General features: G+C 38.1%; 1 long non-coding RNA gene and 1 pseudogene across 2 annotated transcripts; both read right to left on the reverse strand.

The window, feature by feature from the left end:
• Positions 1-30872: 30872 nt before the first annotated feature.
• Positions 30873-33208, reverse strand: LOC145823423 (uncharacterized). Its single transcript, XR_014365711.1, has 3 exons — positions 32966-33208; positions 32004-32057; positions 30873-31238 (listed from the first exon to the last, which is right to left on the reverse strand). It is a non-coding gene; the product is annotated as an uncharacterized LOC145823423 (long non-coding RNA).
• Positions 33209-34981: 1773 nt separating this feature from the next.
• On the reverse strand, positions 34982-36975 carry LOC114263104 (putative UPF0481 protein At3g02645 pseudogene; annotated as a pseudogene). Its single transcript, XR_014365712.1, has one exon. The product of XR_014365712.1 is annotated as a putative UPF0481 protein At3g02645 pseudogene (transcript).
• Between the last annotated feature and the right edge of the window lie 35114 nt (positions 36976-72089).

The following is a 72089-nucleotide window of genomic DNA, read 5'->3' on the forward strand; positions in this document are numbered from 1 at the left end:
GCTATATCTGGGCGAGTGCAGTTTATCAAGTACATTAAGCTTCCAATAATTTGGGCACACTCTAATTGAGAAATACTTTCCTGTACATTCTTAGAAAGATATAAATTAACATCTACAGGAGTTCTAGCAAGATGATCATCATCTTTGCTGAATTTGTCAAGTATTTTCTCAATGTAATGAGATTGTGACAAAGCATATCCTTCTGATATTTTGGTAATTTTCATACCAAGTATTACATCAGCAATGCCCATGTCCTTCATGTCAAAATGTTTATTCAACATTTTCTTGGTAGTTTTAATCATGTCATTATTACTACCAATGATGAGCATATCATCTACATAAAGACATACAATGACATAACATTTATCTGTGTTTTTAATATAAACACATTTGTCACACTCATTAATTTTAAATCCATTTGACATCATTGCCTTGTCAAATTTCTCATGCCATTGCTTTGGCGCTTGTTTTAAACCATATAATGATTTAACCAATTTGCACACTTTCTTTTCTTTCCTTGGAACAGAAAACCCTTCTGGTTGTTCCATGTAAATTTCTTCATTTAACTCACCATTTAAGAAAGGGGTTTTAACATCCATTTGATGAATTTCTAGATTATATAGAGATGCGATGGCAATTAGCATTCTAATGGATGTTATTCTAGTAACCGGTGAGTATGTGTCAAAGTAATCTAGACCTTCTTTTTGTCTAAAACCTTTGACTACAAGTCTTGCCTTGTATTTGTCTATTGATCCATCCGCTTTCAATTTTCGTTTGAAAATCCACTTGTACCCAAGAGGTTTACAACCTGGTGGCAAGTCCACTAATTCCCAAGTGTGATTTTGCAAGATGGATTCAACTTCACTGTTGACAGCTTCTTTCCATAAAGGAGCTTCAGGACTGGACATAGCATCTTTAAAAGTTAAAGGCACATTTTCTAACAAATATGTTAGAAAATCTGGACCAAAAGATTTTGAGGTTCTAGCACGTTTACTACGCCTAAGTTCCTCTTCCTCATTTTGATCTAACTCTTGTTCTTGATCATGTTCTTGATCCTAACTAGTAATAGCATCAAAAGATCTTTTATTAGTACTAGTCTCTTGTCCAGTCTTCTTTGGAAATATATGTTCAAAGAATGATGCATTCCGAGACTCAATAATAGTATTTACATGCAATTCGGAATGTTCTGATTAATGAATCAAAAACCAATATGCATTACTATTCTTGGCATAACCAATGAAAATGCAATCAATGGTCTTAGGACCTATCTTAGTCTTTTTAGGACTAGGAATAGCCACTTTAGCCAAACACCCCCACACTTTTAAGTATTTGTATGATGGTACTCTACCATGCCACATTTCATAAGGTGTTTGATTCACTTTCTTTCGGTGTACTTTATTTAAAATATAATTAGCAGAAAGTATTGCTTCCCCCCACAAGTTCTGAGGTAATCCAGAACTGATTAACATGGCATTCATCATTTCTTTTAAAGTCCTATTTTTTCTTTCAGCAATTCCATTTTGCCGAGGTGAGTAAGGAGCAGTGGTTTGATGAATTATTCCATGTTCTTTACAAAATTCACCAAAAGGTGATTCATATTCACCACCTCTATCACTTCTAAGTTTCTTGATTTTCTTACCAAATTGATTTTCAACATCATTCTTATATTGAATGAAAGTTTCCAAAGCTTCATCATTGGTTCGAATTAAATAAACATAACTATATCTAGTATAGTCATCTATAAAAGTGATAAAATACTTTTTTCCACCTCTAGTTTGAATTGATTTAAAATCACAAATGTCACTATGAATTAATTCAAGTGGTTCCGTACTTCTTTCAATTGAATGAAAAGGAGTTTTAGATAATTTTGCCTCAACGCAAATTTCACATTTATGATTTGAATCAATGTTAAATTTAGGTAAACATTCCATATTAATTAATCTACGCAAAGATCCATAATTAACATGTCCTAGTCTACCATGCCATAAATTTGAAGACTCAAGCAAGTAAGAAGAAGATGTAGTATTATTAATAACTGAGGGTACAACGGTCATTACATTTAACTTGAAAAGGCCATCAGACATGTAACCTTTTCCTACATACATCCCATTCTTTGTAAGTACAAATTTATCACTCTCAAATACTAGCCTAAACCCATTCTTACTCAACAAAGATCCGAAAACAAGATTCTTGCGAATGTCCGGTACATGCAACACATTGTTGAGAGTGAGTTCCTTTCCTGATGTCATCTTGAGAACAATCTTTTCTTGTCCTTCAACTTTGGAAGTTGAGGAGTTGCCCATAAAAAGTTGTTCACCATTGTCCACTGTAGAATAAGATGTGAACATCTTTTTGTCGGCACAAATATGGCGAGTAGCACCAGTGTCCACCCACCATTCTTTAGGATTTCCGACAAGATTAGCCTCAGAAACAATTGCAGAAAGATTGATGTCATCGACACCATTGGAAATATTGTCCACTTCGGTCATATGGGCTTGAGTAGGCTTCTTGCTTGTCCTTCTTTTGCTTTTGCCTTTGCTACGGCAATCTTTAGCCCGATGTCCCTCTTTGTCACAAATGTAACATTTGCCATTAAACTTGTACTTTTTATTATCCCCCCCTTTAGAGCCTTGTGATGAACTTTCTCCAGAAGACTTTCGTTTCTTAGTTTTTGAAGCATGTTCCACCACATTTGCCTTAGACTCCATAGAATGCTTACTAGCCCGCTTTTCAGAATTGCGGTTGTCCTCCTCAATCCTTAAACGCACAATTAATTTGTCCATAGAAATTTCTTTGCGCTTGTGTTTGAGGTAGTTCTTGAATTCCTTCCAGCCTTTTGGTAATTTTTCAATTAAGGCTGCAACTTGGAAGGATTCACTGAGAGACATGCCTTCTGCGTGAATGTCATGCAGAATGAGTTGGAAATCTTGAGCTTGGCTGATCACAGTTTTTGAATCAACCATTACAAAATCCAGGAATCTGCCAACCACAAATTTCTTTGAGCCGGCATCTTCCGTTTTGTACTTTTTCTCCAACGATTCCCAAAGTTCCTTTGCTGTCTTGATTGGACTGTAGACGTTGTATAATGTGTTGTCAAGTCCGTTCAAGATGTAATTCCGGCAAAGGAAATCGGCATGTTTCCAAGCATCAACCGCAGCAACCACTTGCTGGTCGGTTTCATCCTCTTTCAGGATAGGAGCGTTATAGCGATCCCGGGTTTACCCTTGTTGTACAGTGATCCGGACATGTGTCCGTGGATATTGGTAGTTGTTTATTATCTTGTTTACATCCTTTCTTACTTTGTATTTGAGTTATAGGATGTGTTGGGCGGGTTGGTTACAGGTTGGTTGAGTTTAGAAACCAAAACTAGTTGCCCAGATTTTTTGGCCTGTCCGTTCGAGCGGAGGTGTTGGCGCTCGAGCGGGGAATACATCCATCCAGTATCTTGTTGTGCAGTGTTGTGAGCTCGAGCGTAGGGTTGGGAGCTCGAGCGGAGGCCTGGTTCTGCAAATGTGCTGAGCGAGTGCATTCTGCGCTCGAGCGGGAGGTTGGCCGCTCGAGCGTAAGTCTGTGAGTGGCCGCTCGAGCGGGGTGTTTTACGCTCGAGCGGAAGACTGGGTTTAAATCCCGAAATTGTGACTTTTCAAATCACTTTTTCACTTTCTCTTCTCTCTCTTACTTTTCCAAAATCACCATTGTTGAGCCTCTCACTCTAGACTCTACCTTCTCTCTAGGTTTTGATCTAGTAGGAGTGATTCACTCACCTTTGGCCTTTACAAAAAAGTTGTTGATCGTCGAGGGCTTCATTTTAATCTGAAAATCTCGGGTTTTGGAGCACGTTGGGTTTTGTCGTCTTCTCCTTTGGGACTCCGAATTTGAGGTAGGGATAACCTACTCCTCTCTATGGGTTTTGTCTTTAAATTTTGGTATTTTGAGATGTTGGGCTTGGTTTGGTAAATTTGTGAAAGTTTGGGGCTTTTGTGTATTTTTTTACAAAAGTTGGGGTTTTATTCATAATAAACCTAGATGCATGTTTGGCATAGAAAAATAGAATGATTGTTGAATCATTGATGAAAATGGGACCTAAGGGTTGAAATGGTAATTATGGAAAATGGCCTAATTACATTGTTTAATTAATTGGGATAATTAATTGGTGAGAAATGAGGAAATGAAATGTTGATTGAATATCCATTGTGCATTTATTTTCTGTTTAGAAATAACTGCTTTGGGCTATCGGTGGAGGATAGTCGTGATTGTTGTAGACAATGCTTGATGATTAGGTAAACGGAAACTAATCAATGGAATGTGTCATGGAACTTGACGGTTGATAGAATACATTAAATGTGTGTATTGTGCGATTGTATATAGAACCAATGTGTTTATATACGTTATGTGTAGAGGAGGAGATAGGGGATGTACTCCGCGGTTTAGGGGAAGATAGGGGATGTACCTCTAAACCGGATAGGTATTGGGAGGAGATAGGGGATGAACTCCGTAGACAGAGCTCATATGCTTGTCTAGAGAAGTGAAGATAGAGCTCATATGCTTATCTTTGTGAAGTGTGGATACAGCTTGTATGCTTATCTGTGGATATTGTTGATATACATATCTGTTGTAGAATGTGGATACAGCTTGTATGCTTATCTGTGGATATTGTTGATATACATATCTGTTGAGAATGTGGATATAGCTTTTATGCTTATCTGAATGTGAGATATAGTTTTTATACATATCTGTGGAAATGATGATAGAGCTAGCATGCTTATCTGTTGAAAAAGGGAAAATGAAAAGTAATTGGGACTTGTAAGTCGTTGACATAAATATGTAATTTATGTGATTGTATCAGTGTTGACCAACTATCAATTGCTAATGTTTTAGTCATTGTCCATGGTTGGTTTAGTGTATTTCTACTGGGCTGTGGCTCACCCTATATGGGAATATCATTTTCAGGTACAGGAAGCATGCCACCTCCAAGGACTTAGCTGGGAGGCTAGTGGCGGGCGTAGTTTTGTCGTTTTACTTTTGATGTATTACATGTAACTTCAAGCCAAGGGCTTAATGTGTAAACGAGTTAGAACTCTTTGTTGTAACCAAGTGTTAACTTGGAAAGCTGTAAGCCCGTAGGGCATTTTGTTATGAGGTTAACATGTAATATTTATTTAACGGAACTCTAATGAATATAAGAGTGTGGTTAATTTATATGTAAATGCATGTTTTATCTGATGGGTTTATTGTTATTATTTTGAGGGCGTTACAACTTGGTATCAGAGCGTACCGGGTTCGAATACTTTGGGTACGTGGGAAGTGATTAGTATCACAATGGGTTTGTCTCGCTTGATAGAGACTTAGATGTAGTATCATATGCTATGTGCTTAATTGATAACATGCTTATGTGATTATGTGGGTATGGGATTTAATTTCTGGGATGTTGATTGGATCCTTGAGTTTCTGGGAGTCTTGTTGGAAAAGCACTTGATCAACGCTGTTTCTAACCGAAACTCTAGTAACGTCTCGGGACTATCATTATCCGGAAATGAAATTCGTAAGTGCTTATGTGTTTATGTGCTTATGTGGAGTGAATTACAGTTGTCCATGCATTAGGACGTGAGTGTTTAGTTTTGGCACATTCGTGAATGTGCTAATGTTCTGTGTTGCCTTTATTAGGATGTCAGGACGAGGAAGAGGAGCTAGGCGTGGTAGACCTGCGAGGCAGGAAGTACCGTTACAGGGTGAGATTCCGGCAGTGCAGGAGGGAGTTGGGCAGGCCAATGTGGCCGAGCCAGTAGGTCAGCAGGCTATGGGTGCCTTGGCCAGAGAGTTAGCAGGAGCTTTGGGTATTCTTAGGGCTGAGAATCAGGCAGCTGAGGCAGGGCCGTCCTTCTTGAAGAGGGAGTTCTTTCGGTGTAATCCGGACGAGTTTATCGGGGATCCTAAAGAGCCGCTTAAGGCAGATGAATGGCTCGAACAGACAACGAAGACGTTTGAGATGCTTGGCATCGAGGACGGAGCACTGAAAGTGACCTTGGCATCCTTCCAACTGAAGGGAGATGCGGGTCAATGGTGGAAGTACGAGAAAGCTCGTGTTGGTGGTACTTGGGAGGCGTTTGTGAATGCTTTTCAGGAGAGGTTTTTATCAGCAGCAGCTAGGGAAAAGCTGAGGGATCAGTTTAGCCGGCTTAATCAGCAGGGCTTGTCAGTGGCCGAGTTTGAGGCTACTTTTACCAGTCTGTCTAGGTTTGCACCTGAACTGGTGGCGTCTGAGGAACGCCGTTGCTATGAGTTTGAGCGGAAGTTGAGGCGGGGCCTCAAGTTGAGAATTGGTGGATCTTATATTCGAGAGTATAGACACCTAGTGGACGCTGCAGCTCATATGGAGCTTATGATGCAGGAGGAGGATGAGGGTCAGAGAGGCTCCAAGAGGAGCCAGGATAGTCAGAGTGATGGTAGGAGGCAGAGGGGTTATAACCCTCAGCAGTCTCAGGGTGCAGTCTCTAGATCGACCTTCCCAGTGCCGAGTGTAGGCTCGGGGAGAGGTGGTCAGGGGGAATTCACTTGTTACAAGTGTGGCCAGCTGGGTCACAAGGTATCTGTTTGCCCGTAGAAGGGTGGGGGTCAGAAAGCTGCTTCTTCTTCAGCTAGACCGCAGAGTCAGAGTTTAGGCAGGGGGCAGCTCTTGACTTGTTTTCAGTGTGGACAACCTGGGTACATGAAGAGGTTTTGTCCGCAGTTGAGTGCCACTTCGGGAGCGTCTGGTTCTAGACAGACGCAGGGTTTTCAGCCAGCTCAGTCTGTGCAGGCCTCGAGGGCCAATCCGGGAGCTTCGTCATCCCAGTCTGTGCAGCAGTCTTTTGCTCCGAGAGGTGAGCAGGTAGACCAGGGGCCTACGGGGCGCGTGTATGCTGTTACCGCGCAGGATTTAGTACCGGCTCCATCAGTAGTGAGAGGTACTTTTCTGTTTTGCAACTCAGTTGCTAATGTGTTGATAGACACGGGTGCATCTCATTCTTTTGTATCTGCTGCATTTGCATCTATTTTGGAATTGGAGTTAGCACAGTTAGCATCTCCTATTTGTGTAGTATCGCCTTTGGGTGGTGAGTTGATTCTAAAACAGGGTGTTAGAGGATGTGATATTGAGGTCGCCGATTATAGGCTTCCTTTTCCGTTTGTTGTCATGCCCATGAAGGGTTTTGATGTTATTTTGGGTATGGACTGGTTATCGTCATACCGGGCTGTTATTGATTGCTACCGCCAGAGGGTTACATTGTGTACCTTGAGTGGGGAGTGGTTCCATTTCTTGGGAGACCGGGTTGGTAGTGTTTTGCCACCGGGGTATGATTCGCGAGGGCGAAGTGAGCTTAGTAGTCTACTTGCTAGCTTTGAGAGTGGTGAGCGTGGTGAGACCCAGCATGTATTACCGAGGGTGGTTTGTGAGTATTCGGATGTCTTTCCCGAAGATCTTGTTAGTTTGCCACCTCACCGAGAGATAGAGTTCTCTATTGATTTAGTGCCTGGTACGGCGCCGATTTCTATGGCACCTTACCGTTTTGCTCCAGCAGAGTTGGTTGACTTGAAAGTTCAGCTCCAGGAATTGCTAGATAAGGGCTTTGTTCGCCCTAGTGTTTCGCCGTGGGGAGCACCGGCCCTCTTTGTTAAAAAGAAAGATGGTGCCTTGAGATTGTGTATAGACTACCGGAAGTTGAATCGGGCTACGGTTAAGAATAAGTATCCTATGCCCCGTATAGATGATTTGTTTGACCAATTGAAGGGTTCCCGTTGTTTCTCTAAGATAGACTTGAGATCGGGTTACCATCAGTTGAGGGTCAGGGAGGAAGATATTCCTAAGACGGCATTCCGTACGCGGTATGGCCATTATGAGTTTTTGGTGATGCCATTCGGACTTACCAATGCACCGGCAGTCTTTATGGACTTGATGAACCGGATTTTCCGGGAGTTCTTAGACCGATTTGTGGTTGTTTTCGTGGACGATATCCTTATCTATTCGTCTTCTGAGGAGGAGCACGAGGCACACTTGAGAGTGGTGCTTGAGTTACTTAGAGCCCATAGGCTGTATGCCAAGTTTGGGAAGTGTGAGTTCTGGCTGGGAGAAGTCAAATTCTTAGGCCACGTGGTATCCGGGGAAGGGGTGTCTGTTGATACATCCAAGGTTGAGGCAGTGCAAGATTGGGCACAGCCTAAGAGTGTGTTTGAGATCCGCAGTTTCCTGGGATTAGCTGGGTATTACCGTCGGTTTGTGAAAGATTTCTCCAGGTTAGCGTCACCGTTGACTAGACTGACTCGGAAGGGAGTCAAGTTTGTGTGGAGTGAGACTTGTGAAAAGTCGTTCCAAGAGCTGAAAGTTAGATTGACCACCGCTCCGGTATTGATTATTCCGGAGAGAGGGTTGGGTTATGCAGTTTATTGTGATGCCTCACGAGAGGGTTTGGGTTGTGTGTTGATGCAAGAGGGAAAAGTGGTAGCTTATGGCTTACGTCAGTTGAAAATACACGAGAAGAATTACCCCACACACGACCTAGAGTTAGCAGCTGTGATCTTTGCCTTGAAAATCTGGAGGCACTACCTTTATGGTGAGAGGTTCGAGGTATTCTCGGATCACAAGAGTTTGAAGTATCTGTTTACACAGAGAGACTTGAATTTGAGGCAGAGGAGATGGATGGAGTTCATCGAGGATTATGATTTTGAGTTGCATTATCATCCGGGAAAGGCCAATGTTGTGGCCGATGCCCTTAGTAGGAAGACCATTAGTGATGTTGCTAGTATAGCCATCCGGGAATGGGAGATGTTGGGAGCACTTGGCGAGTTTGATTTGCTACTGGGCGAATCTGTCGAGGCTGCGGCCTTGTTTTCTGTTGTTGCGCAGCCTACACTTGTGATTAGAGTGTTAGAGGCACAGAGAGGTGACCTTGAGGTAGAATCCCTCCGAGAAAAGATCTCCAGTGGGAAAGTTGAGAAGGGTTTGACGGTGTATCCCGACCTGAGTGTGAGATACCGAGACCGTTTGTTTGTACCGGAGGCTTGCCGAGAGGAGGTACTCCGAGAGTTTCACCATTCGCGCCTTGCGGTGCATCCGGGAGGTACTAAGATGTATCAGGATTTGGGTCGCCAGTTTTGGTGGCGGGGTATGAAAAGAGATGTGGCTGTTTTCGTATCGAAGTGCCTTACTTGCCAGCAAGTGAAGGCCGAGCATCAGAGGCCAGCGGGTTTGTTGCAACCCTTGCCTATTGCCGAGTGGAAGTGGGAGCATGTCACTATGGACTTCGTTGTAAGTCTTCCGAAGACTCAGCGGGATAGTGATGCTATTTGGGTGGTTGTAGACCGGTTGACTAAGTCGGCGCACTTTATTCCTATGCGCGTGAGAGATTCGGTAGATCATCTTGCCGATTTGTATATTCGGGACGTAGTGAGATTGTACGGGGTCCCAGTGACGATCGTCTCAGATAGAGATCCTCGTTTTACTGCTAGGTTGTGGCAGAGTTTGCAGAGTGCCTTGGGCACTAAGTTGACCTTTAGTACGGCTTATCATCCTCAGACTGACGGACAGTCCGAGCGTACTATTCAGATCCTCGAGGATATGCTTCGGGGTTGTGTCCTGGATTTCAGTGGGACGTGGGAGAGGCACTTGCCATTGGTAGAGTTTGCCTACAACAACAGTTTTCAGTCTAGCATCGGTATGGCACCGTTTGAGGCCTTGTATGGCCGACCGTGTAGGTCTCCAGTTTGTTGGGCCGAGGTGGGTGATACACCTTTGTTGGGTCCGGAGTTGGTTAGGGAGACAACGGAGAAAGTTGAGCTTATCCGTAGGAGGCTTGTTACAGCCCAGAGTCAACAAAAGAGTTATGCCGACCGTAGGAGGAGACCTTTGGCGTTTGAGGTAGGTGATCATGTCTTTCTGAAGATATCACCTCGACGAGGCTTGATGAGATTTGGGAAGAGTGGGAAGTTATCCCCTCGGTTTATTGGTCCTTTTGAGATCCTTGAGAGGATTGGTGAGGTTGCTTATCGGTTAGCCTTACCGCCGCAGTTGTCCGGAGTGCATGACGTGTTTCATGTGAGTATGCTTCGGAAGTATGAGCCAGATCCATCACATGTGCTGGATTGGAGCGAGTTAGAGGTAGATGAGGATGCCTCGTATGAGGAGAGACCGGTTCGGGTCTTGGATAGGCGGGATCAGCTCCTGCGTGGCAAGACCATTCCTTTGGTGAAAGTCTTGTGGAAACATCACGGAGTGGAGGAAGCCACTTGGGAACGTGAATTGGAAGTCCGAGAGAAATATCCGGACTTGTTTGTTGTTATGTAATCTTATATTTAAATTTTACATTTTGTTGAACTTAAGAGCTTTGATATATGTCTTAAGTTGTGAAACATTAAAAATGTTTTGGTTATTGGAAGTACGTTTTGGAACTTGCCTCATATGGAAGTTGAATGTAACATTATATGTGTTGAATATATTGTTGAAATTGAAAAGATAGTGCATAATGTTGATGCATGTTGGAAGTACATATGTTGTTTACATATTGTGGAATGTCTCTTGTTAAAAGGGATGGGATGACTGGTAATGGGTCGAATTGTTGACTGTTCAAGTGTAACACTGTTTAAAATGGAGGAAAGCTTGTTTTGCAACTTGTGCTTAATTTCGGGGGCGAAATTCTTTAAGGGGGGTTATAGCGATCCCGGGTTTACCCTTGTTGTACAGTGATCCGGACATGTGTCCGTGGATGTTGGTAGTTGTTTATTATCTTGTTTACATCCTTTCTTACTTTGTATTTGAGTTATAGGATGTGTTGGGCGGGTTGGTTACAGGTTGGTTGAGTTTAGAAACTAAAACTAGTTGCCCAGATTTTTTGGCCTGTCCGCTCGAGCGGAGGTGTTGGCGCTCGAGCGGGGAATACATCCATCCAGTATCTTGTTGTGCAGTGTTGTGAGCTCGAGCGTAGGGTTGGGAGCTCGAGCGGAGGCCTGGTTCTGCAAATGTGCTGAGCGAGTGCATTCTGCGCTCGAGCGGGAGGTTGGCCGCTCGAGCGTAAGTCTGTGAGTGGCCGCTCGAGCGGGGTGTTTTACGCTCGAGCGGAAGACTGGGTTTAAATCCCGAAATTGTGACTTTTCAAATCACTTTTTCACTTTCTCTTCTCTCTCTTACTTTTCCAAAATCACCATTGTTGAGCCTCTCACTCTAGACTCTACCTTCTCTCTAGGTTTTGATCTAGTAGGAGTGATTTACTCACCTTTGGCCTTTACAAAAAAGTTGTTGATCGTCGAGGGCTTCATTTTAATCTGAAAATCTCGGGTTTTGGAGCACGTTGGGTTTTGTCGTCTTCTCCTTTGGGACTCCGAATTTGAGGTAGGGATAACCTACTCCTCTCTATGGGTTTTGTCTTTAAATTTTGGTATTTTGAGATGTTGGGCTTGGTTTGGTAAATTTGTGAAAGTTTGGGGCTTTTGTGTATTTTTTTACAAAAATTGGGGTTTTATTCATAATAAACCTAGATGCATGTTTGGCATAGAAAAATAGAATGATTGTTGAATCATTGATGAAAATGGGACCTAAGGGTTGAAATGGTAATTATGGAAAATGGCCTAATTACATTGTTTAATTAATTGGGATAATTAATTGGTGAGAAATGAGGAAATGAAATGTTGATTGAATATCCATTATGCATTTATTTTCTGTTTAGAAATAACTGCTTTGGGCTATCGGTGGAGGATAGTCGTGATTGTTGTAGACAATGCTTGATGATTAGGTAAACGGAAACTAATCAATGGAATGTGTCATGGAACTTGACGGTTGATAGAATACATTAAATGTGTGTATTGTGCGATTGTATATAGAACCAATGTGTTTATATACGTTATGTGTAGAGGAGGAGATAGGGGATGTACTCCGCGGTTTAGGGGAAGATAGGGGATGTACCTCTAAACCGGATAGGTATTGGGAGGAGATAGGGGATGAACTCCGTAGACAGAGCTCATATGCTTGTCTAGAGAAGTGAAGATAGAGCTCATATGCTTATCTTTGTGAAGTGTGGATACAGCTTGTATGCTTATCTGTGGATATTGTTGATATACATATCTGTTGTAGAATGTGGATACAGCTTGTATGCTTATCTGTGGATATTGTTGATATACATATCTGTTGAGAATGTGGATATAGCTTTTATGCTTATCTGAATGTGAGATATAGTTTTTATACATATCTGTGGAAATGATGATAGAGCTAGCATGCTTATCTGTTGAAAAAGGGAAAATGAAAAGTAATTGGGACTTGTAAGTCGTTGACATAAATATGTAATTTATGTGATTGTATCAGTGTTGACCAACTATCAATTGCTAATGTTTTAGTCATTGTCCATGGTTGGTTTAGTGTATTTCTACTGGGCTGTGGCTCACCCTATATGGGAATATCATTTTCAGGTACAAGAAGCATGCCACCTCCAAGGACTTAGCTGGGAGGCTAGTGGCGGGCATAGTTTTGTCGTTTTACTTTTGATGTATTACATGTAACTTCAAGCCAAGGGCTTAATGTGTAAACGAGTTAGAACTCTTTGTTGTAACCAAGTGTTAACTTGGAAAGCTGTAAGCCCGTAGGGCATTTTGTTATGAGGTTAACATGTAATATTTATTTAACGGAACTCTAATGAATATAAGAGTGTGGTTAATTTATATGTAAATGCATGTTTTATCTGATGGGTTTATTGTTATTATTTTGAGGGCGTTACAAGCATCTTCACGGAGGAAACGAGCCAGGTTCAGAGTTGTAAGATAGAATAACATTTTCTGTTGCCATCTTTTAAAGTCAGTTCCTAAGAACTTCTCTGGCTTTTCTCCATGATTTATTGGCACTGTTACCACAGGAGAGGGGGTTGGCGTCATTGCAGCCACCACAGTAGTACTTGTTTGGGCATTAGTTTCAGTAGCCATCAATTCTAATATATAAAACAAAATTATAATTAGAATTTACACTACACAGAAAATTAAACCAAATTCACAAAATTAAATTCTGTAAAAATAAAAGAAACAAGAATGTAACTTTTATGTTCCAATTAATTTGAAAATAAAATAAAATTTTATTTAAACAAATTAATTCCACACAGAAAATTAAATTCTGTGAAATAAAAGAAATAAAACTATAACTTTTATTTTTCAATTAATTTGGAAATAAAATAAAATTTTATTTAACCAAAATGTTTCACACAAGAAATTAAATTCTGTAAAATAAAAGAAATAAGAAAATAACTTTTATTTTGTCAATTAATTTGGAAATAAAATAAAATTTTATTTAACCAAATTAATTCCACACAGAAAATTAATTTTAGTAACACTTCAATAATTAAAATACTTAAAACATAATTTCTAAAGCCCAAAATTAATTTCTGAAAAATTTCACAAAAATATATTCTGAATTGTTAATGACACCAGTATCGTGCTGCTAGTTGTTGTCAAAGAAAAGAGACAGTATATTACTACTATTTGTCAAATAGCATATAATCACTATTTGTTTTTCCAACCAGAATATTATTTTGTAAATCCACAGAAAATAATATTCTTCCGAAATTATTTACGAAGAATGAAAAAGGAAAACAAACGAAAAATTCTGTAAACAGAATAATTCGAATCTGTCTTAAGACTGTTGGAACAATCTTCTGTGTATATAAAATAACTTGAAATAAATTCAAACAAAATAAATAAATAACATACCGGATTTATTTATCGAACCGAATTAAAATTAAGACCAAGTCGAGTGTGTGACACTCTGTCCTTAAGACAGATTCGCCCCGCTACAGTGCTTACGGATGAGTGGCGTCTATCTCCCAGGATACAATGATCTTCACAAAATTGTTGTAGCACTTCAAACAAATTTGTTCGGCGAACCAAACCTGTGTTCTAACTCTCTGAATATTTATTCTTAAATCTAAAATGAAGAATAATGCACTAAAAATAATTTGGATAGCAAAAAGACAAAATATGAGATTGTTTTTTTAATTCATACCCAAGACTGTTGGTAAACCCATGTATTTATAGGCAACTTCATAGACCCGAATAGGTGCCATAATTAAGTGAAAAGGTGCACCTCTTATTTCAAACCAATTTTGACCGAAAGAACCTGAACACTAAATTTCAAACAATTCTGAAAAAAGTGTCGTTGGGCTGTTGGAGCAACAGTTTCCAACTATTGGAACTTTTATTAATTAAACCATTGAAATATATATATATATATATAATTTAATAATATATATATATATATTAAACTTATTTGAATAGTTTAATAAATAAAAGAACATGCACAAATTTTAGGAAACCACTCAGGAATCCAAAATTTGAATTTAGAATTAAATTGAATTCCCACGATAATTTTTTATTGAAAAAATTCAAAATAATTTTATCTAAAAAAAATTAATGTTAGACCCGAAAACGACGTCAACTTCCCATTCACTCATAAATGGTTTTGACATTCCGTCTTCACCGTGTGACTTGCCACGCGGCAAGGAACACTTCACCTCTTTGGACCTACCCCAAAAGACGTTTGGGGCCCACTCGAAATTGGGCTAAAAAATATGCCTATATTAAACCATTTTTCCAACAATTCACACCTAATCCAAGTGATTTTATCCCAAAACATAACTCACAAAAACTCTCGTTTTACAAGAATAATATGAATAAGGGATAGAAAACCCTTTTACAATTTTGCTCAAACTCTCAATAAATTTTTTTCCAGAAAAAATAACTCAATGAAGCACAATACAATAATTGAGAATATTTTAATATCAAATATCTTTCTCTTCTTCGGTTCTTTACTACTTATTTTTCTCCAACCAAAATACTCCTTATATATCATAAAATTATATCTGTTGGGAGAAGAGAAGAGATGCTCCTCATGCTGAATTCGATACCTCTGACACATGGAGCAATGAGCAATTTTCCTTTTCAAATTTTGTAGGCGGAGGGTGGAAAAATATAGCCAAATGTCGCTTTCGATAAATAGTTAAGAGTAAATTTTCAAACTTCTCATAGAAAAATCAAATGGTACACAATGACTGCACAATAACTTTTCTATTAAAATATTTTACCACACACAGTAACTTATCTATTAAAATATTTGTATGTATAGTAAAATATCTTTAAATAATATTTATATCATATCTGAAAATATATAGTCCTTTTAAAATTTTTGTAGAGATTTTAAATACACTTTAGTAAAAAAATGACCCACCACCCATGCGGGTATATCAATTTTATCAAAAGAAGATAACCAATCAATATCAAAATTGTCAAAAAAATGAATAGTGACTAATCAGATTTTTCAACACGTGAATAGTAAATTTTCCAAAATATATATATTTTTTAAAATCAGATATAGCACAATAACTTCTATTTAAAAAATATTTATAACAAATATATCATACAACATATATTATAAACATATAATATTTTGTATCAAAGAATATAAAATATGTATATTTAAAAATCACAAATTATCCCATCATATTTTAGATATCATCAAAATTAAATCATCTTATTAACAATCTCCCCATTTTTTATGATGGCTATACAAGCATGAATATGACACAAAATTTCACATTAATAAATGCAACATAAAAATATTCAACAATCATAATACAGGCATTTATTTTGATTACATTTTCTCCCCCATTAGTAACAAAATTTTTGTCAAATAATTTATATTTAAATCAAATTTCTTCTCCCCCTTTTGACATTATCAAAATAAAAGGTCAATACGGGTAAAGAAAATTATTTATCTTTTAAAATAAAGGCAACAATAAATTTTTAACAACAATGATGCAAGCATTTAACACAATATCTGTTGAATATAAAAAATCCCCCTAAGTTAATGCATATGATCAGAAAATAATTTTAAGAAAACTCCCTCTAAAGTTATGATGCCTCATAAAAAAAAAAATTAAAGAATAATTTCCCAAGTAATAATACCAAGGGCCATTAAGATCTGGCCAAATACAACTGTACTGAGTGTACCAGCAAAAAAAAAAAAAAAAAAAACACTTGAAACCAAATGCCTCATATCAGGTAGAAGCAATACTAATACAATAACAAAGAGTTTGTAGCACATGCAACCACAAAAGAAGTATTACAAATTATAAAAATAATTTTAGCATTTTGATTGTAACGCCCTCAAAATAAGACAAGCATTTACATATAAACTAACCACATTCCTTTATTTCATTGAGTTTCATTACATAAGTATTACATGTTAACATCAAAACAAAATGCCCTACGGGCTTACAGCTTTCCAAGTTAACACTTGGTTTCAACAAAAGAGTACTAACTCGTTTACACATTAAGCCCTTGGCTTGAAATTACATGTAATACATCAAAAGTAAAACGACAAAACTATGCCCGCCACTAGCCTCCCAGCTATGTCCTTGGAGGTGGCATGCTTCCTGCACCTGAAAATGATATTCCCATATAGGGTGAGCCACAGCCCAGTAGAAATTCACTAAACCAACCATGGACAATGACTAAAACATTAGCAATTGATAGTTGGTCAACACTGATACAATCACATAAATTACATATTTATGTCAACGACTTACAAGTCCCAATTACTTTTCATTTTCCCTTTTTCAACAGATAAGCATGCTAGCTCTATCATCATTTCCACAGATATGTATAAAAACTATATCTCACGTTCAGATAAGCATAAAAGCTATACCCACATTCTCAACAGATATGTATATCAACAAAATCCACAGATAAGCATACAAGCTGTATCCACACTCTACAACAGATATGTATATCAACAATATCCACAGATAAGCATACAAGCTGTATCCACACTTCACAAAGATAAGCATATGAGCTCTATCTTCACTTCTCTAGACAAGCATATGAGCTCTGTCTACGGAGTTCATCCCCTATCTCCTCCCAATACCTATCCGGTTTAGAGGTACATCCCCTATCTTCCCCTAAACCGCGGAGTACATCCCCTATCTCCTCCTCTACACATAACGTATATAAACACATTGGTTCTATATACAATCACACAATACACACAATTAATGTATACTATCAACCGTCAAGTTCCATGACACATTCCATTGATTAGTTTCCGTTTACCTAATCATCATGCATTGTCTACAACAATCTCGACTATCCTCCACCGATAGCCCAAAGCAGTTATTTCTAAAACAGAAAATAAATGCACAAATGGATATTCAATCAACATTTCATTTCCTCATTTCTCACCAATTAATTATCCCAATTAATTAAACAATGTAATTAGGCCATTTTCCATAATTACCATTTCAACCCTTAGGTCCCATTTTCATCAATGATTCAACAATCATTCCATTTTTCTATGCCAAACATGCATCTAGGTTTATTATGAATAAAACCCCAACTTTTGTAAAATTACACAAAAGCCCCAAACTTTCACAAAATTACCAAACCAAGCCCAACATCTCAAAATACCAAAATTTAAAGACAAAACCCATAGAGAGGAGTAGGTTATCCCTACCTCAATTTCGGAGTCCCAAAGGAGAAGACGACAAAACCCAACGTGCTCCAAAACCCGAGATTTTCAGATTAAAATGAAGCCCTCGACGATCAACAACTTTTTTGTAAAGGCCAAAGGTGAGTAAATCACTCCTACTACATCAAAACCTAGAGAGAAGGTAGAGTCTAGAGTGAGAGGCTCAACAATGGTGATTTTGGAAAAGTAAGAGAGAGAAGAGAAAGTGAAAAAGTGATTTGAAAAGTCACAATTTCGGGATTTAAACCCAGTCTTCCGCTCGAGCGTAAAACACCCCGCTCGAGCGGCCACTCACAGACTTCCGCTCGAGCGGCCAACCTCCCGCTCGAGCGCAGAATGCACTCGCCCAGCACTTTTGCAGAACCAGGACTCCGCTCGAGCTCCCAACCCTACGCTCGAGCTCACAACACTGCACAACAAGATACTGGATGGACGTAATCTACGCTCGAGCGCCAACACCTCCGCTCGAGCGTACAGGCCAAAAATCTGGGCAACTAGTTTTGGTTTCTAAACTCAACCAACCTGTAACAAACCCGCTCAACACATCCTATAACTCAAATACAACGTAAGAAAGGATGTAAACAAGATAATAAACAACTACCAACATCCACGGACACATGTCCGGATCACTATACAACAAGGGTAAACCTGGGATCGCTATAACCTCCCCCCCTTAAAGAATTTCGTCCCCAAAATTAAACACAAGTTTTCAAAAACAAGTTTTCCTCCATTTTAAACAATGTTACATTTTAACATTCAACAATTCGACCCATTACCGGTCATCCCATCCCTTTAACAAGAGACATTTCACAATATGTAAACAACATATGTACTTCCAACATGCATCAACATTACGCATTACCTTTCCAATTTCAACAATATATTCAACATATATAGTGTTACATTCAACTTCCATATGAGGCAAGTTCCCAAAACATATTTCCAATAACCAAAACATTTTCAATGTTTCACAACTTAAGACATATATCAAAGCTCTTAAGTTCTACAATAGTTCAAAATTTAAACACAAGATTACATATCAACAAACAAGTCCGGATATTTCTCACGGACTTCCAGCTCACGTTCCCAAGTGGCTTCCTCCACTCCGTGATGTTTCCACAAGACTTTCACCAAAGGAATGGTCTTACCACGCAGGACCTGATCCCGCCTATCCAAGACCCGAACCGGTCTCTCCTCATACGAGGCATCCTCATCTACCTCTGAATCAGTCCAATCCAACACATGTGATGGATCTGGCTCATACTTCCGAAGCATACTCACATGAAACACGTCATGCACTCCGGACAACTGCGGCGGTAAGGCTAACCGATAAGCAACCTCACCTATCTTCTCAAGGATCTCAAAAGGACCAATAAACCGAGGGGATAACTTCCCACTCTTCCCAAACCTCATCAGACCTCGCCTAGGTGATATCTTCAGAAAGACATGATCACCTACCTCAAACGCCAAAGGCCTCCTCCTACGGTCGGCATAACTCTTTTGTCGACTCTGGGCTGTAACAAGCCTCCTACGGATAAGCTCAACTTTCTCTGTCGTCTCCCTAACCAACTCTGGACCCAACAAAGGTGCATCACCCACCTCGGCCCAACATACTGGAGACCTACACGGTCGGCCATACAAGGCCTCAAACGGTGCCATACCGATGCTAGACTGAAAACTGTTGTTGTAGGCAAACTCTACCAATGGTAAGTGCCTCTCCCACGTCCCACTGAAGTCCAGGACACAACCCCGAAGCATATCCTCGAGGATCTGAATAGTACGTTCGGACTGTCCGTCAGTCTGAGGATGATAAGCCGTACTAAAGGTCAACTTAGTGCCCAAGGCACTCTGCAAACTCTGCCACAACCTAGCAGTAAAACGAGGATCTCTATCTGAGACGATCGTCACTGGGACCCCGTGCAATCTCACTACGTCCCGAATATACAAATCGGCAAGATGATCTACCGAATCTCTCACGCGCATAGGAATAAAGTGCGCCGACTTAGTCAACCGGTCTACAACCACCCAAATAGCATCACTACCCCGCTGAGTCTTCGGAAGACCTACAACGAAGTCCATAGTGACATGCTCCCACTTCCACTCGGCAATAGGCAAGGGTTGCAACAAACCCGCTGGCCTCTGATGCTCGGCCTTCACTTGCTGGCAAGTAAGGCACTTCGATACGAAAACAGCCACATCTCTTTTCATACCCCGCCACCAAAACTGGCGACCCAAATCCTGATACATCTTAGTACCTCCCGGATGCACCGCAAGGCGCGAATGGTGAAACTCTCGGAGTACTTCCTCACGGCAAGCCTCCGGTACAAACAAACGGTCTCGGTATCTCACACTCAGGTCGGGATACACCGTCAAACCCTTCTCAACTTTCCCACTGGAGATCTTCTCTCGGAGGGATTCTACCTCAAGGTCACCTCTCTGTGCCTCTAACACTCTAGTCACAAGTGTAGGCTGCGCAACAACAGAAAACAAGGCCGCAGCCTCAACAGATTCGCCCAGTAGTAAATCAAACTCGCCAAGTGCTCCCAACATCACCCATTCCCGGATGGCTATACTAGCAACATCACTAATGGTCTTCCTACTAAGGGCATCGGCCACAACATTGGCCTTTCCCGGATGATAATGTAACTCAAAATCATAATCCTCGATGAACTCCATCCATCTCTTCTGCCTCAGATTCAAGTCTCTCTGTGTAAACAGATACTTCAAACTCTTATGATCCGAGAATACCTCGAACCTCTCACCATAAAGGTAGTGCCTCCAGATTTTCAAGGCAAAGATCACAGCTGCTAACTCTAGGTCGTGTGTGGGGTAATTCTTCTCGTGTATTTTCAACTGACGTGAGCCATAAGCTACCACTTTCCCCTCTTGCATCAACACACAACCCAAACCCTCTCGTGAAGCATCACAATAAACCGCATATCCCAACCCTCTCTCCGGAATAATCAACACGGGAGCGGTGGTCAACCTAACTTTCAGCTCTTGGAACGACTTTTCACAAGTCTCACTCCACACAAACTTGACTCCCTTCCGAGTCATTCTAGTCAACGGTGACGCTAACCTGGAGAAATCTTTCACAAACCGACGGTAATACCCAGCTAATCCCAGAAAACTGCGGATCTCAAACACACTCTTAGGCTGTGCCCAATCTTGCACTGCCTCAACCTTGGATGTATCCACAGACACCCCTTCCCCGGATACCACGTGGCCTAAGAATTTGACTTCTCCCAGCCAGAACTCACACTTCCCAAACTTGGCATACAGCCTATGGGCTCTAAGTAACTCAAGCACCACTCTCAAGTGTGCCTCGTGCTCCTCCTCAGAAGACGAATAGATAAGGATATCGTCCACGAAAACAACCACAAATCGGTCTAAGAACTCCCGGAAAATCCGGTTCATCAAGTCCATAAAGACTGCCGGTGCATTGGTAAGTTCGAATGGCATCACCAAAAACTCATAATGGCCATACCGCGTACGGAATGCCGTCTTAGGAACATCTTCCTCCCTGACCCTCAACTGATGGTAACCCGATCTCAAGTCTATCTTAGAGAAACAACGGGAACCCTTCAACTGGTCAAATAAATCATCTATACGGGGCATAGGGTACTTATTTTTAACCGTAGCCCGATTCAACTTCCGGTAGTCTATACACAATCTCAAGGCACCATCTTTCTTTTTAACAAAGAGGGCCGGTGCTCCCCACGGCGAAACACTAGGGCGAACAAAGCCCTTATCGAGCAATTCCTGGAGCTGAACTTTCAACTCAACCAACTCTGCTGGAGCAAAACGGTAAGGTGCCATAGAAATCGGCGCCGTACCAGGCACTAAATCAATAGAGAACTCTATCTCTCGGTGAGGTGGCAAACTAACAAGATCTTCGGGAAAGACATCCGAATACTCACAAACCACCCTCGGTAATACATGCTGGGTCTCACCACGCTCACCACTCTCAAAGCTAGCAAGTAGACTACTAAGCTCACTTCGCCCTCGCGAATCATACCCCGGTGGCAAAACACTACCAACCCGGTCTCCCAAGAAATGGAACCACTCCCCGCTCAAGGTACACAATGTAACCCTCTGGCGGTAGCAATCAATAACAGCCCGGTATGACGATAACCAGTCCATACCCAAAATAACATCAAAACCCTTCATGGGCATGACAACAAACGGAAAAGGAAGCCTATAGTCGGCGACCTCTATATCACATCCTCTAACACCCTGTTTCAGAATCAACTCACCACCCAAAGGCGATACCACACAAATAGGAGATGCTAACTGTGCTAACTCCAATTCCAAAACAGATGCAAATGCAGCAGATACAAAAGAATGAGATGCACCCGTGTCTATCAACACATTAGCAACTGAGTTGCAAAACAGAAAAGTACCTCTCACTACTGATGGAGCCGGTACTAAATCCTGCGCGGTAACAGCATACACGCGCCCCGTAGGCCCTTGGTCTACCTGCTCACCTCTCGGAGCAAAAGACTGCTGCACAGACTGGGATGACGAAGCTCCCGGATTGGCCCTCGAGGCCTGCACAGACTGAGCTGGCTGAAAACCCTGCGTCTGCCTAGAACCAGACGCTCCCGAAGTGGCACTCAACTGTGGGCAAAACCTCTTCATGTGCCCAGGTTGTCCACACTGATAACAAGTCAAGAGCTGCCCCCTGCCCAAACTCTGACTCTGCGGTCTAGCTGAAGAAGAAGCAGCTTTCTGACCCCCACCCTTCTGCGGGCAAACAGATACCTTGTGACCCAGCTGGCCACACTTGTAACAGGTGAAATCCCCCTGACCACCTCTCCCGGAGCCTGCACTCGGCACTGGGAAGGTCGATCTAGCAACACCACCCTGCGACTGCTGAGGGTTATAACCCTTCTGTCTCCTGCTATCACTCTGACTATCCTGGCTCCTCTTGGAGCCTCTCTGACCCTCATCCTCCTCCTGCATCATAAGCTCCATATGAGCTGCAGCGTCCACTAGGTGTCTATACTCTCGAATATAAGATCCACCAATTCTCAACTTGAGGCCCCGCCTCAACTTCCGCTCAAACTCATAGCAACGGCGTTCCTCAGACGCCACCAGTTCAGGTGCAAACCTAGACAGACTGGTAAAAGTAGCCTCAAACTCGGCCACTGACAAGCCCTGCTGATTAAGCCGGCTAAACTGATCCCTCAGCTTCTCCCTAGCTGCTGCTGATAAAAACCTCTCCTGAAAAGCATTCACAAACGCCTCCCAAGTACCACCAACACGAGCTTTCTCGTACTTCCACCATTGACCCGCATCTCCCTTCAGTTGGAAGGATGCCAAGGTCACTTTCAGTGCTCCGTCCTCGATGCCAAGCATCTCAAACGTCTTCGTTGTCTGTTCGAGCCATTCATCTGCCTTAAGCGGCTCTTTAGGATCCCCGATAAACTCGTCCGGATTACACCGGAAGAACTCCCTCTTCAAGAAAGAAGGCCCTGCCTCAGCTGCCTGATTCCCAGCTCTAAGAATACCCAAAGCTCCTACTATCTCTCTGGCCAAGGCACCCATAGCCTGCTGACCCACTGGCTCGGCCACATTGGCCTGCCCAACTCCCTCCTGCACTGCCGGAATCTCACCCTGTAACGGTACTTCCTACCTCGCAGGTCTACCACGCCTAGTACCTCTTCCTCGTCCTGACATCCTAATAAAGGCAACACAGAACGTTAGCACATTCATAAATGTGCCGAAACTAAACACTCACGTCCTAATGCCTGGACAACTGTAATTCACTCCACATAAGCACATAAACACATAAGCACCTACGAATTTCCTTTCCGGATAATAATAGTCCCGAGGCGTCACTAGAGTTCCGGTTAGAAACAGCATTGATCAAGTGCTTTTCCAACAAGACTCCCAGAAACTCAAGGATCCAATCAATATCCCAGAAATTAAATCCCATACACACATAGTCACATAAACATGTTATCACTTAAGCACATAACATATGATACCACATTTAAGTCTCTATCAAGCGAGACAAACCCATTGTGATACTAATCACTTCCCACGTACCCAAAGTATTCGAACCCGGTACGCTTTGATACCAAGTTGTAACGCCCTCAAAATAAGACAAGCATTTACATATAAACTAACCACATTCCTTTATTTCATTGAGTTTCATTACATAAGTATTACATGTTAACATCAAAACAAAATGCCCTACGGGCTTACAGCTTTCCAAGTTAACACTTGGTTTCAACAAAAGAGTACTAACTCGTTTACACATTAAGCCCTTGGCTTGAAATTACATGTAATACATCAAAAGTAAAACGACAAAACTATGCCCGCCACTAGCCTCCCAGCTATGTCCTTGGAGGTGGCATGCTTCCTGCACCTGAAAATGATATTCCCATATAGGGTGAGCCACAGCCCAGTAGAAATTCACTAAACCAACCATGGACAATGACTAAAACATTAGCAATTGATAGTTGGTCAACACTGATACAATCACATAAATTACATATTTATGTCAACGACTTACAAGTCCCAATTACTTTTCATTTTTCCTTTTTCAACAGATAAGCATGCTAGCTCTATCATCATTTCCACAGATATGTATAAAAACTATATCTCACGTTCAGATAAGCATAAAAGCTATACCCACATTCTCAACAGATATGTATATCAACAATATCCACAGATAAGCATACAAGCTGTATCCACACTCTACAACAGATATGTATATCAACAATATCCACAGATAAGCATACAAGCTGTATCCACACTTCACAAAGATAAGCATATGAGCTCTATCTTCACTTCTCTAGACAAGCATATGAGCTCTGTCTACGGAGTTCATCCCCTATCTCCTCCCAATACCTATCCGGTTTAGAGGTACATCCCCTATCTTCCCCTAAACCGCGGAGTACATCCCCTATCTCCTCCTCTACACATAACGTATATAAACACATTGGTTCTATATACAATCACACAATACACACAATTAATGTATACTATCAACCGTCAAGTTCCATGACACATTCCATTGATTAGTTTCCGTTTACCTAATCATCATGCATTGTCTACAACAATCTCGACTATCCTCCACCGATAGCCCAAAGCAGTTATTTCTAAAACAGAAAATAAATGCACAAATGGATATTCAATCAACATTTCATTTCCTCATTTCTCACCAATTAATTATCCCAATTAATTAAACAATATAATTAGGCCATTTTCCATAATTACCATTTCAACCCTTAGGTCCCATTTTCATCAATGATTCAACAATCATTCCATTTTTCTATGCCAAACATGCATCTAGGTTTATTATGAATAAAACCCCAACTTTTGTAAAATTACACAAAAGCCCCAAACTTTCACAAAATTACCAAACCAAGCCCAACATCTCAAAATACCAAAATTTAAAGACAAAACCCATAGAGAGGAGTAGGTTATCCTTACCTCAATTTCGGAGTCCCAAAGGAGAAGACGACAAAACCCAACGTGCTCCAAAACCCGAGATTTTCAGATTAAAATGAAGCCCTCGACGATCAACAACTTTTTTGTAAAGGCCAAAGGTGAGTAAATCACTCCTACTAGATCAAAACCTAGAGAGAAGGTAGAGTCTAGAGTGAGAGGCTCAACAATGGTGATTTTGGAAAAGTAAGAGAGAGAAGAGAAAGTGAAAAAGTGATTTGAAAAGTCACAATTTCGGGATTTAAACCCAGTCTTCCGCTCGAGCGTAAAACACCCCGCTCGAGCGGCCACTCACAGACTTCCGCTCGAGCGGCCAACCTCCCGCTCGAGCGTAGAATGCACTCGCCCAGCACTTTTGCAGAACCAGGACTCCGCTCGAGCTCCCAACCCTACGCTCGAGCTCACAACACTGCACAACAAGATACTGGATGGACGTAATCTACGCTCGAGCGCCAACACCTCCGCTCGAGCGTACAGGCCAAAAATCTGGGCAACTAGTTTTGGTTTCTAAACTCAACCAACCTGTAACAAACCCGCTCAACACATTCTATAACTCAAATACAACGTAAGAAATGATGTAAACAAGATAATAAACAACTACCAACATCCACTGACACATGTCCGGATCACTATACAACAAGGGTAAACCTGGGATCGCTATATTGATAAGGGAAAATATGCTGGTGGATGTAAAGATCAGTGACAAAGGTGAAGATTGGTGATGATGATGTAGATTTGCGACGATGGAGGATCGAAAAGGATGATGAAGACCGGTAATGGCTATGATGTAGATCGAAGATAGATCTTGGTAGATCAGTGATGGATTTATGTAGATTTGTAATGGATTTTGGTAAATTGGTAAGGGATTTGGATGGCTGATGATGGTGATTAACTGTGATGATAAGAAGATCGGTGGTGATAGAGTAGATCGACGGTAATGATGATGTAGATTGGAGATGATGGGGATGATTAGAAATGATGGAGAAAATCAATGATGAATTTTGTGTAGATTAGAGATGATTTTGTGTAGATCGAAGAATGATGTATGTAGATCGAACATAGATTTGTGTATATTGGAGATAGATTTAGATGGATGATAGTGGTAATGAAGTTAGTGTTGGAGGATGATAGGGAGCAAGAGTGGGCAAGAAAGAGCAAGACAGAGAGCGAAAGAGAGAACGTATAGCGATTCTGGTTTTGACCCGACTCTTGTTGCATTCCGGACTCGGGCTTATAGTTTCTAAATGTTGTTCATTGTCGTTTTTCCCTTAATCCCCTTAAATTTGGTTATTGGATTGTAGTTGTGCATTTGGAACATGTTGATTGCTTGTTTTTCCAAACCTTTGTTGCCCAGATTTTTGCTCCTCCGCTCGAGCGGCCATTATTGCGCTCGAGCGGGCTTCGCAATTTTTCTCCTCTGCTCGAGCGGTCATTCTTGCGCTCGAGCAGGATTTGCAAACTCTCAATATTTTTGCAGACCTGCAAATATTGAAAGAGTATGTTCTATGCTCGAGCGGGGTTTCCTACACTCGAGCGAGTGGACGCTCGAGTGTCCAATCTTGCACTCAAGCGATGTCCTTTGTCTGCAAAACTTCTGAAAGTGTGTATTCTACACTCGAGCGTCACTTCTTGGGCTTGAGCGGAACATTGTGTTTGACGCTCGAGCGTCATTTTTCACGCTCGAGTGGACTGCGTGTATAACAGTCCGAGAAGATGACATTTCTCATCACTTTTTCATTCCTCTCTCTCTCTAAAACTTTCCAAAAACTTAGATCTTGGGTTTCTCTATATAAAACTCATCTTCTCTCTACTATTTCACCTAGATCCATTGGGATCTTCACCTTAGTGCCTTTGAGAAAAAGGTAGAGCATCTCAAGATCTTCATTTTGATCCGAACAAAGTTGGGTTTGAGCATCTTTGGAGTTTCATCCTTGCCTTGCTAGTCTTCTCACTTTGAGGTAGGGATTTTCTACACCTTTATATGGTCTTTAACTTAGTTATTTGTCGTTGTGTAACAATGGTGGGATTTGGGAGTAGTTTGAACAACCCTAGGGTTTGTGTGTGAAATAAAATGAGGGGTTTTTGGTGAATGGAAAGTAAATGGTTATGGAGTTTGAAAATGAGGTTGTATTGTGTCAAAATTGTTGATTTTGATGCTTGGGTTGATATTTGGAAAATAGGGAGTTTTGCCTTAATTGGATCAAATAGTTATTTTGTATAAATAATTGAAATTGACATTGACATTGGTAATGTGAAATTGGATGAGTATTGATATAAATAGTGGAGTTGGACACGTGTTGTCTCTCACCCATGAAAATTTGAATAATTTATCTATTGAAAAGATTGTATATCTATTTAGAAATATCTATATTAGGCTATCGGTGGAGGATAGTTATGATTGTTGTAGAAATTGCATGAGGATTAAGTAAATTAAAACTAATCTAATGTTGGTTGTCATTGAATGTAACTATGCTTTAAATACATTGTATATGTATGATGTTTGAGAGGAGAAAGGGGATGTACTTCATTGTTTGGCGGGAGATAGGGGATGGACTCCATTGAAATTAAGTTGGTCGGAGTGTCTAGGGTAAAAGTCCCGAAATCTTGTGCATACATGGGTGTCGATTCCGCGGACGAAATTTTTGTAAAATGGCAGATTAAAGTGTTTGTTTGGTATTGTATTGACCTGGAAAACCACTGAGTTACAGTCTCAGTTGGGTTGTTGAAAGATAATAGAATTGACTCATGAATTGAAATGAATTGAAAAAAAGTTGAATAAGCTATGAACTTCGTATTTTATGATGATATAAAAATGTGAATGTTTTTCACAAGCATTATATATGCACATTGTACTTATATCTTTGTTAAATCTCATATATTGTGATAGATTATTCCTACTGAGCTTTGGCTCACCCTATTTGAAAAAAAAAAAACATTTTTAGGTGTTAGTGATATGCCTCCGCTAAGACAATAACTTGGAGGGACTTTTGGGAGGAAAAGTTTCTTTATTTTATTATATTCTTTTGTATAGCCAAGGGGCTTAACTTGTATTAAGTGAGGCTCACATTTGTGTAACCAAGCAATGATTTGAAAAGATTTAAGCCTGTAGGACATATGACTATGTGTTTAGTTTTAGTTTTTTTAACATTGCAACACATGCTGTAGATTCAGGATGAACATTTGTGAATGTATATCGCATGTGTTAACTTTTGTAAACGAATTCTGATGAATGAAAACATATTATTTCTATTATTCTTCTGCTTTAAAGATTGGTTTTATTGTAATAATTTGGGAGCGTTACAGAACGAGACGACAAGTGGGAGAGGGAGAGAGAGAGAGAGAGAGAGAGAGAGAGAGAGAGAGAGAGAATTTATAATTAAAAAAATCACATAAAAATATTTAGCAAAATTATTTCTCTCCCTAAGTTGGTACTTCCTTTTTCTATGGTGATGTTGTGCAGATATAGCAATTATAAAACAATCACATAAAATATACAGTGTATAAAATGTAATCATATCAAGTTAAGTAAGCACATAATAAATATTGTTATATTTCACTCTCCTATTTTATCTTTGATAAAAATAGATAAAACTCAAAATAAGAGAAGATTTCAATAGGTGTCGTGATCAATTAACAGTTTAGAATGCTATTTTTGAATTTTTCAAAATGTAACACAAAACAAATATTAGCTCACATGAAAAATATCAATATACTACATCATCAAAATCATCCTAATAATAATGTGGCTTAATCAAAATAATTAAAGTTGAAATTAAATCATAATTTTTTTTAAACATTTTTATGCATACAAAAAAAATCTGTTTTTTTTAAAAAAAAAAAAATCTCAGAATATCAAAATAGTAATAATTTTATTTTCTTATCTTTTTCCTCTACCTTCACATGACTATCTGTGATTTAATGACATGGTATGGAAAGTATGCAAGATAAACATGTATGTACTTCATATATGCAAGAGAGTAAATATTTTATTATTAATATGAAATAGTTTGAAATTTGGAAACCAACTTTTACCAAAATTACCTATACCAATTATTTATTGTTGTTGCTAAACGTTGCGTAATTACTGTTCATTCGAGAAGATATGGTGAATATTGTCTCCGGTCATATATTTTGAACATCCACTATCCAAATATCATTTTCTTCTACCAGATTTCACCTTTAATCACACTTACAAAAAAAAAAAAAAAAAAAAAAATCAAGTTTTTGATTTTTGTACCCAAATTTTTTTGGGTCCGTGAATGTTAATTTCAGAATTACTTGATTTTGGAACGCATATCATTTTTGTTCCATGTATTCCCTTTTTAAATTGACATGATGAAATTGAGTGACCATTTCTATTACAATAATGACATACAATATTAGGATTACTAAATAATGATTCTTTAACAAAGAAATTTCTATAAAACATTTGTTTCTTGTGGGGTTTGTACCCAATAGCGGCTTTGTCAAAAATACATCTTTGATTTCCAAGTAATTTATTTAAATTTTCTTTTCCTTGGATATACTTGAAAATTATTTTATTTAAATTTTTAATTTTTTTCTTTTAAAGAATCATTTTTCTTTTTCAAAATATCATTTTCATTTTTAAAAACTTCATTTTTATTTTTCAAGATTTTATTTTCATTTTTAAAAACATCATTTTCAAGTTTCAAATTATTTAATTCATTTTTCAAGATAGGAGATTCTTTTGATTTCAAAATATCATTTTCTTCTTTTATCTTTAAAAAATCTTTTTGTAACTCTTCAATTTTATTAGATAAATATACATTTTCTTTTGTTGAATTTGAAAGCAATTTTTTAAGTGCAATATTTTTAATACTAAGTTTTCAAAATTCATCATACAATTCTTCAAATGCGGCTTGTAATTCATCAAAATAATAAGATTTATTGTTAAAATTACATACCTCATCATCATCTCCAAATGCCATTAGGCATTGATTAGCAACTTAATTGTTATTGTCATCGTTTTCTAAGTTACTTTCATCGTTATCTGCCCCATGCGGCTTTAATTTTGTTTTTACTTCTATTCATCATTACAAGTTCATGGGTCATGAGAGACCCCAAAAGCTCTTAAGTGCTCAATCTTGTTAAATCCTTTGCTTCTTGAATAACAGTCACTTTTGACTCCACTTTTTTTGGCAAAGATCTGAAAAGTTTTCTCATCAATTCAACATTAGTATAATATTTACTAGATCTCTAATTTATTCCAAATTTCCCTAGCCGATTCACATATACAAATTTTATTAAACTCATTAGAATCTAAAGCACAAAATAAAATATTCATGGCCTTGGCATTCATTTGAATGCTTCTCAAATAATTATTATCCCATTCGTGTTCTTCATTGGGCAAAATTCGCCCTTGGATGGTCTTGGAAGGTATCTTGTGACCATTGACTATAATTCTCCATAGCTCATTGTTAAAAGCTTGAATGAAAATTTTCATTTTTGCTTTCCAAGTAGTATAATTTGAGCCATCAAACAATGGTGGTCTATAGGGCAATTGACCTTCAGTAAAATTAACATCAAAATTGGTTGCCATGATCTACTCGTAGATGGTTAAGTCAAAAAATAAATAAGAGCACTTACTCTGATACAAATTGTTATCCTAGGTAGGTAAACCAAGAGGGGGTGAATTGGGTTTCTAAATAAATTACCAAATTAAAAATTAATCAAATAATAAATAAATAAATATGCTCAACAATATAAAATAAAGTAACGAAATAAAATGAGCAAAGTGAAGAGAAATCAAACATAGAGATTTATATTGGTTCGACATGCCGAGCCTACGTCCATTCTCTAAGTATCCTCCTCGGGAATTTGTCTACTATTTTTCAAATAGTAATTACACCACTAGCTTCACGAGTGCTACTTGTCACACCCCAAATCCGGGCATGACCGGCCGTGGCCCACAGGGACTTAGCCCAAGGCACACGTAAGCCTAAACACGAACCCAATCACATTGAACAACTGAACAATAGTCCAATAATAAATAACCAAAAACTCAATCCAGACATGTCACAATTATAAACGGCAAAATCAACCGTAATAAAAAACCAGCCAAACTTATGGGATATAAACAACCCACATATCAAAAATAATCCTAAATGAACTTCGATAAGAATAAATATAAATATGCACAAACTTGACATAACACTCTAAATTAAAGGAATGCCCTAGAGGTCCATGCAATTGAGTCCCCGATACGCCATGAGTCCACTCTAAGTCCTTCTAACACCTGGAAATGGTAGACAACTAAGTCAGCTGATAGCTCAGTAAGTAGCAACATGGATAGTAAATACAGTTTTGAAAACAGGGTTCAATTCCAAAATAAGATATATATCACAGAAACTAGATTGGCATACAGTTTGGTAAATACAATCTGTTTCAAAAAGAAGGTTCCACAGTTCAACACTTAAAATACTCATGTCTCGCAAGAACATGATAAATGACATTTTCCACTTGAAACAGATTATAACATGAACACCAATAATTTTCTAGGTACCAATAAAAACAAATAATCTGCCACACATTTCTCAGGCTATAAGTCCCGTTGGATCCAATACCGAACTAAGAGTCATCCTCAAGGTGGCACCTGGGCCTTTTCTCAAAGACGATCCGATTAAAGGTCACCTAGTTATTTTTAAAGGTCTTTTCCTTACAATCGTTGAGCACTAGAGTCATCACGGCCCAACCCGGATCTCTTCCCTAGTGGCCAGAGTCACCACACACAGTGGAATAATTTCCCTGGACTAAATACACACATGGTCCCAATAATCAATACACATCAGTTTCGCAAAACATTGTAGTTCATCATTATAAACATGAGACCAAAACAAATAGTTTACAGTATGCCAAGTTCATACATGTTTTAGAAATAATTTGATTCAATTGATAATATAATAATTTATCAAAACAGTTTAATCATGAAACAATAATTTAATTTTCCAACAGTTTAGGGTAGGGGAATATTTATAAAAATATATAGCATGAAACTACTCACCTGGAAACGAAATAATATAATCCTCGAATAGAGTATGAAAGTCCAACTAGTGCCCTAAACCAATATGAAAATTACACGTCACTACTAATTTAAAAATACTAAAAAATACGAACTAAGTAACCCCAAACTAAAGCGCACTAACACGGCTCAACCCAACTCACCGTTACTCTTAAATATTATCTAAGTTCATGTTCTTCAAGGTTTAAAATCACCCAAGACATAGGTTCCGATCGAAACTTAACTAAAAATAATTTTAAGATAAAACAGTGTTTTAAACAAGTTTTCTCAATCTATTCGCTAACTTTGAAAATTACAAAACCCACTCCACGCTATTCCAAAAAATCTAAAACCCTCCAGATATGATCTAATATATCCTAAGTTTCAAACCCAATTGGTTTCACTTGATTTGCTTATTAAAATAATTATCTACAATTTATTATATCCAAACAGGTTGTTTTCTGCAGCACTTTAAAGAAATTAACGGTTCTCTTAATATACACGAGAAATCAATGCAAGGCCAAAAAAGTACGAAACTAGACTCATAACCGGTTCTAATGACACTAATTTGATAATTTTTGGATTTATACCCAAAGAGAACAACACTCCCGAATTTACTGTTTCGGACTGGTTTCCTGGACAGATTTGAATACCTCAATTTATATGGATTTTGACTCCCAAAAATTATGAAAAAATTCAGATATTCAATTCAATATGTAATTGATCTACTGTAAAAATTTCAGATTAAAATTCATCCGTTTGATATGGTTTCTTGATTTTTAAAGTTTGCGATTCTGTGCAGAATTTTTGGACTGAAAATTACACCCAATCTTTACACATAAATTTAGCTCCTCAAGTTTCTTAATAGGATATCTATATACACAATACATAAACCTACAACCTCTCCATGAATGAATAAAATAATTATAGAATAAGGATAGAACAAAGAAAGAAGAGAAGAAAACCTAGGAGGCCACACAGCACAACACACCCAAAGCTCTCCTTCTTGGCTACAACAATAATCTTGATGATTGAAAAACCCCTCTCTTTCCTTCATAAACCCACGGCTGCTAGGGCTGCTAGTGTTGTGGAAAACAATTATAACAAGAGTTAGGGTTTGTGTTTATTTTATTTTATACTAGTGGTGGGCACACTTAGGTCAAATAGATAGATAAATATACAAAATACATATATAAGTTACATGCAACTCAAATGGTAGGAGTCTAATTTATTAATTTTATGGTCTAGAGTTCAAGTCACACCCTCTTCTCTATTTTTTTTTTTAACAATAAATCTTGCTTCTAAATCAATGACTTTCACCATAAATTTATTTTAGGTTTAAAATTAATTAAAAGATCCTCCAATAATATTTAATTTGCACTTAAAGATTCATAATAAAATATTTGAGATTTGTAATATTATTATTTAATTATTTACTTAATTTTTATATTCGGGTTCTCACACTACTAACCTCTACAGCAAGTGACCAATCCCAATCACTCTGATTAGTTTAGAATTTGGTGCCTAGTCACAATGAACCCAAGTAATTTTATCTCAAAAAATCACTCATAAAAACTCTCTTTTTACAAGAATAATATGAATAAGAGATAGAAAACCCTTTTATAATTTTGCTCAAACTCTCAATAATTTTTTTCACAGAAAATATAACTCAATGAAGTACAATACAATATTTGAAAATATTTCAATATCACATATTTTTCTTTTCTTCACTTCTTTACTACTTATTTTTCTCCAACCAGAATACTCCTTATATATCATAAAATTATATCCGTTGGAGGAAGAGCAGAGATGCTCATATCCGTTGGAGGAGAGGTGCTCCTCATGCTGAATTCGATGCCTCTGACACATAGAGCAATGGGAAATTTTCCTTTTCAAATTTTGTAGGCAGAGGGTGGAAAAATATAGCCAAAAGTCGTTTTCGATAAATAATTAGGAGTAAATTTTCAAACTTCTCATAGAAAAATCAAATGGTACACAGTGATTGCATAGTAACTTTTCTATTAAAATATTTTACCGCACAATAACTTTAAAATTAAAATTATGTATAGTAAAATCTCTTTAAATAATATTTATATCATATCTGAAAATATATACTCCTTTTACAATTTTCGTAGAGATTTTAAATACACTTTAGTAAAAAATGGCCCACCACCCATGTGGATATATCAATTTTATCAAAAGAAGATAACCAATCAATATCAAATTTGTTAAAAGATGAATAGTGGACAATCGGATTTTTCAACACGTGAATAGTAAGTTTTCTAAAATATTTTTTGTAAAATCAGATATAGCATAGTAACTTCTATTTTTAAAATATTTATAATGAATATATCATACAACATATATTATAAACAGAAAATATTTTGCGTCAAAGAATATAAAATATGTATATTTAAAAATCACAAATTATCCCATCATATTTTAGATATCATCAAAATTAAACCACATGATTAACATATAGCCTACTTGCAAACACGTACCTAGAGATTCTCAGTGTGTTACTGCCCTATTTTCTATTTTGGAAAGAATGGTTTATTAATTGGGATATAAACATAGCATTGCATTGTTTAAAAGAAAAAATGCATGTTTTGATAATGACATTTATATGCATTCATTTTATGACTTTGTTAAGTATTATACAGATTATTAAATTTATCTCTATTGAGTTTTATCTCATCTTAAGTGAAAACTAACTTTTAGATACTGATGATACCTCTGCTAAAGGGTTAGCTTGGGAGGATCGTGGCGCCGAAAACTCATTTTATGCTGAATGTGACTCATTATGGGAAATTTATGTCATCCATTTGATTTTTTTAATATATTTTTCAGTGTCCATAGCTTTTCATTTGTATAAAAGAAATACAACTGATTCAATTGTTACATTGAAAATCTTATACAAAAATTAATTTATAAAAGATATTCAAATTAATTGCAAGCATATATACCTAAACTATGGACCAATCAAAACCTCCATCGCCTATGATAGAGATAGACTCTCATTGAATCACAAAATGCTCTTGACATGAAATAAACGAGAACAGTTGTACACTGAGCAAAAGGCTTGGAAAGTGGTCAACAACAAGAGCAAAATAGATGCCAAAAATGTAAGACACTGCCATGAGCCAAACACGTAAAGCTTCATGAACTTTCCCACCTTGACCTTCCACTTCCCATTGTAATACTTGTTGGTGTCTTCAATCACTTTGTCTAAGAAGGGCACTTTAGTCAACCTAACAGACTTGTTCATCCCATTCCATAGGTTGGCCACCTCTTTATCACTCTTCAAACGGTTCAAAATAATCCCTTTTTCTCTAAGTAATCTCACATCCTCTTCGGTATCGATAATCCCATTCATCAATTCAGTGTAACGAGCAAAAACCAATGGCCCTAATGCATTGCATGCCTCATATGCTACTAGGTTTCTCAAGACCACTTCTGTATTTAGCTCTAGACTAACAGTAGGGAGATACAATGTAGCTGTTTTGACATCGAAACTAATGGAGCAGATGTTGTCATTACTACTGGGTATGAAAGATACACCGGCTTTCAAGAGTTCAGTAACAGAAGGGATTGAGATTTCCTCCACTAGTGGAGGTTTGTTAATGGTGTTGTTCAAAGAATTTTGATCTTCGGGGTTGTCTTCTTCTTGGTCCTTGGGGGAGAATAAGAATCCAATGGGTTTTTTCAAAAGTTTAAATCCTGGAAGCTCAGAGATGATATTCAAGGGCAACTTCGATATGACTTCTGCAGGTTCTGAAAATAATACCCTTTTGAGAAAAGGTATCGGCCCAGCGTTTAGATTCGAAAGGAGCTTCCAAACCTCATCGAGAAGTTGTCTGACATAAACTGACTTCCCAAAGGATCTTTCGTTGCTCTCTTTAACTTCCGTTTGATCATCAACTTCAACAGTGTTAACATCGACTTCTTGTTCCCATTTTGGCACGATCACACGGTATAGAAGGTCTAGCAAGTGTGCACAATTCGTAACTTGATCAAAATTAGGCAATTGTTTGATCATCTTAAACGGAGAAAGCTCTTTACAGAACCCCATTAACATGGAGAGCAACATTTGATCAGCCAAGTCTAATGACGAACATCGAAATTCCAACATCTTCCTTAGCAGAAATAGTGGGATTTGATTCTCAAGCATCACCATATCTCTAAGAATGGCATTATGTGCTGATTTCCTCCTTTCAATATCAAGCAAATGTGACATACTCGATGAAACTCTTGTTAGCATGCACGCTTTACCTTCCTTGATAGTATAGGTTTGAAGGAACTCAAGCAAGAATGATGCATCAACGGCCATCATCCAAGCCAAGGTTTCACCGTTGATATCCAGGTACTTATGGTATGAAGCTCGAATCATCGCCTCGGACTTCATTAGTTGGTCGACTAGGTGGTGAAACTTGATGTTTTGAAGCTGCTTTTGTGTTGTTTTAGCTGCAACAAGCTTGTATCTTTGCATCTCATACAACTCAGGACGCCAGTAGTGGTAAGGGCCTAATGCTACTTCTTGTGGTATGTAACAATCCGGATCACAAACCATTAGGGTTTTGGGGACATTGAAGATGCTGACAGGGATTTCAGTGCCGTCTTCGAGCTCATCGTCTAGGGTTCGACGAATTTGAATAACCCATTGATCCTCGTCAAAGTTCGAGTTTGAGACCATGTTGGGTTGAACAAAAGACATGTATGCTTCTTTGGGTGGTTGTTCTTTTGGTTTGTAAAAGGTAGGACAAGGGAGTTGAGAGTGAAACCTTCTAAAATGCGAGGCTCTCACTATTGCAGTCTGAGAAAAAACAGATACATGCAATTTTATGTATCATGTGTCGTAGTTCTTTGGTTTGTTGGAAGGAGGACAAGGGAGTTGAGAATAATTTTTTTAAAAGATGAAATGTTTGCTACTGCAGAGTTTGAAAAGAATAAGATGTGTACAATTGTATGTTTCTTAAGAGGGAAATTAATGAAAACTTTAAAGAAATTTAATTGAGGATGGGGAGGTGAGGTAGTGAGTCTTTTATATATAAAAAGTAAAATGACGAACTTTCGTAGAGCCTGAAGTGGTCTCACCATATCTACCTAATTAGGCTAAGTTTGGGAAGATTAAATAAATGTACTTTTTGACTTTTTATGAAATATGGGTTGGGTTTGGATTGGATTTGAAGTGATGTGTTAGAGAAGTGATGTGACTTAAATAAGATGATGTGATTTAAATAGGATAGTGACTTTTTGACTTTTTAAATTTTTTAAGAGTTGCCAAACTTAACCTTAGTTAGAAATGCATTTCTCATGTGATGAAATATACATTTGAACACGTTATATATATTTAAAAGTCTACGTCTCCCTTCATAATCACTTCTCTTCATAGGTACAACACGTGGTATGTCATATTCACTAGTAGGTGACCCGTGTGATACATAAGAATTTATTTTTAAAATAAAAAAATAATTTTGAATATTAATACTTTGTGTAGAAAATTTTAATAATTGAAAGTCAAACATAAACAGATTTGTTAATAATTGATGAAAAATTTTATTACTGTGTGTGAACCTATATTAAATGCTCATAAAAAATAATTTCTTTCAAAATTTTTTTAAAAAAATATATTCTCAAACTGAAATCAAAATCTTCATTTATGTTAATCAAATTTACCAAAAATTATGAATTCTACTTATATCAAAATATTTTTTCCCAAAAAAATAAAAATATCGAAAAATATTATAATATGCAAATTATGATTTGATTATAACTCATGGTGTATTATTTTGGTTATTAATTGAAAAGATCTTTACTAATTTCTTATATTTTTTGTTATGTCTAAAGTGGTGGATCTTTAATTATACTTTAAGTGGTGTTCGATTATGATCTATTATAATATTTTTATATGATAATATTTAAGTATTTTATTACACGAAAAAGTATTTAAGGTGGGTTGACTCAAAGGTAGAATTTATGCTTATACCAATAAGATCGTAAGAATTATTCCCATTAATGCAAAAAAAATTGTAAATTCAAATCATAAACAGTGCTCTTAAAGGGAATCAGGTATAAAATCTCTACAACCTTAATAATTTCAATTCTCAAAGGGGTTCTGATTAATTATGTGACATATCATAATAATCGCAAATTTTTTATTCTAGCAAAATTATTTTGCATATATTTTCTAGGAGAATTCATGAATGTGCATTATTAATAATATCATAAATTTTAAATTTTTATTTAAAAATTATTCAAGAAATATCAACAGGTGCCTTTCATTTTTTTTATAAGCAAAGAAAAATTTTATTAACAATATGAAATTAAAAGTACAGGAAGATGACATACATCAAGAGAGATTCAGAAAGTACAAATTACTTCTACTACTACTACTCACATTTATACAATCAATCTCTTGCCATCACAACTTTTTTTTTTAAAAAAAAAAACATAATAAAAGACATACCAAAAAATAAAATAAAAAAATTAAAGACTTAATTAAAAAAAAAAATCATAAATTCTTACAAAATCAACCTACACAACCTAAAACAAAAAGGGTGTGTTTGATTGGACGGACTGGAAAATGGGAGATTAGAATCCATCGGACTTGAATCCTGAGACTGTGAATCCCCCGGACTATTTGGTCGGATTGGATATGTATCCTGTGTTTGTTTTTTCATGGAATTAGATGTTTGGATAGGACTATTTTCAGTGAATCCAACGTTTGGTTGGACGGACTGGATAGGATAAATGAACAAAAGACTATTTTACCCTTTTTCAATTGTTTACTATGTAATAGCAATATTAAACATATCTTTAATATTTTAATTATTTTTAGTAAACATTAAACATACTAATGGTTAAATTTTGTTTAAAGATATTTAAACATACTAATATTGATAAAAAAATTTGACTGGTATAGATTATTTTTATTTAAACAATTAACATTGAAATTATTTTGATGTACAGATTATGTTTAAACAATTAACAATTAACAATTAAATAAATGTTGATGTATAGATTATGTTTAAACAATTAACAAATGTTCATGTAATTAACAATTAACAAATGTAGATGTAATCAAATGTTGACGTATTAAAACATAATTTAATAGATGTTAAATAAATATACATGTTGATGTACAGATGTTGAAATAATTTAATAAACATGTTGATGTACAAATGTTTAAATGTTTAAATAAAGCATAATTTAAATAAATGAAATTATTTATTGTTGAAATTAAACATTTCATTGTTTAAATAAAACATCTATTAAAACATTTATTAAATTTAAACAATGAAATTAAATAAAACATAAACAAAATTTTAAAATAAAACATCAATAAAATATCTATAAAAAATTATTTTAAAAAATTAAATAAATAAAACATTAATAAAAAGTTAAATAAAATTATTTTATTTTTAAACTGAGACATTTAAATTTTATTGAATTTTATTAAATATAATACATAATTAAATAGTAGAGAGTCAAAATGGTCATTTTCGCATATAATCCAAACAGTGATTAGTCCCCCACTTTCTGTCCCACCCCCAGGACAGGATAGTCCCCCATATGGGGGACATGGAGTCCGCCGAACTAAAAAAAAATTAAACAACGGATAAGGTGCACTATTTGAATTACAATCCAAATAGTGGATAGTCTCCTCCTAATCTCCCCAATCAAACACACCCAAAGACCCAGGCTGCTCCTGCACCCCTATTTTCAACAAACAAAAATCTTCTTTTCAACACGCATGCTGCACTCCTATTTTCAACAAACCACGCTCTACTTTTCAATTCCAAATCACTATTCTTTTCATCAATTCACACTCTTTTATTCCACCAAAAGCTACAACACTTTTCTTTTCAATAGCCCCACACAAACCAAAGACAAGACCCCACGGCTGCAGTACAACTGATCCATAGCATCAAAAATCGTGACGCACGTGTAAGGATCATTGCCACCATGTAGTTTCAGGATCAGGGCCACTGTTATATGACTTGCACAACAGTAAATGTCCGTTTGATGTACCTATTAAAACAGTTTATAAATTATAACTTAATATATTATAAATTATGATTTCAATCAGAAGTTGTTAATCTATTTAGTGTAACTGTTGGATTATAGATTTAAGTTGTTGAGTAGTGTTTGTTAAATAAGCTGTGAAATAGCTTTTTCAATTAATTTTTATTTTTTGTTTGTCTACATTTCTCATAAAAAATAATAATAATAATCTATAGTCCATTTGAGTCTTTTTCTATTTTTAAAAAAATAAAAAATAAAAAAATTTAAGAGTATAACTATAAATTAACATGTCCACAGCAGAAGCTGATAATCAGAAGCAAGGGTTGAGCAGCTTCTCAGAATCAGCTTCTCAGAATCAGCTTTTTTGAGTTAAAATAAGCTGTTAGAATCAGAAGCTGTTTGAAATAAGTTTAACCAAACAGTCCAAAATAACTTTTTCAAAGCTAAAAACTATAAGTTGGCTCTGAAAAGCTGAAACAAACACCTCCAATATATGCAGCTTATGAAAATTATCTCAAGCTTTTTTTTCACTATTCAAATCGTTTAATTTTTAAAAAACATCAAGTAAAATATATTTGTAAAAAATTAAGTTGATCGAATATTAATAGACCCTTCATCAATTTAAATTTGTATATATAAAAAATAAATATATAAGTATTAAACTGAAGACAAATGTGAGTTGATGAAGGGTCTATAAATATTCGATTAATTTGATTTTTTACGGGTATATTCTACTCGATATTTTTTAAATATTAAACAGTTCAAATGATGAAAATAAAGTCTGAAATAATGCTCACAAACCGCACAACAGTCGTTACTGTGCAAGCCGCACAACAGTGACTCCATATACTGTAGGAGTTTCGTTGAACCGACCGAGAACGCCATCACACCTCCCATGGCCGGAAAAACAATGCTGGAAAACTCCCTTGACCAAGGACTATGACCGAAACACATCCAAAGACTCCTACACCTACCTCTCTGCCGACCACGCCTACCATTATTTCAATATACACAATCATTTTCGATAAATCATTATTTTTTAAAATAAAACTCCATAATATTTATTATTTGATATTTGTTAATTTATTTTCTAAAAATTTAACCAAAAAATTGAGTTCTATTATTTTAATCAATTAATATCAAATTGGACACTACACGTATATGTAAATCACTTCTATAAATATGATGTTTGACATAAAATCACAATGGAATTAACTTTAATTAATGTAATTTTATTTTATATTATGATATGTGTTATAAAAGAATAATTTTAATTTTAATTTAAAATAAAATTTAAATTCAAATTACTTATTTTAATAATCTTAACCTCATCATTTTATAAAAGTGTTACTCGAATACTTATATATAATAAATTTAGTTAAATTATTTATTTATTTTGATACTTTTAGTTCTATTATGTTATAAAATTGTAATTATCATATAATAGTTTTATATGATATATGTAAGATTATAAGATAGTAAAATAAACACTCATTTTGATATTAAAAATAATAGTTAAATTAGAAAAAGAATTTGTAATATAAAACTAAAAGTGATTTTAATTATTTATTTTTATATTTATTTGAAAAATAAAAATATGTAGAAATAGAACTACACAAAATTTATTTAAAAGGTTAAATATAAATATGTTGTGATTGGATTAAAAAGAAAATACATAAATTAATTATGTAGAGTGTTGATTTTTTCATTAATATTCTTTTTGAATTATAAATACAAATTGCATATAGGGATATAAAATTTAAATTAAATATAAATATTTTTAATAACTAATTTTATGATAAATAAAAAATTAAATATAAATTAATATTAAGCCATCAATAAGATAGACAAAAAAATATATAAAATATAGAAAAAAATTAATTTGATCCGTGCGATACACATACTTAAGCACGTTCTGTCTTATTAATTTACTAGTGTATGCCTATACCTAAAGGCATGGTATAAATAATGTTAGGATCAAAATGTATTTGTAATTTATATAATGTTGAAATTTCTGAAATTTGTGCCATTTTTTGATAAAGATATTAAAAAAAAATATTTCAAAATATAAATATAGATCCGGTTATATGTCGGGTGGATAACAAAGTTATTGGTGCTTGGATGGGTTTAATAAGCAATGACCCGTGAGAGACTCGTGGGAGAGAGAATGAGATGAGTTTAATTAATTGTGGAGGATGGATTGTAATTAATTGTGGATAATCGAATTCAAATAAAATGTATTAAATTGATTCAGAAAATTGTGGGTTTGGTAGAATGGAATTCTAAAAATGATAAAAATTAGTTGAATTAATACTTCACAGATCTTCATACACTACCAGTTCATACCTACTGTTTAATCAAATTTCAAATATAAATATAGATCTTATTATATGTTGGGTGCATAACAAAGTTCTTCGTGCTTGAATGGGTTTAACAAACAAATGACCCATGAGAGACCCGTGAGAGAGAGAACGAAATGAGTTTAATTAATTGTGGAGGATGGGTTGTAATTAATTATGGAGAACGGAATTCAAATAAAATGTATTAGATTGATTCAAAAAAATTGTGGGTTTGGGAGAATGGAATTCTAAAATGATAAGAATTAGTTGAATTAATATCTTACAACCTTCTTAAAAATGATAACAAAAAAATTCAGAAAACACCCAAGAACCAGTAAAAAAACAGTTGCATTAACAACTGAATTACCCAAAAAAATGTAATTAACAGTTAAAAAATGGTAAAAGTTAGGACAGAAAAAATACAAAAGTTGAAAACAAATTATTTAAAATCTAAAAACACCCAATAAAACGATAACAAAAAGGAAAGTTTTATTTTATTTTTATTTTTTTTGATCAGCAAAGAAAATAAACTTTATTGATGAAGAGGAAAATCTAATACATCAATAAAGAAGATAACGTAAAAAGATGATGAGTGCAAAAAGCATCATAGCAAGCCATATCAATTCCAACTAGGTTGACACTAATTAGACCGCTCAATCATATGCCAGCACACCATCAAGGGTTGGTGAGGAACCAACCACAAACATGCAAAACAACCTCACCAGACAAACCAAAACTAGCAAACAACACTACAACAGGACAATTCAAATCAAAAAACATCAGCAACAGGAAATAGAACACCCACACAGCAAATACACCAGCTACATAGCACAAAAAAGACCAACACATCAGCAGCACTTAACAAACTGAGCATCCAAGAAGCAGAACACCCACATAACAGAAGAGTCCATCACAACAATAGCACTCAACAAATTGAATATCAGTTCAGAGCATCTGCAGCCAATACTGCAAACTGCACCAGCTCCTTTGAAGCAGAACTGAGCAGCCAATAACCAGCAACTACACATCATTCTGTAGACCTGAGCACCAATCAGCAGACCTCAAAGACAACCAGTAACCACTCAATCATTCAGCACTCCAGATCAGAGCCCAAGGTAGAAGAGCATACACCTACACAGCAAACCAGTGCCCATGGCATCTCCAAATCAATGAGGCTCCAACTGCAACATCATATATCAGCAGCATACAGAATGCAAACCATTATGTTTTCCAAGACCACCCTAATGAACCCTTTTTTTAGAATTGCATAGACCTTCACCCATCTCTTAGCAGATAGCCAAAACATACTAACACTGATGCTAAATCAGACTCCACACCTATATGCTCTTTATCAATCAGGTAATAGCGGACACCTTAGCTGAGCATCAGCAACAGCAACAAAAGGCACTAAAGCTTAATCGCAGCAGCAGCCACAAAACAGACCATAACCGCAGCCAGATACCCAACCTACTAACAGAGCCTTAGCTTGCAGTCAATACTCCAGTATCACCCCCATTACACTGAATAACAAATCTGCCATAAATTTGAGATAATGTTATGCACAGAATAATGCAAATCCTTCAACCTGGACTTTGCCCACAATGCCACTCTAACCTTCATCAACTTCTCCAAATTCACAAAATGAGGTTGCTCATTATTAAACAAACAAGCATTTCTTAATTCCCAAACTGACCATAGCACAGCCATAGGAACAATTCTCCACAACATCTTTACCTTCTTTTTCACCTTAAAACCAGCCCACCAACTAAACAAAGACTGAAGTGATTCAGGAATGGCCCGACACAAACCCCACCAATCAATAATCTCAGACCACACTTTCCAAATACGACTACAATGCAGCAAGACATGACTCTGAGTCTCCACCTCTGACTTGCAAAAAACACAAAGAATATTTGCATTAGACTTGAGCACCCCAACACTTTGCATAAAAGCAGCAGACTTCATCCTACCTCTCCAGGCTAACCAAGTCATGAATTGTACCCTAGGAGGTGCTATATTTTTCTAGATATTCATCACGAATCTGAGATTACACCCTTTATGCGAAGCCATCCAATGCCACACAGAGGCAATAGAGAAAACACCAGATGGATTAGCCAGCCAAGTGCACTGATCCTCTACATTACTCCTTAAACTGGGTACAATACGAAGGTACTCACACAAGTCAGCCAGATCCTCCTCTTCCCAAGCAAACAGTTGCCTTCTAAACATAAGATTCCAATCATCACCCTCATTTTTCCTTTGCACAAAATCAGATACTGAACCATCTTTATGAATTGATAAGGAAAAAAGTCTAAGGAAAACAAAAGAAAGGCTCTGGTTATTTCACCACACATCCACCCAAAAATTTGTCCTAATGCCATTTCCAATCACAATCTTAAAATTACAGAAAAAGAACTCCCTCAAATATGGATTTCAAGCAGCTAAGAACAGAATATCCTTCCATAAAACAGAAACGCCCCCTAACTCTACTGACAATGGATTCCACATACCTCCATGCTGACCATACTTGCTGCACAACACTTTTTTTTCATAAGGCCTTGTCTTCCACTCCAAATTTCCACCACCATTTGATCAACAAGCACTCATTAAATTCACTAAGCTTCCTCACGCCAAGCCCACCCTGACACTTGTTTTTACACACCTCCTCCCACTTAACAAGATGCACTTTTCTCTTCATCTCATCACCTCCCCACAGAAAAGTAGACTGAATTATGTCCAACTTGTTAGCAATGCCCACATGCATTTTAAATAAAGACAGAAAATACACAGGCAGTCCAGATAATACAGACTTGATCAAGGTTAATCTACCTGCAAATGATAGGCATCTCCTTTTCCATAGTGCTAGCTTTTTCTTGAATTTGTCAACTACTGGCTGCCACATTCTTTTACACCTGGGATTTGCACCTAGAGGCATACCAAGGTAATTCAAGGGCAATTTTTTAGTTAAACAATTCAGCTTTTTGAAAAATGCCTGCACCAATTCATCTTCACCACCAATCCCACAAACTTTACTCTTATGAAAATTAATCTTAAGCCCAGACATTACTTCAAAGCATCTCAATATTCTCTTCATCGTAAGGATTTCCTTCCAACTTGCCTCACAAAAAATAATTGTATCGTCTGCAAACTGAAGATGAGACACCTTAAACTGATTGTGACCCACTGAAGCTCCTTTGATGAGACCAAACTCTTTTGCTCTTTCTAATAAGATATTCAGACCTTCCGCCACCAAGTTGAAGAGAAAAGGTGAGACAGAATCACCTTGCCTTAGACCTTTGTGAGGCGAAAATTCTGAAGTTGGAGACCCATTAACTAATACAGACACCCTAGTTGATGATATACATGCCTTTATCCAACCTACCCACTTTTCACCAAAACCAAAATTGAACATCATGGAACACAAGAACCCCCAATTCACTAAGTCATATGCCTTCTCGAAATCTAATTTAAGAACAACTCTTTTCTTCTTAGATTTTTTCCACCAGTGCACCACCTCATTAGCAATTAAAATTCCATCGAAAATACATCGACCACTCAAAAAACCGGACTGCGCTTCACTAATAATCTGTGGAAGAACCTACCTCAATCGTCTAGATAAAACCTTCGCAAGAATTTTATACATTGAGTTGACCAAACTTATAGGCCTAAAATCAGCCAACCCAATAGGACATGAATGAGTGAAATAAACGAACTATTTACACCTCTAGCCAGCTTCCCATTTAAGTGGAATTCCTTTAACACCTGAATAACCTCATCCTTCATTATGGACCAACACCTTTGGAAACAAGCTAGATTGAACCCGTCCGGCCCAGGAGCCTTATTCCCATCACATTCTTTCACAGCAACCCAGATTTCTTCCTCTGTAAATTCAGATTCCAACATAGCTACTACTTGTTCACTTATTTTAGTACTTACACCAACTAATGTAGGCCTACTCTCCCACTCCTCTGAAAACAACTTCTCGAAAAAATCCACCACTGCCTGCTTAACCAAGTCCGGCTGAACCACCAAAGACCCATTCACTGCCACAGAATCAAGTAAATTTTTCCTCTGTCTTCTGCTAGCCACCATGTGAAAAAACCTTGAATTCTTATCGACATTTTCAGCCCAAAGCAACCTGGATTTTTGCTGCCACATGTTCTCTTTTTTTCTCTTCAGGTCCCAAACTGAACTTAGCACATCTCTTTTGCGACTTTTCTCAAACTCCTGCAATTCTCTAGACTCAGCCTTTAGCTCCCACTCATGTAATTCATCCTCAGTTTTTTTTTTCCAGATTTTCATTCACATTACCAAACACTTCATTATTCCATCTTCGTAATTGACCTCGCAAGTGCCCCAACTTTTTCATAATCCTATAATTAGCCCAAAAATTAGAACCCAAAAGGCAAAGTTATAAGCAACAACTTAAAAATTAGAACCCCAAAAATAAATAAATACATAAACATAAAAAAAGAAAGAAAGAAAGAAAGAAAGAAAGAAAGAACTAAAAACAGATGACTTAAGAGTTTAAAACAACTTAAACAAAACTTGAAAAACACCCAAAGTGTTTGCTCATTAAAAACAATTTTACTTGGAACATTGATCTGAACGAAAGGAAATTTCTCCGTGTTAGGTTTTTGTTATTGGCAATCCTGTTTGACAAAACTATTTTTAGTTATAATTTTACTCAACTTTTATTTCAGTGAGGTTATAAGTTTTTAGATACGAATCCAACCCAAATTGTGCCTTGTAGAGATGTTTCAAAAGTTTCACTTGCTTGCAAAAGTATTGGGAGTTGTTTTTTTTCTGCTCGAGCTGCCATTCCTGTGCTCAAGCGTAGACCTTGTTTAGTCACACGCATTTTAGTCACTCCGCTCGAGCGCCCATTCTTGCGCTCGAGCGGAGATCATGAATTTGTTTGTTATAAAGCTGCGGTTCAGTCAGGTTTTAGGATACGGCTTCTAGATCTTTTTTTTTGGATATTAGGGTTTTCTTCTAAAGTTTCTTTACTTGTTTCCTTTGATATTTGTGAGAGTTTACATCATGAATTAAGTGGATTATATCAAAGGGTTTATTTGCTTTATTTATTCAATACAAAAGAGAGAGTTGTTCTTTGGTGGATTTTGGAGAATTTGGACCTGAAGCTTTGCTGGATTTCGAAGTGGTTCATCGTTGTGGATTCGAAATCAGCATTGTGGATTCAACGTTGGGAAAGACAATTCCGAGGTAAAGACCGAGCTGGAAGAGGCACATAGGGGTCGGTTCGATTCGGGCGTGGATTCGCTAGGTAATTAAGAGTACACTTATGTAATTCCTTTGTGTCTTCTTAATGGATTGTTTTGTAGTTTTGGCCTGTGATTTTTCTATCACAATTGGAGGTGCTCCAATTATGGTTTTTGCACATTATAATCGTCATGTCGATTTGTCTTGATTATTTGTTTGGGATTGTTATTTATTGTTTAAAATTGATACATAATCACAAATCAATATCTCCGGAATGTTTAAATTTTTCACTTTGCATTACACAATCATTAAAAACTCTAAAATAAACTCCCAAAAGAATCAAATCAATAACAGTATGGAGCTCATGCACACAAAATCAATTTTACTTGGAACATTGATTTGAACGAAAGGAAATTTCTCTGCATTACACAATCATTAAAAATTCTAAAATAAACTCCCAAAAGAATCAAATCAATAACAGTATGGAACCCAATCTAAATAACCCATAAACAATCTAAAATAACCCTTAAAATGTACAATGAAGATAACGAATTTTTAGAGAGGGAAATAAAAAGACAATGTAAAATACCTATATTTTGGTGTTGAAAGATTGATGCCATTATCAAAACCTTGAGGCCAATATCAAAAATAAAGACGATATTGGGGTTTGAATTGCAGCAAGGGAAATTCCAAAAACAAAAACGGAGAGAGAAGGAGAGAGGCAAAAACAATTCTCAAGCGGAAAAAAAAAAAACTAAAACAATTCTCAATCTTACCTTGCGAGTGCGAGTTTGAAGGGAGCCGAGTTCGAGAGCAGCGTTGGTAGCGAAGTGGGAGACATTGATTTATGTATGTATGTGTACGAATCTGTATGTTGAATTGTGTTTTTGCTGTTTGCTAAATTTGATCTTTCTCTTCAATGGTGGTGGACAGTCGCAGAGTTGCTATGGCAGTAGACTGATGTTGATCAATGGCATCGAAGATGATGAGTAGCGGCAGTAGTGGTGAGTGGCAGCATCTACTCTTTCTCTATTGGTTGATCTTAGGCTAGAACACAACATCCATCTCTTTCTCTGTACTACAACACCTTGAAGAAGATTATGGGTGATGAGAGAGATCCACCATAAAGGGAGTTGAAGAGAGAACGTGAGAGAGAGCGTCTAGAGAGGGAGTTAAAGAGAATGGACAGACGTGGGGGAGAGAGAGAGAGATGAGTGTTTGGGTGGGAATTAAATGCATATGAACCATTGATATATACTTAGGATTGATCTAGACCATTAAAACCAAATGTATCTCTGATACATTTTGGACATTTTCAAAAACCATTCTATCTTATTATATAGATATAAAAATAATTTTTTTTTTCAAATATCATAATAATTAAGTTATAATTATATATATGAAAAATAAGTATTTCTCAAATAGAGTTCATATAAAATTAGTTATTATAATTGAAATTGAATTTATGTAGAACTTTATATGTAAATGGAAAAGACATGTTGATGTACCTTTTTTTTTTTTTTTTTTTTTAAATAAGCCTTTAGAATGTACCACATTAAAAAAGAAAGGGTCCTGTTATGGTGTGCAACCCCTTAAGGTTGCACACCATATGCAACAAACACAAAAAGGTGTAAGTGGAAGGTGTAAACATGAAACAGGACAGCAAACAGAAAAGGTATAAGTGTAAGGTGTAAGTTGCACACTTAAGAAAAGTCCAAAAAGAAAACACACTATACTTTTATATATATATATATATATGATGTGAAATAGATGTATACATAATAGCTGTGAAAAAAGGAGGATTTTGTTAATTTGTTTTTCTGTTTTGTTTTGTTTTTGTTTTTGTTTTTTTTTTTTTTTTTTGGTCACTTCTACTAGTGTGGATATATAATGAAAAAAAGTTGGAAATTTTGAAAAAATATTTTGAGAAATTATTTAAAAATAAAATGTGTGATGTAAATTTAAGGAGAAATAGCAATACAGTGCAGGTTTTAGAAAAAATTATAGATCAATGATAAAGTTTACAAACTTTAATAACAAAATCTTAAACTACTAATAAGTCCTAATAGTTGAACTTAATTCCCATCAAGTCCTATTGAAAATAAGACTTGGTAAAATTATCGTTAAAAATAATTTTTTTGTGATAATTTTTTATATGTCGCTAAAAATTGACAATTAGTGACTTTTTTTTTCATGATTTTTATAAATTGTCTTTAAAACTTATAATTAGTGACGTTTTTTCATGACAAATTTTTTTCATAGGACCTATTAGACAATAAATTCACTTAAGACCTACACGTAAATATCCCTAAACTTTTTCATAAATCTGTTATTTTTAGAAGTTATCATTGGATTGTAATTTTTCCTAAATTCAATGGAAGAAACTATTATACACACTCCTTTTTACATACACCAACATTTTTAGCTATTAGATCTTTTAAAAATGAATTTAAACCATTAATTTGATGCATAAGTAACGGCATTATTAATCATAACTAAACACTGCTAGATTCATAACAAAAAAAAAAAAAAACAATCATTATGAATTATAACCAACAACAACTACAGGCCATAACTAAACACCATTAAGGTATCATCTTTTTGTAATTTGACGTATAAGTTGCCTCACAACTATTTTGAACCACAATGTGGCATACAAAACATCAATAAAGCAGGGAAAATTATTTATTAATCTTGAGGCAAATAATGTTACCACAACTTGAATTTCATTGGTTATAATAAGAAAAGTCATGGCTTTCTCGTTTAGTTGACTTTTTAATTATTTAGCAATTTTAATTTGGCTAAAAAAATTATGTTTTGGATGATAGTTGGTTTTTTTTTTTTTTAATATAATTGATTTGATGGCTGTGAGAGAAAATGAAATGATTATAATTTAGATGTAACATTTTATTTTATTAACTATTTTAACTTATTTTGTTTTTATAGACTATTTTAGCTTTAAAAAAAAGCCACTAAACCCAACATCCCAAATAGGGCCATGTTAGTTCTTTGGTGACACCAAGACAAATATCAAAATTAGAATAGTGTAAACCCTTGTTCGAAAACTATCAAATAATTAGTCACACTAAAGTAATAACCAAAGCCCACAAGGGACATAACCGGATGTATGATACATACCGTAAAAATAGGCGTGTATCACAAGATTCTCCCTAATGCAGGTTTGGCATCTAGCTAAAAAAGTTTTTTTTTTATTTTATTTTAATTTTTTTTTTAAATTTTTTTGTGAAATTTGCGCATAATTTTTTTTTACTTTTCTGATTTGTCTAGTTTAGAAGAATCTAAAAAGTATTAATAAATTAATACGAAAAAACCCAAAAGAAGTTCGCTAAAAATAAAATAAAAAAAATTACAATTTTTTTTTTATCTTTAATGATTTTTTTTTCAAATTTTTTATTTTATTTATTATTTTTCTGAACCATCTAGTAAAATAGAACTTAAAGTGTAAAACTTTTTTAAAAACTAAAATGAAAAACAAAATCACCCAAAAAACGTCGAACTCAAACACCTCCATAAAATATGAGTCACACTAACCTTTATATCACATTTCACATTTAACCCATTTTTGACAACTTCTTTAGTAATTTTTTTAAGAAAAATTATTCATCATCTTAATTTCCCATAGTCTCAATTTCACTTCTAATTAGAGAGAACTAAAGATAAGAGGAGCATAATGAATCGCTTCAAATGAATCTAAACTACGTCAATAGGGAGACACAATGTGATTTAGGAAGTTTGTTAAAAGTTAATTTTTTGACTTTTTTAGTTTGTTTTAACTTTTTTATATGAGATGTGATGTGATCCAAAATAAATTAAAAATTGACTTTTAATTTTTTTTTTTTTTTTTTTTGATATGTTCCCAAATGGTCCCAGAATTACAGAATTTAGAGGAATCGTTTTTTTAAACCCATAGCATTGACTATTAATATGTATTTATATATATATATATATATATATATATCTTTGACTCCAAGACAAAGGGAAATGAACATTACTTGCCTTCGTGGTTGCTAAAAATGAACCTAGTTTTTGATGGACTTCCTTCCAAATGAACATTCAACATTTAACAGTCTGATTTCTATTTCCTGATATAATTTTTTTTTTTTTTTTGCTTTTGAAAACATTTGACGACAGTGTGTTGAGGTTGCTTCCATTGTTTCTGTGTATGTCAATTTCTGACCACACTGCTAATCAAGCACTCAGCTGGAGAACACTGACAGAATAGATTAAGCCCGAATGACTTGTCACAAAAAGAAGAGATTCCGATGGTGGTTCGTCCACCCGGGGGCACTCCGTCGAACAAGTCAGTTATCTCTCAAAGATAGCAAAAGTGCTTAACTCACTATTCAGAATACAAAAAGCATATCTTAGACCCATGGGGGTACCTTTCTTTTATAGCCAACACTTACCTAATCCCAATAGAAGCCTAGCTTCAATGGACTTAGGATTATTGCTAATCTTGGACTCCCAGTAGGATTGAGATAAACTCTCCAAGAGTCTTATCTCTATCCAAACTGAAGTCCTCTCTCATTCTAGGACTCTTGTCCCTTATCCGTTTATCCCGGATTTCGGTATCTTCGCAGATAACCTCGGCCTAGCCGAGATGATCTCGGCGTCATGACCAGGACACGTAGCACCTCGGCTAGCACTTCGGTGATACCTCGGTCACGTGTTGTCATTCAAAAATTATGTCCCCACAACTGCCCCCTAGGTTTTATTACCTCAGCATCCTAAGGTGATAGAACCTATATCATTCCTTCCTTTAATCATGACCGCTGTTTAACTTCAGCTTGTAAATTTTTTTTAAAATTTCAACAAGTGTTAACATGACCTCGGTTTAATTTCAACTTGTAAATTTTTCTTAAAATTTCAACAAGTGTTAAACATAATCTCGGTTTAACTTCAACTTGTAAATTTTTAAAATTTCAACAAGTGTTAAATATGACCTCGGTTTAACTTCAACTTATAAATTTAAATTTTAACAAGTGTTAAACATGTCTTCGGTTTAACTTCAACTTGTAAATTTTTCATAAAATTTCAACAAGTATTAAACTGATCTTGGCTTGAAAATTCCAACTCCCAAGCGTTATTCTCCAGCCCTCTTTAATTCTCCATGCCCGACCTCCCGTGAAGGCCGGTGAGAATGCCCCTTTGCCCTGTCGTGTTGAGGAACTACAGGAACTGTGTTCTGCCCCCCTTTCTGGGCATCTTTCTTGGCCGCTGGAATCGGCGTATCTTGTAAAGGGAAAGGTGACTGCATGACGTTGTTCTGCATCATGAAATTGATGACCGTTTGCAGTTCCGCCAATTTGTTCGCCATTCCTTTCATCTCGTCGCCCCTCCGCAGGCATCTATGCTTCCATACCTGGAGGTCATCCTCGTTATAATACCAGCTTCGGTCTGATTTCTTTGGCATGTCGCCCTTCTGGCCGACGTCTTTTTCTCCGTGATTCTTATCATGAGTCTCTTTGTTGCAGTTGTCTTCTTCGACGTCAAGGTCAATATGTTTCCCACTCTCAGTAGAGGTGTCGTCCCCAACCTTCTCTTTCTGTCCGTCGTTGGCCATCTATTCTCCTTTCTTTCCCACAGACGGCGCCAAATTGTGTGTGTCAATTTCCGACCACACTGCCAATCAAGCACTCAACTGGAGAACACTGGCAGAATAGATTAAGCCTGAACGACCTGTCATAAAAAGAAGAGATTTCGGCGGTGGTTTGTCCACCCGGGGGCACTCCGGCGATCAAGTCAGTTATCTCTCAAAGATAACAAAAGTGCTTAACTCACTATTCAGAATACAAAAAGCATACCTTAGACCCATGGGGGTACTTTTCTTTTATAGCCAACACTTACCTAATCCCAATAGAAGCCTAACTTCAATGGACTTAGGATTATTGCTAATCTTGGACTCCCAATAGGATTGAGATAAACTCTCCAAGAGTCTTATCTCTATCCAAACTGAAGTCCTCTCTCATTCTAGGATTCTTGTCCCTTATCCGTTTATCCCGGATTTCGGTATCTTCGCAGATACCTCGGCCTAGCCGAGACGATCTCGGTGTCATAACTAGGACACGTGGAACCTGAGCTGGCACTTCGGTGACACCTCGACCACGTGTTGTCATTCAAAAATTATGTCTCCACAATTTCAATTCTTTTGTACCATGTTTTTCTTTCTTATTAGCTGCATGTGGGGTTAAAACCCTAAACTTGGCTTCATTCTAACCACCAACGTGAAGTCTCTTCTGAATTTTTTAATTTCACTAAAGGACACTTTGAGTTGTAGAGTCTCATACCTAAGTCATCCTAACGCGGTACGGGTACGGATACATATACAAATGAAAGTAACACATGTCCTCGTGATCTAGTGGTATGATAGCATGGTAGCAGTATTTAAGAATTTACAATAGAAAGATTCGGGGTTTAAGAATTAATCTATCAATTAATAATTGATTTTCGTTAATAAAAAAAAATGAGAGTGGAAGAATGGGTTTTTATGAAAATAAATGCTATAAATCACGAAAAACGTTTTATAAAAATTGTCGCGAAATCATCGTCCGATCAACTGGCAAACTAGGATCAACTAATAGGTTAACCGACATGACTTTGCGACAGATTTCAAGAAATAATTTTTATTACACTAGACTTTTTGTTGTGAAAATATATGAAGATGTTTTAAAACATGTATTGGGATCTGCTTTAAAAAGTCATTTTTTTTGAATTTTTTGTCTTTATTGTTTATTTTTCGTTTCAAATTTGTGTAATATATTTTAGCTTTCAGATTCATCGAGTGTAGAAAAATTTTAAAAGTTCATAAAAAATAATTGAAAAATTCTAAAAGAAATTTACCATAGACAACGACGACAACAATAAAAAATAAAAAAAAAATTAAGTGAAATTTTAAGTAATGATAATGGGTATTTTAGAAGTATAAAATTTCACGTGATATAGAGAAAAGGAAATGCTTTAGACACCAACTCAGGGTACAATATACATAGTACAAACAATAGGATTGATAGTTAAATATTAGGATAAATTACAAATGTGACTCTTGAGATTTACTTAAAATGTTAATTATTTCTATAATTTTGAAAATTACATTTTGCTTTTTAAAATTTCTAGTCGTATAACAAATAATCATTTTCATTAATCAATCGTCAAGTCAACTGAGGGCAGAGTAAAAAGACCTTGAAAATTAGTCTGGTCCTAGAACCTTGAAGTTAGTCCGGTCCCATACGGCCCTAAAGTTAGTCCGGTCCCTGAGAGCCTATTGTTATCTTGGTCCAGGAGAGTACTACGGATAGTTCGGTTGCTAGGTTGCCGCACTCAGAGTTAGTACGGTCACGGTATAGCGCAGCTAGCTCTGTCAGACCTAGCTAATGGTTAGCACTGTCTAAGCAATACTATGGTCAGCACTGGGAAAACCGTGGTAGGTGCAGTGAATGAAAGAACTGAGGTAGAGTTATCTCGGTCTAGTCTACGGCTTAGCATAGCCATGCTTACCTCGGTCATGTTGGAGTCCGGCCATGGTAAGACCATCTCACTTGGTTTAAGCAGTGAGGGGGGTGTTGAAGGATAAGGATTATCTTTCAGGAGAGTGAATCCTAGAAGGACTCTACATGGAGGAGTAAAAGTCCTACTAGGATTGTGCGACACGGAACCTATAAAAGCTCACAAACATCACCTCTGGAGAGGTAACACAACTTTGATTCTCGAATACACAGAGCTTTTGTCTATTTGTCTGTTTTACTGACTTAGGCATCGGAGAGGTATCCGACACACACCCGCCGGCTAGCCCACGTTTGTATTTTCAGGGGATAAAGCGACGTCGTACAGAGAAGCGCAGAATTAATCAACAGGATTACACAGGAAGAATATTTCATGCTCGTACAATTACCGCCGTCTGTGGGAAGATCAGACTAGAACAAAACCTCTTGATCAAGCTTTTCCTCTCTAGAAGCAATGGCGCACAACGAAGATTTGCCGCAGTCCGCCATCGACGGACAAACACCAGAGGGGGGTGTAAGGCGCGAAGGCCTACCTTCTATCCCTCCCATGGTGGACTTGGAGCCATAGCGACAAAATCCCAAGAGGGATGCAAGGGGGAGGAGGCGGACTAATAGCCCCCATCACTCTCGTTCACGAAGTCCTGATAGACAAAGGCGGAGGATTGATCCTCAAGTTCTGGAGGACCGCATGAAGGAGCAAGATGAATTAATAAGGAAGATGACGGCGGACATGGAGGCCATGAAGTGCCAGATCAAGGGAAAATGGGTGGCGACAGGAGATGGGCGCAAAGGCAATGCGCCTCCTCGCCACTCAGAAGATCGTAGTAGGTATACCACGACATCGCAAGCAGAGAGTAGAAGCCTCAGGACGAGCGACACTTAATTAAGGACTTCCAGAACTCGTTACTCCAGGTCTGAGAGAACGAGATCATTAAGGTCTTACACAGAGGGAAGTACCTATCGGCCCTCACACACGTACCATACATCATCCAGGCAAACGGAGTTTACTAGATTGTCCGACTTACGGATTGTGCTTGAAGAAAGGGCGCGACAGAAGGAGGATGCTAGGGCATGCGACCCGCACAGAGTTTCAGCCCTTCGGCGGTTGGCTCCTCGGACGCATGGAAGTGTCGAGGTTGGAATGCCAGTACCACACCTTGCCTACGAACCAACAGATAAAGCGTTGGCAAGACTACATAGCTCGCCGTTCGTTCCGACGGTTGAGAACGCATCATTACCCTCAGGTTTCATCCAGCCTAAATTTACCACGTACAAAGGGAAGACATACCCTTATATGCACCTAAGCCACTTCTGCCAGGTTATGGCGGTATATCGACGAAACGAGGCTTTGATGTGCATCCTCTTCCCATTAAGCCTTGGTGACCTAAGCTTGACTTGGTTCGAAAAACTTCCAGAAGGCAGCATAGCCTCCTGGGCGCAATTGGCGGAGGCGTTCGTAACAAGGTTCAGAATGAACACCAAAATCCCGGTGGAAATTGATCAACTGCTCTCTATCGACATGGGCGAAAAATAGTCATTAAAATCCTACAATAGCCGCTACTGGGAGACCTGCAACCAGATTAGGGACTGCCCCACCAATCTCGCCATCACACAGTACAAAAGAGGCCTTCCAGTCGGGAACAGACTAAGGGACTCAATCACTATGACACCGCCTCTCACGATGGAGGCCTTAATGGAGAGAGTGTACCAGCAAATTCGGGTTGAAGAAGATGGCGCCTGTGCTAAAGCAAAGTCTAGATCGACGGCAGTACCAGATAAAAAGGCCGCGGCAAAGATCAACGCGGTAGAACGTCCGAACAAAAACGGACGAGGCAAGCGGGAGAGAAGACCGGGATAAAAGATGGTTAAGAGTCCGCACTGCCATTACCACGGTATTCAAATAGCCAATCTACCGAATTCTAAGCGAGATACGTGATGAACCTTTCGTCAGATGGCCTGCCAAGCTAGGAGAGGCTCAGAAGGACTACGACGAAAGATCACGGTGCACCTTCCATAAAGAAAAGGGGCACCGCACTGAAAATTGTACACCATTGAGACAACATCTAGAGGAGTTGGTGGCGGCCGGTCACCTGGACAAATACATTGAAGGAGGGGCGCAGCCAGCCCCCCCAAAATAACAACCACAGGAACGGAATGCCAATCAACGCCCCACCTCAAGGCGTGATAAACGTAATACATGGGATATGCGAACCTGAGCGCGTATGTGAGCTCAGGGGCATGATTAAAAAGGCTGAGCACTTAAGGAAGGTTGTAAGTGCACAACCCACAATCAAGAAAGGAAGAACGGAGGCCACGAACATCATGTCTTTTTCAGACAAGGACTTGGAAAGAATATATTGCCCTCACAACGATGCACTGGTCGTCACCCTTTGCGTCAAGGACTACGACGTCAAGCGAATTCTGATAGACCAAGGTAGCTCATGTGAGATAATGTACTACGACACCTTTAAACAACTGAAATTGAAGGACAAAGACCTGGCACCAGCTGTATCCCCCCTGATCGGATTTAACTCAATGCCAGAATGGCCAGTCGGCAAAATTATCCTGCCAGTCAGGGCAGGAAACGTGACAAAACAAGTGAAATTTTGGGTGTTGAAGGTCCCTTCCACTTACGACATAATCTTGGGAAGAACATGGCTCCATGCCATGAAATCAGTAGCATCATCCTACCATCAAGTAATGCGGTTCCCCAACGAAGCCGGAGTAATTGAAGAGGTCTTTGGAGATCAAATTATGTCCAAGCAATGTTTCGTCACGATTAATGGCAGCCGCGCCGCCAAGGGATATGTTCACTCGGTGGAAGAACCTGAGAGCAATGAAATGTTCGCAGATGTCGGCAAAGCAGCCGATCAAAAAGCAGTGGAAGACTTGGTAGAGGTAAGAATAGATGAAAAGAACCTGGATAAGTTCTTTTTGCTCGGTTCGTCGTTGTCCAGCACTGAGAGATTAGAGGTCTTGGAATTCTTGACCTCTAACATCGAAGTGTTCGCCTGGACACCCTATGACATGCCAGGCATTGATCCAAACTTCATTTGTCACCAACTCAATGTCCACCCATCCGCCAGACCAATCATTCAGCGCACTCGCAGATCGGCACTCCACCGCGCCGAGATAGTGGCGGAAGAAGTGGGAAATCTGCTAGAGCCAGGAGCTATCAGAGAGGTGCATTACCCCAGATGGATTTCCAACACAGTCGTGGTGCCAAAAAAGAATGGCAAATGGCGTGTCTGCGTCGACTATAAGACAGTCAACAAAGCATGCCCAAAGGACAGCTTCCCCCTACCACGGATAGATCAATTGGTAAACCTAACAGCGGGGCACAACCGACTTAGCTTTCTGGATGCATACAGAGGCTACCATCAGATCGCCATGTACGAACCAGACCAGGAGGTCACGTCCTTTACCACTCCAAGAGGACTGCATTGCTACAAGGTCATGCCCTTTGGCCTAAAGAACGCAGAGGCAACATTCCAGAGAATGGTCACCAAGATGTTTGAGCCGTTGTTAGGCAGAACAATGGAAGCTTACATCGACGATATGGTGGTCAAAAGCAATGATGAGAATGACCATCTAAGGGACCTAGGTGAGATGTTCCAGATTCTAAAGAGGCACAAGTTGCGCCTTAATGCATCTAAGTGCGCATTCGGTGTAGGATCTGGCAAATTCCTGGGCTTTCTGGTGACCAACCGGGGTATAGAAGCAGACGCCTCCCAGATCAAAGCTATTCAGGATCTGGAGAGACCTAACTTAGTAAAAGAAGTACAGCATCTCACCGGCATGGCAGCTGCACTCAACCGATTCATTAGCCGGTTGTCAGACTGACTACGACCATTTTTTCAAGCATTGAAAGCCAAGTTCGAGTGGGACGAAGAATGCGACTGCGCTCTGCAAAGCTTGAAAGAATACATGTCTTCTCCACCACTACTTGTCACCCCAATACCTGGAGAAGAACTCTTCCTGTACCTGGCACTCTCTCAGCACGCAATCAGCGCAGTGTTAGTCCGCGAGAAAGGAGTCCAACATCTGCCCATCTTTTATGTCACCAAGACATTGCTGGGCGCCGAAACAAGGTACTTGCCACTGGAAAAACTGGCATTGGCCTTGATGATGGACTCAAGGAAGTTGTCGCACTACTTTCACACCCACACCATAGTCGTCCTCACAGCTTTCCATTAAAAGCTTTGTTTGAGAGGGCAAACTTTTCTGGGCGAATCTTGAAGTGGGCAGTAGAGTTGGGACAATTCGACATTAAGTTTCAGCCCAGAACCGCAATAAAGGCTCAAACTTTTGCAAACTTTGTTGCAGAATTCACCCTAGGAAGTCATCATATCTGCCCAGTTGACCTGACTGACACAACTGAACTAGGGATGGAAGTTGACACCGGAATAGCGCAATCCTTGGTGCAAAATACTCGGTCAAACTCCAAGGCAGACCAAAGTAAAGAGAGCAAGACAAAAGCGAACCATGCTACACCCAGCCAAGACTCACCAACGAATAAAAACTTGGTTCAACCAGATAGCAAGGGGCAGACAGCAAGCATGGACCTTGAAGAAAACACCAGCAACATACTCAACCCCACGGCATTATCTGATCCCTCCATTTGCTAGAAGTTATTCGTTGGAGAGATGTGGAAGCTCTTCGTGGACGGAGCATCCAACCGCCATGGTGCAGGACTTGGCATAGTCCTTATCTCACAAGACGGCCTAGTTGTGGAGTAAGCAATCAACCTTGGCTTCCCAGCATCAAACAACAAAGCGGAGTATGAAGCACTCCTTGCAGGTCTCAAATCAGCATTCTACATGAAGGCCACCGAGCTAATGGTTTACAGCGACTCACAGCTGGTGGTAAACCAAATTTCTGGCGACTACGAAGCAAAGGATGACAGAATGGCTAAGTACCAAGACTTAGTCAGAAACGAGATCAAAATATTCGAAGATGTAAGGATAGAACAGATTGGCAGGGAGGAAAACAGCAGAGCAGACGAACTAGTAGGCTTTGCTTCAATGACAGATACATCCATCCCTCATCCGTTGCTAATTGACTACTTACCAAGACCAAGCATTGAAGACCCGAAAGCAGAAGAGGTATGTTGCGCCGAACTAGGCCCCTCATAGATGGATCCCATCATACTGTTCTTAAAAGATGGCGTCTTACCGGAAGAAAAGAAGGAAGCCAACAAAATTAGAGCAAAGTCGCAGCAATTTTGGCTCTCCCCTTCTATGGCATTGTACAAAAAATCATTCTCAGGACCGTATTTAAAGTGTGTTCACCCCAGCAAAGTGGAAGCATTCTTGTTCGAAATACACGAAGGGGTGTGCGAAAGCCACCAAGGAGGAAGATCGTTAGCTTACAGAGCCATTTCACAAGGATACTGGTGGCCTTACATGCAAGCAGACTCGGAGAAGTATGTAAAGAAGTGCGAGAAATGTCAGAAGTTTGCACACCAAATACATCAGCCAGCTAGAGAGCTCCTACCACTAACCAGCCCATGGCCCTTCGCAATGTGGGGCTTGGACATAGTAGGACCACTTCCAACAGTACCCGGAAACAGGAAGTTCTTTCTCATGGCAACAGACTACTTCACAAAATGAGTGGAAGCAAAGGCATTGGCATCAATCAAGGAAAAAGATGTGAAGAAGTTCGTCTGGCAGAATATTATCACTCGGTTCGGCATACCTAAAGCCCTAATATCAGACAACGACACTCAGTTTGATGGCAGAATCTTTAAAGGCTTTTGTGAATAATATAAGATAGAGTTCTACAATTCTACACCAGCGTATCCCCAAGAAAATGGCCAAGCAGAGGCATCAAACAAGGTTGTCTTGGATGGATTGAAGAAGAGGTTAGAAAAAGCAAAAGGCAAATGGTCTGAGGAACTGCCTTATGTTCTGTGGGCTTACCGTACCACACCTCGGCGATCAACTGGGGAGACACCATTCTCTTTAGCCTATGGCATAGAAGCGGTAATCCCACTGGAAGTTGGCCTCTCCATAATTAGAAGTGAAAATTTTGATCCAGACTTGAATGGAGAGGCCATAACATTGGAACTCGACCTCACCGAAGAAAGAAGAGAAAGAGCGCTGGTTCACATTGCCTCATACAAACAAGAGTTATCTAGGAAATACAACAAAACAGTGCATCCAAGGCAATTCAAGATCGGAGATTGGGTGCTGAGCAAAGTAATGGGAAACACCATGGTTCCGGGAGATGGCAAGTTAGGGCCCAATTGGGAAGGACCTTACAAAGTGGTCGGATTAGCTGGCAAGGGGGCATACCACTTAGAAGATGAGGACGGCAAAGCAATTCCCAGACCACGGAATACTGCAAATCTCAAGTTATTTTATTTTTAGCTTTTTTTAAGTATGTGTAATTTTTCCCTTTCTCAATAAAACAAGTAGTTTCTTTTTAGTATAGTTGTTTCCTTCTATAAAAGATTGTTTTAGTAAGTTAGGGGCATTAAAAACATAGTTGGCTGGAAAAACCAACACCCCTCCTAAGCCCAGGATAAGGATCCAGGCTGCAGGACATTTGGTCGGAATAACCAAACACTTTACTCTAGGTTGGCTGGAAAAACCAACAACCCTCCTAAGCCCAGGATAAGGATTCAGGCTGCAGGATGTTTGGTCGGAATAACCAAACACTTTACTCTAGGTTGGTTGGAAAAACCAATCTAGAGGTTGGCTGGAAAAACTAACAACCCTCCTAAGCCCAGGATAAGGATTCAGGCTGCAGGATGTTTGGTCAGAATAGCCAAACACTTTACTCTAGGTTGGCTGAAAAAACCAATCTAGAGGTTGGCTGGAAAAACCAACACCCCTCCTAAGCCCAGGATAAGGATCCAGGCTGCAGGACGTTTGGTTGGAATAACCAAACACTTTACTCTAGGTTGGCTAGAATAACCAACACCCCTCCTAAACCCAGGATAAGGATCCAGGTTGCAGGACGTTTGGTCGAAATAACCAAACACTTTATTCTAAAGTTGGCTGGAATAACCAATTTAGAGGTTGGCTGGATTAAACCAACTCTTAGTACTCTTCAACCGAAGTAAGGATATCGGCTAAATAGTGGTTGGCTGGATTAAACCAACTCTTAGTACTCTTCAGCCGAGGTAAGGATCTCGACTAAAGAGTGGTTGGCTGGATTAAACCAACTCTTAGTACTCTTCAGCCGAAGTAAGGATATCAGCTAAAGAGTGGTTGGCTGGATTAAACCAACTCTTAGTACTCTTCAGCCGAGGTAGGCATCTCAGCTAAAGAGTGGTTGGCAACTGTAATAAATTTCCAAAGTATAGGACCGAGATATTTATCTCGGCAGGAAAATGTTACTCTGTGTACAAAAGTGAATGTAGGTATAACACAGATCGAACAGAAAGATGCAAGGTTTTTTCATTCAAAAGCAAGGAAAAGTTACAATAGTTGGGGACTCAGCCCGGTTACAAACTTTTTTGTCCAACAAAAAGAAGAAAAAACAAAATCAGTCAAACAAATCATCAAGATCAGAATCAATATCAACACGGAGCCCAGTTTCAGACGGTATCACGGCCTCGGTTGAGAGCTCGGTGTCAGTTGGAAGCATGGTTTCAGTCGGCAGTTTGTTAGTCAGGTCTTCCACCATTGGCTCCAACCGAGCTGATTGATCAGCAGGATCATTGACGACCGGGGGGTCATTAGGCTTGGTTTCTTCATCATCATTTGAACCCTCAAGGAATTGTTTCTGAAGGGTAGCAGCGCACTCTGCTAGTGAGCTCGGTATGAAGTACTGAGGAGGATTGAATACCTCGGTCTCAGGTCCATGACCGAGCTGCACCACGGCCCCGCGCCAACCGCACTTAAAAAAGAGATCCTTCGCAGCCTCACACTGCTGGACGTAGAGGGCTTCGCCTTCGTTAAAACCCTGGAGTTCGGCATCCTTCACACTTTCCTTCAGCTTGGTGATCTCGGTGTCCTTCTTCTTCTCAAGATCTGCAAGCTGGCGCAAATACTTGTCTTTTAGCTCGATTGCAGCCTTTTCTTTTTCAGCTTCAGCCGAGCTAACAAGACCGGTCAGGCGACCGTTCTCGATTTTTAGCTCGGCAATCTCCTTTCTGGCCTCTTCCAGCTATGCGTTTTTCTCGGTTACTTCGGCCATGGCGTGCCTTGCGATTTTTCGAAGCTCCAATACACGCTTGTGAGCAATGTGGTTCTTTTGCAAGGCCTGGAAAAGAATGGGAAGTGACTTGTAGTAAAACCAAGCAGAAAGTAGTGCAAAATTAGAAAAATCAGCAAAGGAAGCTACTTACAAGCACCATGGATTTGGTGGCCAAACGGATGGCCTTTAGCTCGGTCAAATTTTTGTGATACTCTATGTCTGCTAGTAGGCAAACATTCTTGGCAAGATTGAATGCCATTAGGTGATCTTTTTCAGCGACCACTGAGGCAGTGTCCTGAATAGCTCGGTTCTGGAAAGTGATTTTAGGAGCCCAATTGGAGGAGCCAGCTCGGTCGGAAAGCTCCAGTTGCGGGCTTGGTGGAAGAATGGTTTCGTCTTCATCAACAAGACATTGCTCGGTTTGGGTAGTCCGGGCACGCTTGCTTGGGCAAGATGAGGAGGGTTGTTGAGATGGAAGGGCCACCACGGTTTCCTGAGTCTGGATGGGTGGTGGTACCTCGGCTCGGTTTGTTTCGGTTAGGAGGGCCCTTACTCTGTTCCACTTTGCCATCTCTTCTTCGGCAGTAATTCGGACCAAGTTGATCAGGCAAAGTTGGATCCGGTTCAGGAGATGCCTCCAGCAAGAAGTCTGTTACTCTGGCTTTTCGTCAATTGCTGTATCTATATGTCGGTTCAAAATTCAGTAGCTTGGCCCAACTTCTTTCAGGATATCGTAGTGCGGCGCGAAGTATGTTTAGATTGGGGTAGCTGTACAGTGACTTGAGGTGGGCTAAATCTGCATAAAGAAGAAAACTGTTAGTTCGGTTCAGGAACAAGAAACCAAAATAAAGGGAGGCATGCAAAGAAGCCGAGGTAGTTATACCGGGGGTTCCTTTCTTCCAGTTTATATTGCGGCCTGGGATCTGGGCTTGGTGGTCTTCAAAATTCCCAGATATCCAGAAAAAATCGTCATCATTTAAGTCTTTGTCTGGTGTGTCCTTTATTATTTTCTCTCGGCAGCGGCGTATTCTTAGATAATAGACCTATCTTCTTTTGATCCTAGGGAATATTGACGGAAGAGTTCGGGTAAGCCGAGGTTAATGATAGCTCAGCGGTTTAGCTCGGCTATACCATTTATTATGCGGTATGAATTTGTGGAGAGTTGGGTGGGGCATATCCTAGTTTGCCTAAGGAATTCACAAAGTAAAGGCTGTACAGGAAATCTTAGTCTGGTTTCTATAATGGACAGGAGGGTAAAAAGTACAAAACCTTGGTTTCCCCATGGTATGATATTTTGTTTGGCTAAGGTGAGATAGACATCGTCACGAATGTTATACTCCATTCGGAATTCGGCCAAGCCACCAGGTGTGTCTACTAGAAACCTATATTTACCCATTCTCTATTAAGTTATGAATAAATTAAACTGGTGTTAGCTCGGTCGGAAAAAGGCGTTGAGTAGCTCGGTTAAGCGCTCAAAGGAGGGCCCGGGCAACCTAAAGTCTGCAAAGTGAAAAGAAAAGTGTTAAGCACAGATCATGGGACCGTGCTAAAAGAAATAAAGGCAAGATAAATATAATCCTAGCTCGGTTTGTAGAAGGGATTCGATATCTCGGTTTGTGCAAGGTTGTTATCTCGGTTTGTGCATGGGTTTTGTTAGTTCGGTTGAGCCTTTAGGGGCAGCGCTCATAGTTCGGTCTGAACTACGAAGGCTGGTCTAAGCCCCAGGTTATAGCTTGGCCGTGGTCGAGACTATCAAGCACACTATTACACAGACTTAGTACGGTTTGTTAGCTCGGCAAAATTAAATCAAAAGATGTTTTACTTGTTGAAATTACTAGTACAGTGTTAGTTCGGTTGGTAAGTCTGGCTAAAGTGACATCAACTACAAACAGCTTTTTAGTTCGGTTATACTGTGATTTTGGATCAAAATCAATGTTTTTCAGTTTATTCATGGAAAATTGGAGGTTCTATTACATGGCTCTTTAACGAAAGAAAGGTATCTGTTTTGAAAAAACACACAAAATACATGTATTATAAATGCAAATGTGAAAAATAACAAAAACAAGGCAGATTTGAGTAAACTTACCAGGTCAAGAGGAAGAAATCGAAGATGGAAGCAACGGCAGTGAAGAACCCGAACTCAGCAAAGTTCAGGGTTGAGAAGAAATAGAAGCCCAGGGAGAGAGAATGAAGGAAATGAATAGTAGGTTGATAGATTCAAAATGAAGAGTGTGCTTTGTGTAGAAGGAAGGACAAAAAAAAAGCGGGACTGTTCAAAAAGCACGGAGTACGAAGACGGCGTGACAGCTGCCTTAGGCCAATCAGAGTATGCCACGTGTCATGGGAATGCGAAGCGATTCAGTTGGTGTGATTGAAGAGACGTTTTGACCGGACAGCTAGAGCCCGGTGTGAATTTAGCTCGGCTGGAAAGGCTAAAGAGTTTTAGCTCGGTTGGAAAGGCTTAAAAGTTTAGCTCGGTCGTAAGACTAGAGTTTTTGGTTCGGTTGGTAAAACAGGTAATTCCTATCATGCTACGCAGATAGAATTAAGGAGCAATTGAGAGGGTAATTTATATTTATAAATTGGGCCGAGTTGGGCAATGGGCCGTTATGGGCCACAATACGGAGGGCAGAGTAAAAAGACCTTGAAAATTAGTCCGGTCCCAGAACCTTGAAGTTAGTCTGGTCCCAGATGGCCCTAAAGTTAGTCCGGTCTCTGAGAGCCTATTGTTATCTTGGTCCAGGAGAGTACTACGGATAGCTCGGTCGCTAGGTTGCCGCATGCAGAGTTAGTATGGTCACGGTATAGCGTAACTAGCTCTGTCAGACCTAGCTAATGGTTAGCACTGTCTAAGCAATACTACGGTCAGCATTGGGAAAACCGTGGTAGGAGCAGTGAATGGAAGAACTGAGGTAGAGTTATCTCGGTCTAGTCTGCGGCTTAGCATAGCCATGCTTACCTCGGTCATGTTGGAGTCCGGCCATGGTAAGGCCATCTCACTTGGTTTAAGCAATGAGGGGGGTGTTGAAGGATAAACATTATCTTTCAGGAGAGTGAATCCTAGAAGGACTCTACATGGAGGAGTAAAAGTCCTACTAGGATTGTGCCACACGGAACATATAAAAGCTCACAAACATCACCTATGGAGAGGTAACACAACTTTGATTCTCGAATACACAGAGCTTTTGTCTATTTGTCTGTTTTACTGACTTAGGCATCGGAGAGGTATCCGGCACACACCCGCCGGCTAGCTCACGTTTGTATTTTCAGGGGATAAAGCGACATCGTATGGAGGAGCACAGACTTGATCAACATGATTACACAGAAAGAATATTTCGTGCCCGTACATCAACTAATAATTTTTAATAGTATTTTTAATTAACAATTTTGACAATTTCATTGTTGTATAAAAAGATTCTGATGTTGGACAAGATATTAGAGATATTTATATTTTTAGAATTTATAATTTTGATATATTATTTTATTAGGATTATTTTAATTTAGTATAAATATTCTAAAATTAATAATGTTAATTATGTGATTTAATTTTGATGATATCTAAAATATTATCATATAAATTGTGATTTTTACATATTTTATATTTTTTGACACAAAATATTATATGTTTAAAATATATATTATTTGATGTATTTGTTATAAATATTATTTAAATTGAAATTGCTATGCAAGATCTGATTTTACAAAAAATATTTTATAACATTTACTATTCACATTTTGAAAAATACGGTTGGTCACTATTTATCTTTTGACAAATGCGATATTGGTGAATTGTTTTCTTTTGATAAAATTTGATGTACTCACATGGGATGATTAGTTATTTTTACTAGAATGTATCTAAAATCTCTACAATAATTACAAAAATTTTAAAAGGAGTATATAAATTTTAATTTAAATGTTGTTTAAATAGATTTTTCTGTGCATACAAATATTTTAATCCAGAAGTCATTGCGCATTCAAATATTTTAATAGAGAAGTTACTGTGCATTCAAATATTTTAATAAAGAAGTCACTGTGCATTTAAATATTTTAATAGAAAAATTACTATACAGTCACTGTGCATCATTTAATTTTACGGCAAATATTTTGAAAATATTGAAATTACTATTCATCTTTCAATGGTTGCCTCGCATGTATTTCCTCCGCATGCTCAAGCTAACAAGTCAAAAATAGGAGCGTAGGTTCTGTCTCTACGTGACATGCAAACCTGAAAAGGAGCGTCTCTCCTCTCTCAACGAGAAGAATTTTTGGGTATAAATAAAAGTGTTTTGGTTGGAGAAAAATTTAGAAGTGAAGAAGAGAAAAATAGGTGGTATTAAAATATTCTCAAATATTGTATTGTGCTTCATTGAATTATATTTTTTGTGAGAAAATTTATTGAGAGTTTAGGCAAAATTGTAAGGGTTTTACATCCCTTAATCATTTTATACTTATAAAAAAAAGAGTTTTTGTGAGTAATTTTTTGAGATAAAATCACTTGACTTAGGTGTGACTAGGAACTGAATTCAGAAGTCGTTGGGATATTTGACCAATAGTATGAACACCTTCTAGTATATATATATATATAGTAAGGATCTACTCACATGGAGTTCAGAATGCTCTGTATATCTTTCTGGTTCTCCTTGCCTCATGTTCAAGAGTTGTAGCAACAGTATTAATGTCAGTTTCGACCTTGTTGATTTTGTTTTGAACATCAGGAGGCAAAAAAAGTTGATCCACTCTGATATGCTTAGCTGCTTCAAGATAATCCAATACACTCCCAAGACTCTCAACGGTGGTGTTAGCTTGCCACACGACATAGTCCAATGTATTCAATGTACTAGTATGGAACTTCCCTTGTCCAGTATACAAAACAACGCATCCCATGCTGAAATAAAAAACATAGAACAACAATGGACTCTCAGATAAATCGATCCAAATCCAAATATTCAATTTAAACTCGTAGGTATTGTGCGTGTGTGTGTGTGACAGAGAGAGAGAGAGAGAGAGAGAGAGAGAGAGAGAGAGAGAAAGATATACATTGCAGCAATGGTGAACAACGTCAAAAAAATGAGAGAAAGTGCATAAGCTGTTCGAGAATAGCCATAGTATCGACGTTGGCAGCAGCTACAACAGAGACAGAGGAGGAGCAGAGAAAGGCCAAATCCCACAAACCAGATTGCAGCAATAACAAACAGGGGAGCACCAGTAAAAGCCACAGACTGCATTGAGAACAACTTTTAGAGAGAGAATGTGCTAAATTTGTCAACATATATCAGTACTCTTTTTTTTTATTTTTTTATTTTTTTTTTGTAAAGAGAAAAATCGTATTACAAAGAGTGCCAAACAGTAAATATGAGAAATAATTCAGGGTAAGGAATTTCATGTTATATAAGAGAAAATAAAGAAAGGCGACTCAATGCACGATGCGTGAGCTAAAGTGGGGTCTGGCTAAAGAACATGTAGTAAAGGAATCAAATAGCCAGTTAGTATTCATCATTGATTACAAAATCACTATTCATCATTGATTACAAAACTGAATTTCACAGCAAAAGCTCACATATAGAAGATGACAGATGCAAAACATCAAGACGATGGATTCAATTGAGCACCTCTAATTTTTTCGCCTATGCAAAATCAAAGAAAGAGAAAAGAGGGAAACCCGAACAACTCAATTAATACAAAATTTCTAAGCATATCACAATTCCAACCCAAATTGGAGAATCAAAAAACTGAAATACACAAAACCAAAATTAAAAAATTAAGCTTGTCACAATTCCAGCCAAAACCCAAATTACAGAATCAAATAAACTGAAAACTTATTAATACATAAAACCAGTATGAGACAAATGACGTAGAGTTTTACCTTATAATTAACTGTCACAAAATCAGTGGGGAAAAAAAAAAACTGATATTGAAATGAAACGAGGGTCTATAAGCACAAAAATTATGAAAAACCCTTGAAAAGAAAAAGAAGAAAACTGATTTTGAAATGGGACAAAGTTTTGCAAGACTTTATAGAAATAGTTTGACTAATATTCCATCCACCAATGTAGTACTTAAAATTGTTAAATGGGTCTTAAAGAATCAAGATGAGGGATTCTATTGAGGAACTGTAAAATTTTTCATCAATGTAAAATTAAAAGAAAGAGAAAAGAGGGAAATCCAAGTGAAAGAACAACTCAATCAATACAAAATTTCTAAGAATATTACAACTCCAGCCAAAATCAAAGAATCAAATAAACTGAAACCTTATTTATACACAAAACCCATAAGAGATAACTGATCTAGAATTTAACATTAACATCACAATATCAAAGACAAGAAAAGAAACCATGATATTGAAATGAAACAAGGGTTTAAAAAGACTTACATAGAAATAATGATGATCACTAATATTCCATCCACCAGTGTAGTACTTGAAATTATCAAATGGATCTTTCCTGTGAGTTCTCTCAGCAGCCAAAATCAAAGATGGTCCCTCAAGAGCAGACCACCTCGTTCCCCACCAAACCACTCCATATTCACTCTCATTGGCTATTCCTACAATTAAAAAACACCACAATCGATTATATATCTTTTTTCAAAAAGAAATTAGTTAATGGATGTGTAAAGAAGAAGGAATAGAAGAATTGCCTGAAATGTGAATGGTTTGAAGGTGAAGATTCTGAGAAGCTCCATCAGAGAATCAATAAAACAAGGTTGAAAAGAATATGAGGAAGACTGGTACAAGAAGAAAAGAGGGTGATTTGACAGAGAACATAATGTCTTTGACTCTGTTTCATGTTGGGTTTCTCTGTTCAAGAACAGGAAAGAAAATAAAAAAATCTTGCATCAATGGTAGCTCTCTGTCTTTGGTTAGTTAGAGAGAAAGAGAGAGAGGGACAGCGAGAGAGAGAGAGTCCTTTTTTTAACCTTCTTGTTTTGTAATTGGACATGGCCGACTATGTTCGAAATGCCGTGTTTTTTTTTTTTTTTTGATTGGATTGTGACATGGATAAGCCCATAAAGATCATAGCCCACCATTTAGGGCTCAATACACAACTCAAATACTAAGGCCCAGTACTTCCGAAGCCCCATGTAGCAATAAGAACCAATGACATCAAGACACATGTCAAGAGAAGAGCAAGCCACATAAGCAGACAAAGATCTGCAAAGTTATTGCCACTGCACATCGTCATTAATGAAGCCCCTCACAGCATTTATTGTGACAAGCCCTCTCTGTCGGGATAAAACGTCTTCACCATGAACAAGGTAAGCTAGAGCATAGACTTTCGGCCAAGAAGACAGGTCGGAAGGGACAACGAAATGATTACCGGAGGATATAAGCAAATGTCGAAGACAGAAAGAAGGTTAAGCTTCATATCTCTAATTTATCTCTACACTCTACTTCTCTCTCTAACTTGCTCGTCGGAGGGTTCGCTGGGGGACTCCCCGTTCCCCGTTGAACTCTTGTGCAGGTTTTCCGGTGGGCTTGGTCATTCGGACGTAGGATTGAGGAGCGTGGATCAGTCCGACCCGTTCCTTGGAACGAACTGTATCATTAGTTGGCGCCGTCTGTGAAAATCCTCTTATTCCGCGCGCCAGTTGTGCTCATTGTCGCCGGAGGCCCTTTTCCAATAACCCCTTCCTACCACCTGCAAAGATGAATGGTCACAACTAGATCCATGGCTTCCCACCCCAATGTTCCTGACCACCAAGCCGACCCTCCCAATCCAAACAACCCGCCACAGTATTTCACCGAGCTCACCAACAGCATTAACCGCCTGACCGAGCAAAACCAAGCGTTGATTAATGCTCTACTCCAAAGAAACCTTCCTATGCCTCCCCCACCACCTCTAGATATCCCACCCAACCAAGAGCGAACCCCAAGCCATACTATCCAACAGCCTAATCCACCAAACCTGGAAGGCTTACGCCCCCCTCCCCCAGATATAAATCCACCACCCCAAGCCCCACATCCATCGGTCCTGGCACCGACCCCTGAAGGAGAGGCCAGCAGCGTCCAGCCCCCGCTGCCCTTCGGTGGTGACCACATTCCTCTCTGGGATGCAGAACTCCGAGCCATGAAGCTCCAACTCCAAGGAGTCATGCAGAACATACAACATAAACCCTCTACCACAGCTAACTCACCATTCGTCGCCTCCATCCAGGACAAACCTCTACCCCCCAAGTTCAAAATGCCCACCATCGACTCTTTTGACGGTACGACGGATCCAGTCGACCACTTGGAGACCTACAGAACCCTCATGATCCTCCATGCATTCCCTGACGAAATCATGTGTCGGGGTTTCCCCGTGACACTCAAGGGGTCAGCTCGACTTTAGTTTAGTCAATTGCCAGTAGACTCTGTCTCCACTTTCCAACACCTCAGTGACTCATTCCTCAGCCATTTCATTGGAGCCCAGCGCCAGCGGCGTCCGGCAACCCAATTCCTTAACATCTGTCAGATCGAGGGGGAGTCGCTGCGTAGTTTCGTTACCCGCTTCAATTCCGAAGCCTTGCAGGTAGCGGAAAACAATGACAAGGTCATCCTTACGGCTTTTATGGTCGGTCTACGGCCGTCTGATTTCATATTCTCCCTCTCTAAAAACCCCCCGACCTCCATGGCAACCCTACTATCCAAAGCCCAAAAATACATGAATGTCGAAGATTCCTTAGCCGCTCGCCAAGACCTTACAGCAAAAAACTCGACCTCCCGGGAAAAACGAAAAGACCCAAAAACTAGACATACCTAGTATAATAACCCAACAAGTCAGTATACCGACCGACCCCCCCGAGCCGACCGATCGGTACCAGCCCGACCGCCCGGGCGGTTCGAGCGGTACACACCTCTT

Source organism: Camellia sinensis, chromosome 4 (genome assembly GCF_055761805.1).
Source record: "Camellia sinensis isolate YWXY chromosome 4, ASM5576180v1, whole genome shotgun sequence".
NCBI lineage: Eukaryota > Viridiplantae > Streptophyta > Magnoliopsida > Ericales > Theaceae > Camellia > Camellia sinensis.